The 60948-nt window shown below is 44.6% G+C and overlaps 1 protein-coding gene across 6 annotated transcripts; it reads left to right on the forward strand.

The window, feature by feature from the left end:
• Window positions 1-13829: 13829 nt before the first annotated feature.
• Window positions 13830-57442, forward strand: R3HCC1L (R3H domain and coiled-coil containing 1 like). Of its 6 annotated transcripts, none has more exons than XM_075843072.1 (8): window positions 13853-13913; window positions 15975-16040; window positions 37786-39674; window positions 40789-40961; window positions 43136-43206; window positions 44148-44243; window positions 51341-51481; window positions 57233-57442. In XM_075843072.1, the coding sequence occupies exons 3-8, from the start codon at window positions 37821-37823 to the stop codon at window positions 57283-57285; spliced, it is 2388 nt and encodes a 795-aa protein (XP_075699187.1). In that variant the 5' UTR covers window positions 13853-13913; window positions 15975-16040; window positions 37786-37820; the 3' UTR covers window positions 57286-57442. The 6 variants fall into 6 exon arrangements, with proteins under 6 accessions (XP_075699186.1, XP_075699190.1, XP_075699191.1 ...); XM_075843073.1 differs by lacking the exon at window positions 13853-13913 and adding an exon at window positions 13991-14313; XM_075843071.1 differs by lacking the exon at window positions 15975-16040 and having other exon boundaries at window positions 13830-13913.
• The last annotated feature ends 3506 nt before the right edge of the window (window positions 57443-60948 follow it).

Here is a 60948-nt window from a genome sequence, read left to right on the forward strand (position 1 = left end):
GGTAGGCATTTACCATATTTTACCTGTGCCACTTTAATGGAAATTTATTGAGGTAACTGACTCCACTGTCACCTCTGTTTGTGGTAACGCATATAAATACTTGTTTAAAAATGAAAAACACATGTAGGCTCGCTGTACAGACATAACGAGATTGTCAGGGAAAACAGGCCGACTTAGCAAGTTGTCAAGATGTTAGGCTAATAGAATGGATGTTACAATGTAGCATATGGAGTCATTACACATTCTGCAAGTACTGAGGAAACATCAGTACCTAATATATATCTGTTAAGGAAAGTGTCAATGTATATAACGAATAACTCCATTCATCAGAGTGGAGATGTATTCTTTACATCTCTGGTAGGTGCACCAGATTTTTAAATTTTTTCTACAATAATTTGGCTAAAGACTAAAAATACCAAAACATTTAAGTGGTGGACAACAAACAGGTGTCTGCAGCAGTTAAGAGCCATGTGTTTTTTACATAAACTTTTTTGTTATTGGTTTCACCAATAAAGAATGTATCCACCAGAATCCCCAGAAATATTCTGTTATCACTGGGGAAAGCTGAGGTGCAGTAAATAGGACCCGTCAGTTCTCCTGTGTGGTGTAGTATGGAGGATCTGTCAGCTCTCCTGTGTGGTGTAGTATAGAGGATCTGTCAGCTCTCCTGTGTGGTGTAGTATACAGATCTGTCAGTTCTCCTGTGTGGTGTAGTATAGAGGATCTGTCAGCTCTACTGTGTGGTGTAGTATAGAGGAGCTGTCAGTTCTCCTGTATGGTGTAGTATGGAGGAGCTGTCAGCTCTCCTGTGTAGTGTAGTATAGAGGAGCTGTCAGCTATCCTTTGTGGTGTAGTATAGAGGATCTGTCAGCTCTCCTGTGTGGTGTAGTATAGAGATGTGTCAGCTCTCCTGTGTGGTGTAGTATAGAGGATCTGTCAGTACTCCTGTGTGGTGTAATATAGAGGAGCTGTCAGTTCTCCTGTGTGGTATAGTATAGAGGAGCTGTCAGCTCTCCTGTGTGGTGTAGTATATAAGATCTGTCAGTTCTCCTGTCTGGTGTAGTATAGAGGAGCTGTCAGCTCTCCTGTGTGGTGTAGTATAGAGGATCTGTCAGCTATCCTGTGTGGTGTAGTATAGAGGATCTGTCAGTTCTCCTGTGTGGTGTAGTATAGAGGATCTGTCAGGTCTGCTGTGTGGTGTAGTATAGAGGATCTGTCAGTTCTCCTGTGTGGTGTAGTATAGAGGATCTATCACTTCTCCTGTGTGGTGTAGTATAGAGGATCTGTCAGCTCTCCTGTGTGGTGTAGTATAGAGGAGCTGTCAGTTCTCCTGTGTGGTGTAGTATAGAGGAGCTGTCAGCTCTCCTGTGTGGTGTAGAATAGAGGAGCTGTCGGCTCTCCTGTGTGGTGTAGTATAGAGGATCTGTCAGCTCTCCTGCGTGGTGTAGTATAGAGGATCTGTCAGCTCTCCTGTGTGGTGTAGTATAGAGGAGCTGTCAGCTCTCCTGTGTGGTGTAGTATAGAGGAGCTGTCGGCTCTCCTGTGTGGTGTAGTATAAAGGGTCTGTCAGTTCTCCTGTGTGGTGTGGTGTAGTATAGAGGATCTGTCGGCTCTCCTGTGTGGTGTAGTATAGAGGATCTGTCAGCTCTCCTGTGTGGTGTAGTATAGAGGAGCTGTCAGCTCTCCTGTGTGGTGTAGTATAGAGGATCTGTCAGCTCTCCTGTGCGGTGTAGTATAGAGTAGCTGTCAGTTCTCCTGTGTGGTGTAGTATAGAGGAGCCCCTCGGCTCTCCTGTGTGGTGTAGTATAAAAAGATCTGTCAGCTCTCCTGTGTGGTGTAGTATAGAGGATCTGTCAGCTCTCCTGTGTGGTTTAATATAGAGGAGCTGTCAGCTCTCCTGTGCGGTGTAGTATAGAGGAGCTGTCAGCTCTCCTGTGTGGTCTAGTATAGAGGATCTGTCAGTTCTCCTGTGTGGTTTAATATAGAGGAGCTGTCAGCTCTCCTGTGCGGTGTAGTATAGAGGAGCTGTCAGTTCTCCTGTGTGGTGTAGTATAGAGGATCTGTCAGTTCTCCAGTGTGGTGTAGTATAGAGGATCTGTCAGCTCTCCTGTGTGATGTAGTGTAGAGGAGCTGTCAGTTCTCCTGTGTGGTGTAGTATAGAGGATCTGTCAGCTCTACTGTGTTGTGTAGTATAGAGGAGCTGTCAGCTCTCCTGTGTGGTGTAGTATAGAGGATCTGTCAGGTCTCCTGTGTGGTGTAGTATAGAGGAGCTGTCGGCTCTCCTGTGTGGTGTAGCATAGAGGAGCTGTCAGTTCTCCTGTGTGGTGTAGTATAGAGGAGCTGTCGGCTCTCCTGTGTGTAGTATAAAAAGATCTGTCAGCTCTCCTGTGTGGTGTAGTATAGAGGATCTGTCAGCTCTCCTGTGTGGTTTAATATAGAGGAGCTGTCAGTTCTCCTGTGTGGTTTAATATAGAGGAGCTGTCAGCTCTCCTGTGCGGTGTAGTATAGAGGAGTTGTCAGTTCTCCTGTGTGGTGTAGTATAGAGGAGCTGTCAGTTCTCCTGTGTGGTGCAGTATAGAGGATCTGTCAGCTCTCCTGTGTGGTGTAGTATAGAGGATCTGTCAGCTCTCCTGTGTGGTGTAGTATAGAGGATCTGGCAGCTCTCCTGTGTAGTGTAGTATAGAGGATCTGTCAGTTCTCCTGTGTGGTGTAGTATAGAGGAGCTGTCAGCTCTCCTGTGTGGTCTAGTATAGAGGATCTGTCAGTTCTCCTGTGTGGTTTAATATAGAGGAGCTGTCAGCTCTCCTGTGCGGTGTAGTATAGAGGAGCTGTCAGTTCTCCTGTGTGGTGTAGTATAGAGGATCTGTCAGTTCTCCAGTGTGGTGTAGTATAGAGGATCTGTCAGCTCTCCTGTGTGATGTAGTGTAGAGGAGCTGTCAGTTCTCCTGTGTGGTGTAGTATAGAGGATCTGTCGGCTCTCCTGTGTGGTGTAGTATAGAGGATCTGTCAGCTCTCCTGTGTGGTGTAGTATAGAGGAGCTGTCAGCTCTCCTGTGTGGTGTAGTATAGAGGAGCTGTCGGCTCTCCTGTGTGGTGTAGTATAGAGGATCTGTCAGCTCTCCTGTGCGGTGTAGTATAGAGTAGCTGTCAGTTCTCCTGTGTGGTGTAGTATAGAGGAGCCCCTCGGCTCTCCTGTGTGGTGTAGTATAAAAAGATCTGTCAGCTCTCCTGTGTGGTGTAGTATAGAGGATCTGTCAGCTCTCCTGTGTGGTTTAATATAGAGGAGCTGTCAGCTCTCCTGTGCGGTGTAGTATAGAGGAGCTGTCAGCTCTCCTGTGTGGTCTAGTATAGAGGATCTGTCAGTTCTCCTGTGTGGTTTAATATAGAGGAGCTGTCAGCTCTCCTGTGCGGTGTAGTATAGAGGAGCTGTCAGTTCTCCTGTGTGGTGTAGTATAGAGGATCTGTCAGTTCTCCAGTGTGGTGTAGTATAGAGGATCTGTCAGCTCTCCTGTGTGATGTAGTGTAGAGGAGCTGTCAGTTCTCCTGTGTGGTGTAGTATAGAGGATCTGTCAGCTCTACTGTGTGGTGTAGTATAGAGGAGCTGTCAGCTCTCCTGTGTGGTATAGTATAGAGGATCTGTCAGGTCTCCTGTGTGGTGTAGTATAGAGGAGCTGTCGGCTCTCCTGTGTGGTGTAGTATAGAGGAGCTGTCAGTTCTCCTGTGTGGTGTAGTATAGAGGAGCTGTCGGCTCTCCTGTGTGTAGTATAAAAAGATCTGTCAGCTCTCCTGTGTGGTGTAGTATAGAGGATCTGTCAGCTCTCCTGTGTGGTTTAATATAGGGGAGCTGTCAGTTCTCCTGTGTGGTTTAATATAGAGGAGCTGTCAGCTCTCCTGTGCGGTGTAGTATAGAGGAGTTGTCAGTTCTCCTGTGTGGTGTAGTATAGAGGAGCTGTCAGTTCTCCTGTGTGGTGCAGTATAGAGGATCTGTCAGCTCTCCTGTGTGGTGTAGTATAGAGGATCTGTCAGCTCTCCTGTGTGGTGTAGTATAGAGGATCTGGCAGCTCTCCTGTGTAGTGTAGTATAGAGGATCTGTCAGTTCTCCTGTGTGGTGTAGTATAGAGGAGCTGTCAGCTCTCCTGTGTGGTCTAGTATAGAGGATCTGTCAGTTCTCCTGTGTGGTTTAATATAGAGGAGCTGTCAGCTCTCCTGTGCGGTGTAGTATAGAGGAGCTGTCAGTTCTCCTGTGTGGTGTAGTATAGAGGATCTATCAGTTCTCCAGTGTGGTGTAGTATAGAGGATCTGTCAGCTCTCCTGTGTGATGTAGTGTAGAGGATCTGTCAGTTCTCCTGTGTGGTGTAGTATAGAGGATCTGTCAGCTCTCCTGTGTGGTGTAGTATAGAGGAGCTGTCAGCTCTCCTGTGTGGTGTAGTATAGAGGATCTGTCAGGTCTCCTGTGTGTTGTAGTATAGAGGAGCTGTCGGCTCTCCTGTGTGGTGTAGTATAGAGGAGCTGTCAGTTCTCCTGTGTGGTGTAGTATAGAGGAGCTGTCGGCTCTCCTGTGTGTAGTATAAAAAGATCTGTCAGCTCTCCTGTGTGGTGTAGTATAGAGGATCTGTCAGCTCTCCTGTGTGGTTTAATATAGAGGAGCTGTCAGTTCTCCTGTGTGGTTTAATATAGAGGAGCTGTCAGCTCTCCTGTGCGGTGTAGTATAGAGGAGCTGTCAGTTCTCCTGTGTGGTGTAGTATAGAGGAGCTGTCAGTTCTCCTGTGTGGTGCAGTATAGAGGATCTGTCAGCTCTCCTGTGTGGTGTAGTATAGAGGATCTGTCAGCTCTCCTGTGTGGTGTAGTATAGAGGATCTGGCAGCTCTCCTGTGTAGTGTAGTGTAGTATAGAGGATCTGTCAGTTCTCCTGTGTGGTGTAGTATAGAGGAGCTGTCAGCTCTCCTGTGTGGTGTAGTATAGAGGATCTGTCAGCTATCCTGTGTGGTGTAGTATAGAGGATCTGTCAGTTCTCCTGTGTGGTGTAGTATAGAGAATCTGTCAGGTCTGCTGTGTGGTGTAGTATAGAGGATCTGTCAGTTCTTCTGTGTGGTGTAGTATAGAGGATCTATCACTTCTCCTGTGTGGTGTAGTATAGAGGATCTGTCAGCTCTCCTGTGTGGTGTAGTATAGAGGAGCTGTCAGTTCTCCTGTGTGGTGTAGTATAGAGGAGCTGTCAGCTCTCCTGTGTGGTGTAGAATAGAGGAGCTGTCGGCTCTCCTGTGTGGTGTAGTATAGAGGATCTGTCAGCTCTCCTGCGTGGTGTAGTATAGAGGAGCTGTCAGCTCTCCTGTGTGGTGTAGTATAGAGGAGCTGTCTGCTCTCCTGTGTGGTGTAGTATAAAGAGTCTGTCAGTTCTCCTGTGTGGTGTAGTATAGAGGATCTGTTGGCTCTCCTGTGTGGTGTAGTATAGAGGATCTGTCAGCTCTCCTGTGTGGTGTAGTATAGAGGAGCTGTCAGCTCTCCTGTGTGGTGTAGTATAGAGGAGCTGTCGGCTCTCCTGTGTGGTGTAGTATAGAGGATCTGTCAGCTCTCCTGTGTGGTGTAGTATAGAGTAGCTGTCAGTTCTCCTGTGTGGTGTAGTATAGAGGAGCCCCTCGGCTCTCCTGTGTGGTGTAGTATAAAAAGATCTGTCAGCTCTCCTGTGTGGTGTAGTATAGAGGATCTGTCAGCTCTCCTGTGTGGTTTAATATAGAGGAGCTGTCAGCTCTCCTGTGCGGTGTAGTATAGAGGAGCTGTCAGCTCTCCTGTGTGGTGTAGTATAGAGGATCTGTCAGTTCTCCAGTGTGGTGTAGCATAGAGGATCTGTCAGCTCTCCTGTGTGGTGTAGTGTAGAGGAGCTGTCAGTTCTCCTGTGTGGTGTAGTATAGAGGATCTGTCAGCTCTACTGTGTGGTGTAGTATAGAGGAGCTATCAGCTCTCCTGTGTGGTGTAGTATAGAGGATCTGTCAGGTCTCCTGTGTGGTGTAGTGTAGAGGAGCTGTCGGCTCTCCTGTGTGGTGTAGTATAAAGGGTCTGTCAGTTCTCCTGTGTGGTTTAATATAGAGGAGCTGTCAGCTCTCCTGTGCGGTGTAGTATAGAGGAGCTGTCAGCTCTCCTGTGTGGTGTAGTATAGAGGATCTGTCAGTTCTCCTGTGTGGTTTAATATAGAGGAGCTGTCAGCTCTCCTGTGCGGTGTAGTATAGAGGAGCTGTCAGTTCTCCTGTGTGGTGTAGTATAGAGGATCTGTCAGTTCTCCAGTGTGGTGTAGTATAGAGGATCTGTCAGCTCTCCTGTGTGGTGTAGTGTAGAGGAGCTGTCAGTTCTCCTGTGTGGTGTAGTATAGAGGAGCTGTCAGCTCTCCTGTGTGGTGTAGTATAGAGGATCTGTCAGGTCTCCTGTGTGGTGTAGTATAGAGGAGCTGTCGGCTCTCCTGTGTGGTGTAGTATAGAGGAGCTGTCAGTTCTCCTGTGTGGTGTAGTATAGAGGAGCTGTCGGCTCTCCTGTGTGTAGTATAAAAAGATCTGTCAGCTCTCCTGTGTGGTGTAGTATAGAGGATCTGTCAGCTCTCCTGTGTGGTTTAATATAGAGGAGCTGTCAGTTCTCCTGTGTGGTTTAATATAGAGGAGCTGTCAGCTCTCCTGTGCGGTGTAGTATAGAGGAGCTGTCAGTTCTCCTGTGTGGTGTAGTATAGAGGAGCTGTCAGTTCTCCTGTGTGGTGTAGTGTAGAGGATCTGTCAGTTCTCCTGTGTGGTGTAGTATAGAGGAGCTCTCAGTTCTCCTGTGTGGTGTAGTATAGAGGATCTTTCAGTTTTCCTGTGTGGTGTAGTATAGAGGAGCTGTCAGTTCTCCTGTGTGGTGTAGTATAGAGGATCTGTCAGCTCTACTGTGTGGTGTAGTATAGAGGAGCTGTCAGCTCTCCTGTGTGGTGTAGTATAGAGGATCTGTCAGCTCTCCTGTGTGGTGTAGTATAGAGGATCTGTCAGTTCTCCTGTGTGGTGTAGTATAGAGGATCTGTCAGGTCTGCTGTGTGGGGTAGTATAGAGGATCTATCACTTCTCCAGTGTGGTGTAGTATAGAGGATCTTTCAGCTCTCCTGTGTGGTGTAGTATAGAGGAGCTGTCAGCTCCACTGTGTGGTGTGGTGTAGTATAGAGGATCAGTCAGCTCTACTGTGTGGTGTAGTATAGAGGATCTGTCAGCTTTCCTGTGTGTTGTAGTATAGAGGATCTGTCAGCTCTCCTGTGTGGTGTAGTATAGAGGATCTGTCAGCTCTCCTGTGTGGTGTAGTATAGAGGATCTGTCAGCTTTCCTGTGTGTTGTAGTATAGAGTATCTGTCAGCTCTCCTGTGTGGTGTAGTATAGAGGATCTGTCAGTTCTCCTGTGTGGTGTAGTATAGAGGATCTGTCAGGTCTGCTGTGTGGTGTAGTATAGAGGCTCTGTGTAATGGCCGGAAGGAGGTGAAGGGAAAGTGAGCCCTAATCTACCCACCGCCCTGTCCCTGCCTACTTGCAACGACTCGCCCTAGGCGACGAGGTACAACTGGGCGGCGGTCCCTACTCTGTCTAAGTGCACAGGAAAACAAACAGGGAACATGCAAGGGAAGGGGCAGTAGCCACGGAACGCCACGAGGAAACGGAGCGGCGAACGGACAGTCAGGACCAGGACGAAGTGAGTACACCCAAGCGGGCAAGGAGACAGAAGCAAGCCAGGGGCAAAGCAAAGCAGGTTTAAGCAGAACTGCAGCAAGGCAGAAGCACGGCAGAAGCAGGCTGGAGCAAGCAGCAGTGGGGCCAGGAATCCAAAAGAATTACAAGCACTGAGGGAGAGAACAGGGCAGGTAATAAAGGACAGGGGGCGGAGCTAACTCCGACAGACCAGGCCGCGATAGGCTCTCCCACTCCTGAGCCTGCCACCCTGGTTGGTGGGAGATGGTGTCAGTCGAACAGGTCTGGCCTCAGGTGTGGATTGATTAATCCCAGGAGTATACCTAGATGAAGTACCTGGCAGATCCCTAACACTCTGTCAGCTCTCCTGTGTGGGGTAGTATAGAGGATCTATCACTTCTCCTGTGTGGTGTAGTATAGAGGATCTTTCAGCTCTCCTGTGTGGTGTAGTATAGAGGAGCTGTCAGCTCCACTGTGTGGTGTGGTGTAGTATAGAGGATCAGTCAGCTCTACTGTGTGGTGTAGTATAGAGGATCTGTCAGCTTTCCTGTGTGTTGTAGTATAGAGGATCTGTCAGCTCTCCTGTGTGGTGTAGTATAGAGGATCTGTCAGCTCTCCTGTGTGGTGTAGTATAAAGGATCTGTCAGCTCTCCTGTGTGTAGTAGTATAGAGCATCTGTCAGCTCTCCTGTGTGGTGTATTATAGATGATCTGTCAGTTCTCCTGTGTTGTGTAGTATATAGGATCTGTCAGCTCTCCTGTGTGGTGTAGTATAGAGGATCTGTCAGCTTTCCTGTGTAGTGTAGTAAAGATGAACTGTGAGCTCTCCTGTGTGGTGTAATATAGAGGAGCTGTCAGCTCTCCTGTGTGGTGTAGTATAGAGGAGCCCCTCGGCTCTCCTGTGTGGTGTAGTATAAAAAGATCTGTCAGCTCTCCTGTGTGGTGTAGTATAGAGGATCTGTCAGCTCTCCTGTGTGGTTTAATATAGAGGAGCTGTCAGCTCTCCTGTGCGGTGTAGTATAGAGGAGCTGTCAGCTCTCCTGTGTGGTGTAGTATAGAGGATCTGTCAGTTCTCCTGTGTGGTTTAATATAGAGGAGCTGTCAGCTCTCCTGTGCGGTGTAGTATAGAGGAGCTGTCAGTTCTCCTGTGTGGTGTAGTATTGAGGATCTGTCAGTTCTCCTGTGTGGTGTAGTATAGAGGATCTGTCAGCTCTCCTGTGTGGTGTAGTGTAGAGGAGCTGTCAGTTCTCCTGTGTGGTGTAGTATAGAGGATGTCAGCTCTACTGTGTGGTGTAGTATAGAGGAGCTGTCAGCTCTCCTGTGTGGTGTAGTATAGAGGAGCTGTCGGCTCTCCTGTGTGGTGTAGTATAGAGGAGCTGTCGGCTCTCCTGTGTGTAGTATAAAAAGATCTGTCAGCTCTCCTGTGTGGTGTAGTATAGAGGATCTTTCAGCTCTACTGTGTGGTGTAGTATAGAGGATTTGTCAGCTTTCCTGTGTGTTGTAGTATAGAGGATCTGTCAGCTACCCTGTGTGGTGTAGTATAGAGGATCTGTCAGCTCTCCTGTGTGGTGTAGTATAGATGATCTGTCAGCTTTCCTGTGTGTTGTAGTATAGATGATCTGTCAGCTCTCCTGTGTGGTGTAGTATAGAGGATCTGTCAGCTCTCCTTTGTGGTGTAGTATAGAGGATCTGTCAGCTCTCCTGTGTGGTGTAGTATAGAGGAGCTGTTGGCTCTCCTGTGTGGTGTAGTATAGAGGATCTGTCAGCTCTCCTGTGTGGTGTAGTATAGAGGATCTGTCAGTTCCCCTGTGTGGTGTAGTATAGAGGATCTGTCAGCTCTCCTGTGTGGTGTAGTATAGAGGATCTGTCAGTTCTCCTGTGTGGTGTAGTATAGAGGAGCTGTTGGCTCTCCTGTGTGGTGTAGTATAGAGGATCTGTCAGCTCTCCTGTGTGGTGTAGTATAGAGGATCTGTCAGCTCTCCTGTGTGGTGTAGTATAGAGGATCTGTCAGTTCTCCTGTGTGGTGTAGTATAGAGGATCTGTCAGTTCCCCTGTGTGGTGTAGTATAGAGGATCTGTCAGCTCTCCTGTGTGGTGTAGTATAGAGGATCTGTCAGTTCTCCTGTGTTGTGTAGTATAGAGGACCTGTCAGCTCTCCTTTTTGGTGTAGTATAGAGGACCTGTCAGCTCTCCTGTGTGGTGTAGTATAGAGGAGCTGTCAGTTCTCCTGTGTGGTGTAGTATAGAGGATCTGTCAGCTCTCCTGTTTGGTGTAGTATAGAGGATCTGTCAGCTCTCCTGTGTGGTGTAGTATAGAGGATCTGTCAGCTCTCCTGTGTGGTGTAGTATAGAGGATCTGTCAGCTCTCCTGTATGGTGTAGTATAGAGGAGCTGTCAGCTCTCCTGTGTAGTGTAGTAAAGAGGAACTGTCAGCTCTCCTGTGTGGTGCAGTAAACAGGACCTGTCAACTCTTTGGTCTGGTGTAGTACAGAGGATCTGTTAGCTCTCCTAATATGTTCATTATAGTAAATACTTGTATTCTCTTAGATATCTGCATATGGACATGTAAATGCTGTCATTTAAATAAAGCGTGTCGCTACATACTGTCATACTGATTGGACAGTGTCAGACTTAGTAGGGACTTATCTTCTTTACAAGGGGAAGCGTAACGCCGAGTTGTCAATTTATTTATACATTTCCAGGCAGACAAACATAAGACTGGCACAACGTAGAATTTAAATGTTTTTTTTTCTTCAGAATTGTTATTTTATGGGGAATGCAATTTTTTACTAAAACGTCTACAGTACGAGAGGAGCTCTTTGTAGCTGGCTAATAGTTGAGGATCCTAAACTTTTATTTGTGTAATGTTACATTCTGTTGAAAGATCAGGAACCAATCAGTGTGACAAATAGGAAATATTAGAAGAAATTGGAAGTGGGAAAGAGCAAGTGTTGGAATTTACTATATAAAGTGCTGCAGTCCGGCTGCAAATGAATTAGTAATTGTTATGTGATGTATATTAGTTTAATGATTGTGTAGGAGTATATACTGTGCAGAAGTGAGAAGGCCAACACCATTATATTATTCTTTTTATTACATATTAGGGTATGTGCACACACACTAATTACGTCCGTAATTGACGGACGTATTTCGGCCGCAAGTCCCGGACCGAACACACTGCAGGGAGCCGGGCTCCTAGCATCATACTTATGTACGACGCTAGGAGTCCCTGCCTCGCTGCAGGACAACTGTCCCGTACTGTAATAATGTTTTCAGTATGGGACAGTTGTCCTGCAGTGAGGCAGGGACCTCTAGCATCGTACATAAGTATGATGCTAGGAGCCCGGCTCCCTGCACTGTGTTCGGTCCGGGACTTGCGGCCGAAATACGTCCGTCACTTACGGACGTAATTAGTGTGTGTGCACATACCCTTAAAAACATGGGTCATGACATTATGAAGAGGAATAAGTGGTATTTATGTTAAGAAAGGCACGGCAACCACCGCCATAAATTATGCAAATGCAATGGAAATACACTCAGGAATAATACAATTATTCCAGGTAAAAAGTAGTAATACAATATAAAAGATGAGACAGAAACCATAACATAATAAGTAACATGAATTCAATAAACTTCATATAAAAGAATAATGTTATTCCCTTAATTTTAAAGAAGAAAAAATACTTTATTTAACTAATTTGTGTACTTTGTTTTTATTGTCTCTATATTCATTTTAAGCCTCATGATCACGGCCAGCTCCAAGTTCCACAAATCTGTAGTACAATACGTTAGTCCTTTGGGGACAATACGCAGGACCAGACTTGATGATGCCCAGTTCAGTAACTTCTGTTACACCCCCCATATGGTCATACAGTGTACAAATAGCCATACAATAGAGAGCATCATTATAAGAATGGTGCCCAAATAACAGTGCTACATGCTGGGCAAAGAACTCTTTTTTATATGCCTAAGGGTATGTTCACACGCACTGTTTTCAGACGTAATTTCGGCGTTTTACGCCTCGGATTACGCCTGAAAAAACGGCTCCATTACGCCTACAAACATCTGCCCATTGCTTTCAATGGGTTTTACGATGTTCTGTTCCCACGAGGTGTCATTTTACTCATCGCTGTCAAAAGACGGCGCGTAAAAAGACGCCCGCGTCAAAGAAGTGCATGTCACTTCTTGGGACGTTTTTGGAGCCGTTTTTCATTGACTCCATTGAAAAACAGCTCCAATAACGTCCGTAAAATACGCCGCGAAAAACGCGAGTTGCTACAAAAACGTCTGAAAATCAGGAGCCGTTTTCAGGCGAAGCACTGAGACCCCCACCAATCGCTAAAACGAAGCAGCTGAAGCGCTTGTGTTGGCGCTCAGTCGCTTCGTGTCTGTTCAGCTCTTTCCGGAAATCAATGTATCGGAGGTCGGACTCAATAGAAAGTCTGAGCCCGTACACCGATACATCGGCTTTCCGGAGACAGCCGAACAGTAACGAAGCGGCTGAGCGCTCACACGAGCGCTTCAGCTGCTTTGTTTTAGCAATTGGTGGGGGTCTCAGAGACATGAGAGTATCAATGCATGTTAAAATCACAAAAAAAAACAAAAAACGGCATAGTGTGAACCCAGCCTAAAGGACAATTACAGAAGAACATTGTTTTGTAAAGTAACGGTGTAATTCCCCTGCACGACCACTGTTGTGTACCCCCATGTGATAATGAATTCATTGCTACCCATAAAAGAATACATACTTACCTACCCATGCATCAGACGCCACCATGCAGAAGCTACGGATTGATGTCACCAGTGTGTGCCCCCACGCCCCACTAGACTTGTGCTGACATCTAATACAGACATCATCACAGTCCATCAGACCACCTCTATTGCTAAGCAGTAATTTAAAGTCATGGCATCATTCATATTGGCAATCTGACTGCCACTATGCATGGGGTACGCTGCCGGCCGCTATTAAAAGTGGCATATTGGTTGACGCTATTAAAGAGGGAATTCTGGATGATGTGATTCTTGAGGGCACTCTTGGCTGGCATCATTCATGTGATAACTTCTGTCTGGCATGAGTTATGTAGGCACTCTTGGCTGGCATCATTCAATCATGTTGGCACTCCTGGCTGGCATCATTTATGTAATAACTCATATCATTCATGCATGTAATCCGGGCTTACATCATTTATGTGGGCACTTCTGGCTGGCATTATTCATGTGATAAGTCCTGTAAGTCCTGTCTGGCATCATCATATATGTGATAAGTCCTGGCTGGCATCATATATGTGATAACTTCTGGCTGGCATCATTTATTTATGTGGGCACTCCTGGCTGGCATTACTCGTGTGGGCACCTCTGGCTGGTATCATTCATGTGATTACTGGTTGGCATCATTAATGTTAGCACTCCTGATAAGCATAATTCATGTGGGCACTCCTGGCTGGCATCATCGTATATGTGATAACTTCTGAATGGCATCATTATGGTCCACACTTGGCCGGCATTTATTCATGTAGGCACTCCTGGCTGGCATCATTCGTGTGGTCACTTTAGCCTGGCATCATTCATATAGGCAGTCTTGGCTGGCATAATTCACGTGGGCACTCCTGGCAGGCATAATTCACGTGGGAACTCTTGGCTGGCATCTTTCACATGGGCACTCCTGGCTGGCATCTTTCATATGGGCACTCCTGGATGGCATCTTTCATATGGGCACTCCTGGCTGGCATCATTCATATGTGCACTCCTCGCTGGCATCATTCATATGGGCACTCCTCGCTGGCATCATTCATATGGGCACTCCTCACTGGCATCATTCATATGGGCACTCCTCGCTGGCATCATTCATATTGGCACTCCTCGCTGGCATCATTCATATGGGCACTCTGCCTTGTGCTATTTATAAGGGCACTCGAGCTGGTGCACTTTCTCCCCTACTATTATGAGCACTGTCTTATAACTACTTGTAAATATTGTCATAAAATAATAATTCGTCATTTATAAATATTAACCACTGGGACTTCCTTATTCAATAAAATCCGAAAAATTCACATGAGCGAGAAACAAAGTTTCAGAGCGACAGCAAGAAAGTTTCTGGAGTAAAATGTCAAACAGGAATCCGCGAGTAAGTTTGTCCCTACAGCCGCGCCGTAGCCGGAGGACGTCAGCGGGTCACGTGACCAGAAACAGTTCGGTACAATGTAGCAGTTGCAGAGTGGGAGATGCCAGTGATGTGAGTACAGTGCCATAGTTTACCCTCGTCTGCTGTACGTCCTGTTACTGGGGTTATTGTTACTGTGGACTTAGAGGGTCACCTGCTGTTGTGGAACTACAAGTCTCAGCAGTTGTAAATCAGGAGATACCGTTGAGCTATACTGCTGCTGACAAGCTCATATGTGTTATAAAATAGTATTGTATAGAACTGGTGTAACTACAACTCTCAGCAGCTCATACATCGGACTGTACAACTGCCCCTCATCTGTCTCCATGGTGGTGGGGCAGTTATCTGTGTAGCTGTTGAGGGACTACAACTCCCATCCTGCCCTGCTGTACTTAAGTTGGGATCTCAACTGTCAGTTGGCACTACACTGTCTCTAGCTGTTGAGGAACTACAAGTCTCAGCGGATGCCCTGGTAATATTCCAGCTTTTTATTGCTTTTTGATGTTTTTATAGACCCTTTTCTGGGTTAGATGGTTCGGACAACTTCTGTCCTGTAACAGATTCTCCCATTGACCTGCTGACCACATCTGGGGCCCCCGTAAGCGGTTATTGGGGGGAGAACCACCAATCAATCTGTATGGATCTGAGAGACACTCTGGCTGATAGATGGGGGTGTCCTGAATGCGGTAGGGGGGGGGGGCAGTATGTTTTAACTTTGAATGCCCTACCATAGGCACTCCAGATGTTGTGAAACTACAATTCCCAGCATGCCCTGATAGCTTTTGTATAGAATAATAAAGCCTTTGGCTGTCAGGGCATGCTGGGAGCTGTAGTTTCACAACATCTGGAGCCCCTGTGGCTTGCCAGGCAACCTGTCTAAAGCCATTTCTGCTCTGTTCTGGCCGTATAGGTCTGATGATACAAACTAGTAGTAACATATGGACCTTTACTGCTGGTTCTGGTCTTTTGACCTGCGGTTGGACTGGGATTTACAGCTGCAATATGGACGCAAAAATCTGCCGTTATTACGCGTGTGTTCTGGCGATCACATGGGATCTGTTATTACGTTTACACAATATGTTTGTTTGTTTTTTTGTACGTTTTCTCTGATGCAAATTGAAGCCAAAGTGTAACAATAGAATCATTCCTCATCAGTTCTGATCACTTCATGTTTTTTTTTTATCATTGAGATCGATGGGGGATAGAAAATAATTAAGTAAAAGGGGTTGTTGTTTTCAGAAATCCCTATTTTATTTCATTTTTTTTACAAAATTCTCAGTTAATGGGGGGGGGGGGGTTCCCTGTTCAGTTCAGTTCAGTTCTCATATATTAGGAGAGCGGCTACTAAGATCTGACATATCTCCGAATGGCACAGACCGCTCAGACTACAATAGGACTTGAGTAATGCTAAGAGCGGATCTGTCAGCTTATTATGCTGTTTATGTCAGAGCGGAATATTACAGGTGTGGTGGGAGTGCCGATTGATCGAAAATCTACCGTTTTGTGTCTACAGCTCCTATGCACACCTGTGTGTGTTTATGATTACAGACTACACTGCACTATAGTCTGCATTGTACTGGGTGAGCTGATCTTGCTTGGGATCATGGAGACACATAGGACTGCATTGGAGCTGTATACACAAACGATAGGAGATTGTTAAATTGTAATAAACCTTCAAAAAACTTTTATGTCAAAAGTTTTGATCGGTTGGGGCTCGAGTGCTGAGACCCCCGCTGATCGCTAAAATGAGGTGGCAGAAGCGCTTCTGTGACTGTTTTACCGCTCCGTTTCTGATCAACTTTTCAGGGGAGTTGTGTACGGGATCAATAAAAAGTGTATGAGCCCGTACACCGCTCCAAGGAATGCTGATCAGTAACGAAGAGGCACAGCGCTCACACCAGTGCGTCTCCGTCTTCGTTTAGTGATCGGTGGGGGTCTTAGTGCTCGGACCTCCACCGATCAAAACTTCTGACATGTCAAAAGCTTTTTTTAGAGGTTTAGTTACCCTTTAAAGACTATTTGCGGTGATGCTTATTTTTTTATTTTTGATGGAAAAATAACACCCTTTAAGTTCACTGCTATTTTATTCATTTTATTATTTTTGTTTACATTGTGGCTTTTGCACATGTCAAGTTTGGAGCAGGAATAAAATGATAAAATCTTAACATCGGAGAAGGCGCTTCGCCTCTGGACGTGCAGGTCAGTGACGTGTGGCCTTTGTAAGATATTTGGGCTCTAACAATATATTTACTACTTATTATAGCAGTTACATGGCTCGGCTTTTTTAGAAGTTTGGCTTCACTTATGTTTGTTCTTTACCCTCCTTTTATAGTGATGACCCTTTTTGTAGTTATTATATATATAATTGTTGGGTGGTCCAGCTTTGATGATTGTGTCTGTGCTCTTAATCTGAAATGTTTGCAACCGCTTAGAGCTCATGTTCAATTCGGGCGAAATCCACAGCTAATCGGCAACATAAGCACAATGTGTTTATGCATTACACCGAACAGGCATTATTTCAAGTCAGCCCTGCGGGTTAACCCCACCACCCCGCCGATGCTCAGGCGAACTCCGCCGATGCTCAGACGAACCCCGCCGATGCTCTGGTGTTCCCACCCCCTCGCCGGTGCTCTGGTGTTCCCACCCCCTCGCCGGTGCTCTGGTGTTCCCACCCCCTCGCCGGTGCTCTGGTGTTCCCACCCCCTCGCCGGTGCTCTGGTGTTCCCACCCCCTCGCCGGTGCTCTGGTGTTCCCACCCCCTCGCCGGTGCTCTGGTGTTCCCACCCCCTCGCCGGTGCTCTGGTGTTCCCACCCCCTCGCCGGTGCTCTGGTGTTCCCACCCCCTCGCCGGTGCTCTGGTGTTCCCACCCCCTCGCCGGTGCTCTGGTGTTCCCACCCCCTCGCCGGTGCTCTGGTGTTCCCAACCCCTCGCCGGTGCTCTGGTGTTCCCACCCCCTCGCCGGTGCTCTGGTGTTCCCACCCCCTCGCCGGTGCTCTGGTGTTCCCACCCCCTCGCCGGTGCTCTGGTGTTCCCACCCCCTCGCCGGTGCTCTGGTGTTCCCACCCCTTCGCCGGTGCTCTGGTGTTTCCCCCGGTCCTTGTTACCTTTCCAGGTGCAATGATGTACTGTACTGGCAGGTGACAGCTACGGGCAATTACTGGTCTCAGTGGGGATAAGTACGGCACATGACTGCTGAGGCCAGTGATTGGCTGCCACTGTCTCATGATGTCATATGGAAGACTGTAGAGGACAAGAGCGGCAAGATATTTCACAGCTCAGTGCTGTTTTTGTTATTTTTATTTTATAACATTTGCGCTGCCCCTTTAAGGTCCAGGAATGGGATAAGGCGGTTCTTGCCAGGCTTTGTAACATTCGTGGTATTGGGAATTGATAATTTTGTTACAGTATCGGACATCTTGTGGGTGGAATCATTATTCATGCAGATGAAATTCATTAGGTGCAGATAAATAATGCAAGACAAAGAAGTAATGGGCCAAAACAGCCGATAATAATCCCTCGTATCTGGAATCTCTTTGGTGACATCTGACTATTGGAGCATTTATCAGACACGCTCCAACACCACAGTCATCATCAATACAGTCTCAGTGTCTCAACAAGTGGCCAAGAATTCTCGAGGGTGAAGAATGCAAATCTCACTTCTTGGCTTGTAATTTAAAGGGGAATTCTAGAAGAGAAATTTGGAGCCACTTGCCGATCACCTTCTTGCCGCCTCCAAAATATAAGTTTAAGTTTAAAACGCTTACTGAGAATTGTAGGCTTCAGTGCCGAGACGCTGCAGGTATCTTAAAGGGGTTCTCTGGTTTCAAAAACCCATTTTCCTATGCTTTATGAGGGCATGTTGAGTGAATGTAGGGGGGTCTCTAATTTGAAACCTCCATGAATTAGTTGGAGGACTCGACACATTAATTTCAATGAGATCCCTGTAATGCTTAATTTCGTTTGTGGGGGCGCTGAACATTTGCTTTCATGTTCCCCTGGACATCACAGCTGAACATTTGGGGTCCCAGCATCAGAACACCCTGTCATGTAGAAAGCAGACAACCCATTGGACCACTTTCCCAGTGGAGCCATTTTGGGCCATAGCCCAATCACAACCCGACACCACTATGTACTAAATAAAAATACCAACATATAAGTCATCTGCAGCATGCTGATGGTTTCCAGGTAGCAGCATGAGTTAAAGGGGTTGACGACAAGAATCCCTGAAGGCCACATGAACGCCATAGAGGGGTTTCCCCCCACTCAGGACCCCTTTCCATGTACCAGAGCGGGGAGCCGGGGGTAGAGAAACCGGACCTTCAGCGATCAGTTGATTGTCGTTATAACTTTTTTTTTTTTAGGGGTTGTCATCGTGAGACAACCCCATTAATGTTTGGAGTGATTATACTTCTAGGAGTGGGGGATTATATAGATGTTGTTTATATGTGATGTACAGATCGGCAGCAGGTAAAGGAATGAATGTCTTTGTATTACATATATTTTTCATTATCTGGGAGCCCCTTTGAATGGGCTTATGGCGGAGCTCCGCGGTGTAGAGATTCTGCACCCCGATCAATCAGCGCTGACTTATGGGATTGGTGAGGGGTCTGCTGAAAGATCTGAGCGGCAAAAACTTTTATTCTTACAAACAAAACAAAACAATCCCTTTTTTTTTTTTATTTCTTACCCCTCCCTTCGTCGGGGGTTGCGTCAGACCTTTCCGTCCGGGGAACACTGGATTTCAATGGCGAGGCTACATTCACGCAAACGTGTCAGATTTCCGCGCATAAAAAAAGCCCGTAAATCTGGTCTGTGTGCGTTGCGAGTGGCATGTGTTTTTCACGCACTCACAAAGCACTTTTTTGTTTTTAATGGAATTGATGCGCAAATCATGCAGCACACACGGATGGGCATCAATGTGCTGTGCGTGGTTTTCACGCACCCATTTGACTTCAATGGGCGCGTAGGTGCGAGAAAACGCACCAATATAGGACGTGCAGTGAGTTTCAAGCAACGGACTTTCGCTGCGTGAAAACTCACGCATGTGTGAACGGCCCCATTGAAATCAATGGATCCGTGTGCTGTCCGTGATTTCCACGCACAGCACACGGACGAGATTCACGTTCTTCTGAATGGGCCCTCATTTTTCCATTGTTAATGGTTCCCGTTTGTCTCAGTTTCGTAAGGTTTCCATTTTTGTTATGGCAGAATCAATAGCGTAGTCGACAACGCTATTGATTCCGGCAAAATCTGCAACAAATAATATTGTAAACTGACCCATAAAAAAAATATATATATATACACTACCGTTCAAAAGTTTAGGGTCGCTCAGAAATGTCCTTATTTTTGAAAGAAAAGCACAGTTTTTTTCAATGAAGATAACATTAAATTAATCAGAAATACACTCTATACATTGTTAATGTGCTAAATGACTATTCTAGCTGCAAACGTCTGGTTTTTAATGCAATATCTACATAGGTGTATAGAGGCCCATTTCCAGCAACCATCACTCCAGTGTTCTAATGGTACATTGTGTTTGCTAACTGTGTTAGAAGGCTAATGGATGATTAGAAAACACTTGTAAACCCTTGTGCAATTATGTTAGAGTACCACTGTAAACAGTTTTGCCGTTTAGAGGAGCTATAAAACTGACCTTCCTTTGAGCTAGTTGAGAATCTGGAGCATTACATTTGTGGGTTCGATTAAACTCTCAAAATGGCTAGAAAAAGAGAGTGTTCATGTGAAACTCGACAGTCTATTCTTGTTCTTAGAAATGAAGGCTATTCCATGCGAGAAATTGCCAAGAAACTGAAGATTTCCTACAACGGTGTGTACTACTCCCTTCAGAGGACTGCACAAACAGGCTCTAACCAGAGTAGAAAGAGAAGTGGGAGGCCCCGCTGCACAACTGAGCAACAGGACAAGTACATTAGAGTCTCTACTTTGAGAAATAGACGCCTCACAGGTCCTCAACTGGCAGCTTCATTAAATAGTACCCGCAAAACGCCAGTGTCAACGTCTACAGTGAAGAGGCGACTCCGGGATGCTGGCCTTCAGGGCAGAGTGGCAAAGAATAAGCCATATCTGAGACTGGCTAATAAAAGGAAAAGATTAATATGGTCAAAAGCACACCGACATTGGACAGAGGAAGATTGGAAAAAAAAGTGTTATGGACAGACGAATCGAAGTTTGAGGTGTTTGGATCACACAGAAGAACATTTGTGAGACGCAGAACAACTGAAAAGATGCTGGAAGAGTGCCTGACGCCATCTGTCAAGCATGGTGGAGGTAATGTGATGGTCTGGGGTTGCTTTGGTGCTGGTAAAGTGGGAGATTTGTACAAGGTAAAAGGGATTTTGAATAAGGAAGGCTATCACTCCATTTTGCAACGCCATGCCATACCCTGTGGACAGCGCTTGATTGGAGCCAATTTCATTCTACAACAGGACAATGACCCAAAGCACACCTCCAAATTATGCAAGAACTATTTAGGGAAGAAGCAGGCAGCCGGTATTCTATCTGTAATGGGGTGGCCAGCGCAGTCACCAGATCTCAACCCCATAGAGCTGTTGTGGGAGCAGCTTGACCGTATGGTACGCAAGAAGTGCCCATCAAGCCAATCCAACTTGTGGGAGGGGCTTCTGGAAGCATGGGGTGAAATTTCTCCCGATTACCTCAGCAAATTAACAGCTGGAATGCCAAAGGTCTGCAATGCTGGAATTGCTGCAAATGGAGCATTCCAAGACGAAAGCAAAGTTTGAAGGAGAAAATTATTATTTGAAATAAAAATCATTATTTCTAACCTTGTCAATGTCTTGACTATATTTTCTAGTCATTTTGCAACTCATTTGATAAATATAAGTGTGAGTTTTCATGGAAAACACAAAATTGTTTGGGTGACCCCAAACTTTTGAACGGTAGTGTGTGTATATATATATGTATCAGCTGCTATATTAAATAATAAAGAAGCATATATGTCCCTAAAAAACAGAACTAGGTGCAGCTACGATGGCGGTTGATGTTTTCTGCGTAATTTGCATTCTGGGGGCCGGAGTGGGAGATCGATGTCTGAGCTGACTTGTGTCCTCTCATTAGGACTCTGCTAATTACATAGGTAAGATCTATTCCGCATAGATTATTTCCCGCAGATAGGATTTGCTTCTATGTCCCAGTCTTGGGAAGGGATAATTACAAGGATGCTCGGCTGCGCTCTCCATAAATAAACATCTGCAATGCCCTTCCCGTGCCCATCGCTAGATTTTATATGATGGTTTATACCGACGGCTGTTATTATAGGATTAGCTGTATTTCAGGTAATGATCTCTCCTCTCCATGGCACGGGGTACAGGATGCTGAGATATGTGGGGCTGTTTGATAGGGTCCTTGCTGTACAGCTGCTTTTATTTTATGCATCTGTTATGGCGGCACTGAACGGGGTATCGGGAGGTGAGATATTGTCGTGTTTCATCACAGTCAGGAAGCTGAGATATGAGGAGCTGTTTGGTGGAGTCCTCCCTCTATACGGCTACTTTGGCTCCCTGCGCTGCCTGTGACATGGATGGATCAAGGTGGTCACCAGTCGTTTTCTGTCCCTGACTGGTAAAATATTGACTGGGTTAAGGAGTCATTATAGCAGGGGTCGGCAACCTTCGGCACTCGGCTGTTGTGACACTACAACTCCCAGCATGCCTTGGCAGCCAAAGGCTTTAGTATTCCAGCCGAAGGCTGTCAGAGCATACTGGGAATTGTAAAGTGTGAGGACAACTTCTCTGACTGTTGTAAGGGTCAATTCACATAGAGGTTTTTGTCAGGCAAAAAAAATCTGACTTAAAGAGGCTCTGTCACCAGATTTTGCAACCCCTATCTGCTATTGCAGCAGATCGGCGCTGCAATGGAGATAAGAGTAACATTTTGTTTTTTTTTCAAAAACGAGCATTTTTGGCCAAGTTATGACCATTTTTATATTTATGCAAATGAGGCTTTCTTAAGTCCAACTGGGCGTGTTTAAAGTAAAAGTCCAAGTGGGCGTGTATTATGTGCGTACATCTGGGCGTGTTTACTACTTTTACTAGCTGGGCGTTGTGTATAGAAGTATCATCCACTTCTCTACACAACGCCCAGCTTCTGGCAGTGCAGACACAGCCGTGTTCTCGAGAGATCACGCTGTGACGTCACTTCCTGCCCCAGGTCCTGCATCGTGTCGGATGAGCGAGGACACATCGGCAGCAGTCGACAGAGGCTACATTTGATTCTGCATCAGCGTTTGCAGGTAAGTCAATGTAGCCTCTGGTGCCGATGTGTCCTCGCTCATCCGACACGATGCAGGACCCGGGGCAGGAAGTGACGTCACAGCGTGATCTCTCGAGAACACGCTGTGTGTCTGTGCACTGGCAGAAGCTGGGTGTTAACGAAGAGAAGTGGATGATGCTGATTCGTCAGCATCATACACTTCTATTCACAACGCCCAGCTAGTAAAAGTAGTAAACACGCCCCGATGTACGCACATAATACACGCCCAGTTGTACTTAAGAAATGCCCATTTGCATAAATATAAAAATGGTCATAACTTGGCCAAAAATGCTTGTTTTTGAAAATAAAAACGTTACTCTTATCTCCATTGCAGCGCCGATCTGCTGCAATAGGAGATAGGGGTTGCAAAATCTGGTGACAGAGCCTCTTTAACCCCTTAATGACCGCCGATAAGCCTTTTCACGACGGTCATTAATGGGCTTTATTCTACAGCGCCGCCATTCCACGGCGCTGCTGTAGAATAAAGTAAACAGAGCAGGGAGCTGTCATCTCCCTGCTCTCGGCTGCCAGACGTAGCTGAGAGCAGGGGGCGTCCCTGCTCTGCCGGGTGAGATCGATATTAGTATCGATCTCACCCGTTTAACCCTTCAGATGCGGTGCACAATAGCGAGCACCGCATCTGAGTGGTTTTGGAGAGAGGGCGGGAGCTCCCTCTCATCCCACCGACACCGGGCAATAAAATCGCTGAGTGTCTGTGCCTTCTATGGCAGCCGGGGGCCTAATAAAGGCCCCCAGGTCTGCCTGTAGTGAATGCCTGCTAGGCTATGCCGGAGGCATGACCTAGCAGATGCCTGTCCGTGTTAAACGGACCGGCAGTAATACACTGCAATACAAAAGTATTGCAGTGTATTATAATAGCGATCGGAGGATAGTGAAGTCCCCTAGTGGGACTAGTAAAAAAGTAAAAAAAAGTTGACTAAAGTTAATTTTAAAAAAAATGAAAAACCACTTTTTCCCCTTACAAAATGCTTTACTATTAAAAAAAACTACAATAAAGCAAAAAAGTTACACATATTTGGTATCGCCGCGTCCGTAACGACCCCGACTATAAAGCTGTTACATTATTTAACCCGCACTGTGAACGCCGTAAAAAAATAAAATAAAAAACAATGTGATAAAAAGTGATAAAAAAGTCGCATCTACTCTTAAATGGTACCAATAAAAACTACAAGTCGTCCCGCAAAAAACAAGACCTTATACAGCTATGTCGACGCAAAAATAAAAAAGTTATAGCTCTTCGAATGTGACAATGGAAAAATGTAAAAAATGGCTTGGACATTAGGGCCCAGAATGCAAGCAGGGGGAAGGGGTTAAAATTCCTTCAGGATTTTTGAAGTGTATTTTGAAATGCCAGCGTCTTTTGCCACGTTTTTTTTAAATTTAATCAAATACAGAAACCTTGCCCAAAAAAAAAATCCTTCAAACGAGCAGCGTAGTTTTTTTTTTCTGCCTCCCTTTGATTTCAATGGAAGTTCCAAGGCGGAAACCACTCCAAGAAAGAGCATGCCACGTTTTTTTCCCCGTGAGCGGTCAAAAGCTGCCTGAGAAAACGAAACACCTCTGCTTCCCATTGTAATGAATGGGGGCGATTTGCGGTGTTTTTTGGTGCAGATTCAAAATCGGCTCCAAAAAACACTGTGGATTGACCCTTAGGCTGGATTCACACGTCCTTTACGGACCGAACATGCTCGTGTGAATTCAGCCTTAGGCCTTTTTCAGACGAACCTTGAAATCGTTTTTTTGGTTTTTTTTAACGGATCGTGTGAAAGACCCAAGAAAAAATAGGAGGTCCTATTTTTGTTTGTTTCCACAGATCCCTCAATAGGCTCAAGTCTATGAGGGATCCATGAAAACGGGTTCCGCATGGGTGCAAATAGGCCATGAAAAACCTCATTTTTTCACGGCCAATTTGACACACGTTCATCTGAATAAGGCCTTCGGGTCAATGCACACGATGCTTATTACATGCGGCAACACTGCAGCGTAATACAGCACCGGCGGAGTCAAGGAGATTCCAAGAAATGTCATGTACGCGCTGCATTATTTTTCCGCACGTATATTGACCTGTGGTGCGGCTTTTAGAACATACAGCGTGTCAATTTATCTTGCGTTTCCGCTTGCGAATTATATCTGCCTAGTGCTGTGGAAAATTGCACTCTAAACCCACAGCGAAAAACGCATCAAAACGTAAAAGCCGCATCGAAAAACGCACAATTAGATGCGGTTTTTACCTGCCAATTTCCTGCATATTGTGCACGTAGCCTAGGTGTGATGTGGTGGGGAAAAGGTTGGGTTTATCACGATCGCTCTTACTTAGGCTCTTCTCCCTGGGAATTGCTGAGCTTGTGCTTATATCAGCAGCAAAACTGAAAAAGCAGAGCTGCAGTGCTAAGCATGGGGACAGATCAGCAGCCTGTAACTAGTGAGGGAGCCTGATCCCTCTCTACCAACTGGAGATTCACCTGTTGTGTAGATCTCAATAGTCCCATGATTCTCGGGTCGTATGTTGTCCGGACAGATGGAATGTTTATGGAATTGTCCTCTTCGGTTACCCGTTTTTTTTTGTGTTTTTTTTTATATACCCTCTTGGGGCACATGGAGTCACGGGCATTGGTGGAGCCAACAGCAGACAAAGTGGCACGTTACTATTTTTGTGCCGCTGCCACTTTGCTGTAGTGATTGGCAGGGGGCATGACAGTTGGACCCTTTTGGATAGGACATTAGTGACACATCCTAGTGATATGCCACCAATGTCTGGGGTGAGCCCGCTTTTAATAGAGGGGTTCATCAAGTCCAATGTTTTTTTTCATATCCTGGCCTGTATTATAGACGCTATTTATTATCTGCATCTAGAACGTAACTCTGCTTGCTTGATACACTATGCTGGGTTATTACGTGCATCTTCTTTTATAGTGAGACGCTGCGTCCTCATTGCTGCTGTGATGGAGCCACCTGCTAATCGTCAGCATTTCTATCCTATTCTTCCGCTTCCAAGTCCTGCTATGTTTCTGAGCACAGTACTGCCCCCAGCTGGATGCTACTGGAATGGCATGGTTTGCATTAGTATTGATGCAGCAGGTGTTTCGCTCTGAATGTTGGTGTGCATTCACACGTGACATTTTTAAAAGACAAAAAAAATTTGTAGAAATCGCAGCAGCCACATGGACCGTTTTCACAAATCCACATGATTTTTTTTTCACGCAGTTTTGCAAAACTCGGGACAAAAGAAACACGAAAATGTGAATACACCCTAGATTTCACGTTTTCCCAGCGATTTAGGGAGAGCGACAGCGGTAATTAACCCCCCACCCTTCCCCTAGTCAGTGCCTTGCAACTATTGGCTAAAGCTGTCCGACATCTCTTGCACCCACCATCATGGTATAGGGCTGGAGAGCATAAGTCTGTGTTCACACAGCATGTTTTCAACACACTTTGTAGTTCATTTGAGGCGTATTTTTACGTTGCTGCATTAAAAATCCGCTTCAAAATCGCTCACAAAAATAAAAAATGCTTTGGAAAATCCGCTTTAAAACGGCAGGATTTCAGAGGCGGTTTTCTCTTGAAATCAGCGCCATATGTATCAGTATGACCGTGGCTTCTGATTCCTCCTGCGCTCGGAGAAGGACTTGCCCTTTGAGGAGTCTTTCCATTGACCAATGTCAAAAATGTCTAATTAAAGGGGTAGTATAATGAAGACCCTTTTTCCAAAAGATACCGAAGGGTCTGGCTTCTCTACCCTCCTGGCGATCAGAAGTCCCGGCCAGCCACACATGTAGCATTACATGCCAGCCTTTAAAATGAATATCCCTCCATGTAATAAATGGGCACCCTGTGTCCGCCAGAGCATTAGGTGCTCTTACAGAGAGGGGTGTCCTGTACAAGGGACATATGGACAGGGGTTAAATAATATTTCTTGAGTATCTTTTATTAGAACTTTTGCTGTTCCTCTGTTATTCCTCCTAGAAATGTATTCATAAATTTACAACTGGGTGTTACCATTTCAGGGCGTGTCCCTTACACAGACTGACACTGTCCAATCAGTGCTGACAGTGAGACTGTACAGACACGCCCTGTGATGGTGCATTATATGTGGTTTATTGTGAGTCCTCAGCAGAGAGGGATAACTCTCTAATCAAGTACCACAGGTCGTGTCTCCAGCCTATGGACAATTGGACGAGTCAGAGGTGAAGTCCACAAGACAAAGTGTTGTCATTGTCCAGACCCCACAGGGGGTCATCAGGAGGCACCACAGTTATATTCAGCTCAGGTGCAGACCAGCAATCAAGGGTGATCCAATTATCTTCCCCATTGTGTTCTCATCCTGGCTGTGGCAATCCACATAATAGCACAAAGGACCACAACTCACTTACAGACAGAGTATGACTACAAACTAAAGTCATTATAATGATGGTGACTAGAAACGGCCAAGATATTCCTCCCCCTGAGTGGATATAAGGGCTTGTCCTGGGGAGGATGGAGATCTTCTGGATTTAGACCTGAAGGAGAGCTGAAGCTGAGGCCGGCACTCTGAAGATGTTCCTGTGATCACCTGATCTTGTGGACTGTGTGTTGTTCCTGCATTGAACGTGACTTGTTCTGTCAACATTGGATGCAATAAACCCTGTTGGAGTTGCCCTGTCGTCACTGGCTCTGTTGATCGTGCATTAACCTAACGAACCCCATGACACGCCCCTTTGACAAGGGGAATGGTAACACCCAGATGTCAATTTATTTATAAATTTCTAGGAGGAATAACAGAGGAACGGCACAACGCAGAAATCTAAGGAACTGTGGGGCAGAATTCTGACGCACATGATGTGCGCCACATTTATGAACTGTTTTAGACCCTTTTTGTGGCGCACTCGACATGGCGTGTGGATTAGATGAAAGTGATCTAGCAGAAAGGGGCATGTCTTAAATGTACAAAATTGCGCCAAAATTTGCCACAAAAAATGGTGTAAATTAAACCAACCTAGAGGTGGCATAAGGAAGAGAAAAGTGTCTAAGGCCGGGTTCCCACGGGTCGGATACGCTGCGTAAAAATCACGCAGCATGTTCGACCTGGAACCTGCAGTATATTCCGTCCGTGCTCATACTTACCTCGGCCATTGTTAGGGCGACCTGTCCCTCCTGTGCAGTCCGGCCCGGCCTCCCTGGATGATGCTGAAGCCCATGTGACTGCTGCAGCCTGTGATTGGCTGCGGCGGTCACATTGGATGCAACGTGATCTGCAACTGGACGACGAAACACAGACTTCTGTAAGTATATAGTTGCGAATTTTGTGGCGTAATCGCAACACTTGGCTTTTTATTGTGGAATTTGCATCCCCATTGAATTCAATGGGGAAAACCCACAACGGAAAATCAACTAAAACGCAGCATAAATTGACGTGCTGCGGATTTAAATTCCCCACCGCAGGTCAATTTATTAACGTTTAGGGCTCGTCCACACTCTCCGGTATTGCCGCGTTTTTTTCCGGACGGAATTTTGGCCGTCAAAAAACGCAGCAGAATACAGTAGCCGCATAGTGGATGAGACTTAACAAATCTCATCCACACGCTGCATAAAGTTTCTGAGCCGAAATTGACCTGCGACGCGTATTTTTCGGACCGCAGCATGTCAAGTCCTGCTACGAAAAGTGTGCAGAATTGCAATTTGCGCACCATTTTCTGCCGCAAAAAACACAGGAAATGGTGCCTTTGAGTTTCATTGGAATTGCTGCAGAAATTTTCTGAAAAAAATGACGTTGCGTGTGGACAAGCCCTTACTGTAAATGCTGTGGAATTTCCGCGCACAATTCCGTTGCAGACATTTCGCAGCGTTTGCGCTACGTGGGAGCCCGGCCTAACATGTCTAGCTAAGTGCGGCAAATTTATCATGCAGCGAGCAACAGTTTGGCGCAGCTTCTGACTGAAGATCCAGGGGTGCGAATGCTTTTTATAAGATCTGCAAATAATATCAGACCGGAATATATGACATCACCTCATCTCCTTCATTACCCTCATTCTCCGCGTGCGCCGGCGGTTTGCTCCTTTCTCCCGTAGCGCAGGATATGTGACGGTGCCGCTTTATTTAGTTTGGCGTTTTATGTTCTCCAGGATGCAGCTTTATTGCTTTTTTCTCTGTACGGCACATCGGAGGATTGCGGCTCCCCTGACAGACGGGAACGGCTTCCTTGTGCTAAAAGCAAGATGTTTCCTTCTCTGTATCGGCCTCTGTGAACGTGTTACACCAGATATACCGCCAAGGTTAGACCGCTCGGAGAAATGCCTTATACTGACTAATAGCATGTTCATTACCATGTGCACACGCAGGTGGAGCAGAGGGATTTAGGGAATGCCGTTTGCCATTGGACAATTTGAAGGGCTTGTCCTGTTTGAACTCCTATTTAGGTAGCGAGTGTCGCTTGGATTAGAGCTGTTTGCTCTGGGAAACCACAATGTAAAAGCCTAGCTGGTGGGAAAGTAAAGGGGTTATCCAAGATTAGAAAAGCATTAGAAACCGCGCCACACCTTTACACAGGTTGTGTGGGGTATTGCAGCTCAGACCTATTCACAATGAAGCAGAGCTGCAATACCTGGCTGCAGGTTCCTGGGCCTTTTTCTTGGGGAGTTTATGGGAGCCTAATGGGAGTAGGACTCCATCTCACCGTCCACTGTCTGATCGTGTCACTCTGGAGGAGGGAGAAGGAAAATGCCTGCGGGGACAGACCGCACATGATTGTCGCTAAGTTATGGCTTTCTGGGGAATAGACGGCACATTACTGGTGCGAAGTTCTGGGTTTGTGGGGGGGGATACATGGCACGTGACTTGGCGCTGTGTTTGTGGGGACACCGGGCACATGACTGACGCTGTTCTGGCTTTGTGGGGTATAGAAGTCACATGACTGGAGCTTGGCGTTGTGTTTGCGGGGACACATGCTTTGCGCTAAGTGCTGGCTTTGTGGGGGATAGAAGGCACATGACTGGCGCAGAGTTCTGGGTTTGTGGGGACAGAGGGCACATGACTGGTGCTAAGTGCCGGCTTTGTGGGGAACAATAAATAGTACTATAAATAAAAACAAGGCCCTGTTCACACAGTTTTTTTTTGTTTTTTTTGTGTGCTGTCATCACAGAAACCGTGCCAAAAACTACTGCCATTGATTTCAATGGGAGGTGGAGGCGTTTTTTTCCAGCGAGCGGGAGAAAAAATTGCTCGCTGAGGAAAAGTAGCGTCATGCCCTTTCTTCAGGCGTTTCCGTCTGACCTCCCATTATCATCAATGGGAAGCAGAGAAAGTGGTTGTCATGGCGCTCAGTGGCCGCAAAACGTCACAAAAAAACACGGCAAACAGAGTGCAGGCAGGTCAAAATCTGCCTCAAAATCCCTGAAGGAATTTGAGGCAGATTTTTCGATCTGCAAAAAATTCTGTGTGAACAGGGCCTAAAGCTCAAGCTTGAGAAAGGTTCTCTGTTGAACCGAAACGTCGCTCACTTGAGGTGAATAACTCCACCGTTTCATCTACTGTGAAGTCCTGGTGAAGTCGTGGAATTGATTCATCCCCTGGTGACGAGCACATGGCCTGATATATGGGTATGTTGGAGTGCTGTGTTCATCTATATTTGGACTGTAACTATACATATATATGCACACACAGCGGCGCCAAATATTTTGTTTTAACCTATTTAATATTAAATTACGTTACTGCGTTACATTCTCCTCCTTGACTAAAAATCATGGTCATTTACTTTATAAATATGGTGCACATGCTCGGTCTCCTCCGTGGTTCATAGAGGGGTCTTCTTAGCAGTGGACCCCCCTCGCTATGACGCTCCTATACCCTGCTGGACCATATTGTGTTGGGTTGTCCAGATAGGATAACTCATTAAAGGGGTTTTAGAGGATTAGAAAAACATGGCTGCTTTCTTTAAAAGCAAAACAAAAAAAAAACAGCACCACACCTATCCACAGGTTGTGTGTGGTATTGCAGTTCAGTCCCGTAAACTTCAATGGAGATGGGATGCAATACCAGACTCACCCCATGGGTAGGTGTGGCACTGTTCCTGGAAGAAAGCAGTTATGTTTTTCTAATCCTGGACACCCCCTTTAAAGCGACCCTCCCAGGCCCCCCTTACAAGGGCTCATTTACCTCAGGTTTATCTTTTTTTCACTGCTGTTTTATTAGTCTATACTTTATGATCATTGTCCGTGGCTGGGATGGAAATCACAACATTCACTGACTTTCTGGTGAGATTGTGATAGACGTGTTTATACACCACAGCCAATCTGAAGAGGCAGAGTAGCAGCCGGAACCAATCATGATGCAGGAGGTGTGTCTCAGACTATCTCAGACTCCCTGAAGGTAATGTAGTAAAACTGTAGTCACAAATCACAGCTCTTCCCTAACGAAGCCGAGCTAAAAAGCAGCCAAGCAGCAAGCGAGGAAAATAAATAGCAGCTAATTATCCCCTATAGATACTGATTTACATCATCGTTATGCTCATTACTGGACAGTCCCTTTAAGTCTTGCACAATGACCATGTCATCAGTTTTATTGATATCCGTGAATTGAGAAGCAGCTTTGTGCACACATTTTTATAACCGTCCGATACTACGGACACTGTGAGCTTCACATTATTGAGGGCAATAAAGGTTTTCTGTATTTCGTCTCCTATTACAATGTAAGAGTCTGTTCACACTGTCATTGGCGCCATACGTCAAGAGGATTTGCAGTATGCCACTGTATATGCCTAAAATGGAGTAGGTCACCTATAGGCTCCATGTTTAAAAAAAAAACAAAAAACGAAGTGCACTGCGAAGTATAAGGGCTCGTCCACACGTTGCGGAATTGCTGCGTTTTTTCCGTTCGGAATTATGGACGGAAAATACGCAGCAGAATACAGTAGCAGCAAAGTGGGGGAGAATGAACAAATCTCATCCACACGCTGCATAAAAATTCTGAGCAGAAATTGACCTGCGGTGCGTATATTTCGTACCGCAGCACGTCAATCCCTGCTGCGGAAAGTGACCGAATTTCTGCGTTTTTCAGAGGAGATGTCACCATGTCCCAGCATTGAGAAAAACGCAGCAAAATCCGCACCATTTTCTGCAGTGAAAACCGCAGGAAATGGTGCGTTTTTTTCCGCAGCGGAATGTCTGCTGCTTTCAACGGAATTGCTTCAGACATTTTCTGCCGCAATTCCGTTTGTGTGCGGACAAGCCCTTTTTGTAAATGGCATAATCATCTACGCTATTCCATACAGTTGGAAATAACGGTATACCAACCTATCCCAAAGGGACCCTTTTTTTCATCCATCGGGTGAGTGGGGCCCCATGGATACGTATGTGCTGGAAGCTTTCGCGGCACAAACACCAAACGAACATTGTGAACGCAGTGTGAATTGAATGTCCTAATTGTTCTGCGTTATTTTATTTTCTACCTTTGTTGTGATATGTAAAATAAAAGCCGTAAAGGACCATCTGACCCCCGTACTAAGATACATATTTAATATGATATTAATTGAAGTTCATCATGAAGTGGAGATTTATCTCATTTATTTTGCTTAACCTTTGCCTCCCGTCGTGCACTCTTTCCCACTCGCTCAGCTAATGCGGATGGAGCCAACTTTTTCACCCCAATTATAGAGCTCGTATTATCCACTCTAGAAAGAAAAGCAATAATAAAAGGAATTTGGGACTGCACGGTAATCGTAATTAATTAGTTCTGCGGTGGATGTCCAGTTATGTGCTGAGCAGATGACGCCTCCTGCTATTCATTTTCTTCAGTCTCGGCTGCGTTTTAGCTTTTCTCCATTAGTACAGAGCTGCGATCAGTGACTCCAACATTGCTGCATTGTCCGCTGGAGTCTGAGGTAGTCTGAAATTTGTTCCGCTATCTCCCCAGACTGCTGCTGTGTTGTTTTCTCCATGCTTTACAGTGCAGCTTTTACTGTTCAGATTGGTCAATGCGTATAAGGCAACAGTGGACTCGCCCCTAGGAAACCAGTCATTCAATGGGTTATCTAAGAAGGGATGGGGTTCATGCATTCTATAGCACGCTGTAGCCCCTTTAACTTGCTGCCATGACAATTTTCACACTTTTGACATAGATAACTAATGATCAAATATAAAAATCATATTATACTCCCATACCCATATATTGTATGAAAGTAGACACCTGGCACATTGTGAATATGACAATCAGCACTTTACACTCATCAGATTATTGATGCAATTTTGCATGAATGAAAAAGGTTTTGTAAAGAAAAAATGCATTAAAATGTATGACCCAAGCGGAGCCTGAGACGCACAACAAATATGGCTTATGTTCATAGGAGTGGATGTCATGGGGAATGCAAGTATTAACTTAACAGACATGTCGAGAGGAGAACTGACAGATCCTCTATATTACACCACATAGGAGAGCTGACAGATCCTCTATACTACACCACACAGGAGAGCTGACAGATCCTCTATACTACACCACACAGGAGAGCTGACAGATCCTCTATACTACACCACACAGGAGAGCTGACCGCTCCTCTATACTACACCACACAGGAGAGCTGACAGATCCTCTATACTACACCACACAGGAGATCTGACAGATCCTCTATACTACACCACACAGGAGAGCTGACAGATCCTCTATATTACACCACACAGGAGAGCTGACAGATCCTCTATACTACACCACACAGGAGAGCTGACAGCTCCTTTATACTACACCACATAGGAGAGCTGACAGATCCTCCATATTACACCACACAGGAGAGCTGACAGATCCTCTATATTACACCACACAGGAGAGCCGACAGCTCCTCTATACTACACCACACAGGAGAGCTGACAGATCCTCTATACTACACCACACAGGAAAGCTCACAGATCCTTTATACTACACCACACAGGAGAGCTGACAGGTCCTCTATACTACACCACACAGGAGAGCTGACAGGTCCTCTATACTACACCACACAGGAGAGCTGACAGGTCCTCTATACTACACCACACAGGAGAGCTGACAGATCCTCTATACTGCACAGGAGAGCTGACCGCTCTTCTATACTACACCGCACAGGAGAGCTGACCGCTCCTCTATACTACACCACACAGGAGAGCTGACCGCTCCTCTATACTACACCACACACAGGAGAACTGACAGATCCTCTATACTACACCACACAGGACAGCTGACAGATCCTCTATACTACACCACACGGGAGAACTGATAGATCCTCTATGCTACACCACACGGGAGAACTGACAGATCCTCTATGCTACATCACACAGGAGAACTGACAGATCCTCTATGCTACACCACACGGGAGAACTGACAGATCCTCTATGCTACACCACACGGGAGAACTGACAAATGCCCTTTACTACGCCACATGGGAGAGCTGACAGATCCTCTATACTACACCACACAGGAGAGCTGACAGCTCCTCTATACTACACCACACAGGAGAGCTGACAGCTCCTCTATACTACACCACACAGGAGAGCTGACAGATCCTCTATACTACACCACACAGGAGAGCTGACAGATCCTCTATACTACACCACACAGGAGAGCTGACAGATCCTCTATACTACACACAGGAGAGCTGACAGATCCTCTATACTACACCACACAGGAGAGCTGACAGCTCCTCTATACTACACCACACAGGAGTGCTGACAGATCCTCTATACTGCACAGGAGAGCTGACCGCTCCTCTATACTACACCACACAGGAGAGATGACCGCTCCTCTATACTACACCACACAGGAGAACTGACCGCTCCTCTATACTACACCACACACAGGAGAACTGACAGATCCTCTATACTACACCACACGGGACAGCTGACAGATCCTCTATGCTACACCACACGGGAGAACTGACAGATCCTCTATGCTACATCACACGGGAGAACTGACAGATCCTCTATGCTACACCACACGGGAGAACTGACAGATCCTCTATGCTACATCACACAGGAGAACTGACAAATGCCCTTTACTACGCCACATGGGAGAACTGACAGATCCTCTATACTACACCACACAGGAGAGCTGACAAATGCCCTTTATTACACCACACAGGAGAGAGCTGACAGATCCTTTATACTACACCACACAGGAGAGCTGACAGCTCCTCTATACTACACCACACAGGAGAGCTGACAGATCCTCTATACTACACCTCACAGGAGAGCTGACAGATCCTCTATACTACACCACACAGGAGAGCTGACAGATCCTCTATACTACACCACACAGGAGAGCTGACAGATCCTCTATACTACACCACACAGGAGAGCTGACAGATCCTCTATACTACACCACACAGGGGAACTGACAGCTCCTTTATACTACACCACACAGGAGAGCTGACAGATCCTCTATACTACACCACACAGGGGAACTGACAGCTCCTCTATACTACACCACACAGGAGAACTGACAGATCCTCTATGCTACATCACACAGGAGAACTGACAAATGCACTTTACTACGCCACATGGGAGAACTGACAGATCCTCTATACTACACCACACAGGAGAGCTGACAAATGCCCTTTATTACACCACACAGGAGAGAGCTGACAGATCCTTTATACTACACCACACAGGAGAGCTGACAGCTCCTCTATACTACACCACACAGGAGAGCTGACAGATCCTCTATACTACACCTCACAGGAGAGCTGACCGATGCTCTATACTACACCACACAGGAGAGCTGACAGTTCCTCTATACTACACCACACAGGAGAGCTGACAGATCCTCTATACTACACCACACAGGGGAACTGACAGCTCCTCTATACTACACCACACAGGAGAGCTGACAGCTCCTCTATACTACACCACACAGGAGAGCTGACAGCTCCTCTATACTACACCACACAGGAGAGCTGACAGATCCTCTATACTACACCTCACAGGAGAGCTGACAGATGCTCTATACTACACCACACAGGAGAGCTGACAGTTCCTCTATACTACACCACACAGGAGAGCTGACAGATCCTCTATACTACACCACACAGGGGAACTGACAGCTCCTCTATGCTACACCACACAGGAGAACTGACAGCTCCTCTATACTACACCGCACAGGAGAGCTGACATATCCTCTATACTACACCACACAGGAGAGCTGATAGATCCTCTATACTACACCACACAGGAGACCTGACAGATCCTCTATACTACAGCACACAGGAGAGCTGACCGATCCTTTATACTACACCACACAGGAGAGCTGACAGCTCCTCTATACTACACCACACAGGAGAGCTGACAGATCGTCTATACTACACAACACAGGAGAGCTGACAGATCCTCTATACTACACCACACAGGAGAGATGACAGCTCCTCTATACTACACCACACAGGAGAGATGACAGATCCTCTAACACAAGTTTGAATAAATCCTGTTCCATTTTCTGTTCTAATAGGTTGACTTCTTATAACTTGTTCTCCTTTATTGTATTTGCTAATTTTAGTAAGGTCACGTCATACAAGTATCATACCTCTCATATAAGAGCGGCAGGTGCATTTTACTTGTATATGGCAGTATAAAATGAGAATCCTTATGTAGCTCAATTGGGCAATCTAAGGATTTTGAATATCACTTCCTTTTTCTTGGAAACTTAAAGTAAAGCTTCACTTTTGTACCATACTTGACCACATTCCACAGTTAATATCTACATATTATATCTTCTGTAACTTTTACTTCTCTTGTCCTGATTTTCAGATATATGATGTATTTTTCTTTATTCTTGTCTAAATATAAATTCTGGCTTCCGCCGTGTTGTGGAAGCACAGGTCACATGACTGACAGCTGAACAGAGATAAACCGCTGTCTGTTTCCAAGGGTAACCAGCAGAATTTGATTGTAAATTAATGAAAATGCCATGAAATAGCAGAAAATGTTATATCTTCTTTGTACGATTTTTCTTTATTCTTTTTTGTATTCTTTCCTTTTTGTTTTTACCTCTTTCTTCATCCATTCTTGCTACATCTTTACTTTGGCAGAAACTGGTATCATTCTACAGAGCAGTATTTTCTAACCAAGGTTCCCTGTGGTTACTTTGAATTTAATTAGAAGTCCTCCACAAGAATGTAGCAGCAAAAGATGTCACCTTTACAGAAGTGATGGAGTACTTTTAGAGGTTCCTCATGAAGGGAACATTCTTGTCAAGGTTTCCTCTGCGACAAAAAGCTTAGGAATTACTGGTATAGAGCGCCTTAAAGTGGACCTGTCACCACTCCTGAAATGTCTATTTTAGTAAATCCTTGTTTTCTCCATGAAATAACAATTTGGAGCATATTTACTTAGAACACTGCGTTGTGCCGTTCCTCTGTTATTCCTCCTAGAAATGAATGAATAAATCGATAACTGGGTGTTACCATTTGCCTTTTCAAAGGGGCGTGTCCCTACAGTCTCACTCTGTCACCTCTGATTGGACATTGTCATTCTATGTAGGGACGCACCCCCAACTGATAACACCCAGTTGTCAATTTATTCATAGATTTCTAGAAGGAATAATAGAGGAACGCCACAACAAAGAGTTTGAAGGAAAGATGCCCAAGAATTTTAATTTCGTGGGGAATACATGTATTCTGGAAATCAGTGGTGACATGTATCTATGACGTGTTGCACAATCTTTTTATGGTTAGGTTGTCCCTTTTAGGGGTATGTTCACACACAGGATTTTGGCACTATTTTTGACGCGGAATCTGCGTCGCAAAAAAACGCCCGAAATAACCTCCCATTGATTTTGCACACAGGAAGAAGAAACGACATGCCCGATCTTCGCGCGTTACCGTCTCTGACCTCCCATTGACATCAATGGGAGGCAGAGAACGCGTTTTTCGCTGTGCTCAATGGCCGCGGGTGGAAAACGTAAGGAATTTTGAGGCAGAATTTTCCGCCTGCAAACAACTCCATGTGAACCGGGCCTTAAGAGATTGTCCCGGGATTACCATTTTAGACAGATCATTAAAATATACGTGGGGGTTCCTAACCCCCCCCCCCCCCGTTACTAAGGGTCCTTTTACACCGCCCAATTTTGGCCCTAGCTACGAGCGCCGACAGTGATATTGCTTATGCAGCACAAAATATTACTATCTCTAAAACAAAGCGTATATTAAGGGTATATTAACCCCGATTTATCCATAACGGAAGCCCCTAACGTATGCCCCTAGGCTCCTGTGTTAAAAATAAAACCTATTGCACAATATAAATTTTTGTTATGGATGTGTCTGTATGGAAAGCGTAATCGTTTATACTATTTCATACAGTTGAAAAGAAGGCATAACGACAGATGCCAAAAGGACACTCTTGGCACCCGTTGGTTGATTAGGGTCCTATGTACATTCTCAGCGTATACGTTTGGGAAATTGCAAACACAATATGAATAAACCCTAAACCTATGGCCATACGCTTCCTATATGTTAGTGGATGCATATTGAAGTGAACAGGATTACAATTGAATAAATGTAATTTACTCCACTTTCTTTCTTTTTTTAAATACCTTGGAATTTTTTTTTTTTAATTCTTCAGTATATCAAATTTTTTTTAACCAGATTTAAAAAAAACAGGTTAGACATGAAAAATATCTCTCAGTTATCTTTTGTTTATTCTTTCACAACAGACACAACCTCATCTTCCCAGGACGCCTAGAATAAAATGGATCAATACCGACCTCGACCTCGAAGACCCGATAAAGCCTTGTATGTCCCAAAGGCTAGACGACCTACAACAGATGATGAAAACGTTGCCAGCGAAAACGCCACTGAACAAACCGGTTCCTCTGCTAATAGGACCCCAAACTCGTACAGGCAGGGGAACACCAGGGTGAACTTGGATCCCACAGTCCGTGAGTGTGGAGACCACCAAGATGGGGCGTTCTCAAGATCACCCAAAAAGCAGTCCGTGCCCGGAGACCAGGGACCAAATTACACCGTGACGGAAAAGCCTGAAAATGATTCATTATGTGAAACTTTTAATAGTTTCAGCATTAATGAGCAGACGTCTCCGGGCACAGTCGAAAGCGGTTTGTCGGCTTCGCACATTGATTCCAGTGCCGCGGTTCATCATGGTTTCTCATCTAAAGATACTGGACTCCTTCATGCCCAGGCCACTACTGCCAGCCACCGTCAAGGAAAAAAGTTTGATTTTAGAAGAAGATTGTCAGATGAAACTTGGGCAGAACGAGATAGGGCCAGACGGAAAACGCATGACAAGGGAAAGTGCCAGTCTAGGAAATCACAAAGCTTTGCAGATTCTTCAAGAAGAAACGAGGGCATCTGTTCGCCAGGCTTAGCGAGGTTATGCAGCAGCACAGAGCAGTTCAGAGAAGGCGCCACGTTTGTATGTAATCAGGCCAATTTAAGTTTACCATCAAATACTGCAGATAACAGCTGGGAATGCAAAGTAGAGAATATAGACCGCACGACTGTACGGCAAAGTACGGTCTTATTTCACGGAGCAGATAGTGCTGAAGTAATCTCTGTAAGTGACACTACTAAAGACCCATCTGGACGGCTTACAGTCTTAGAAAGCAGTGCAGATAACTTGAGTAATGCACTTTTGGATGAAAAGCAAGAAAATATAGCAGAAAGAAAATTAGATCCCTCTTCTGTTATAGTAGAACATGACTTAGAGGAGGATAACAGAGCCATTGTCTGCACCATTGAGCCCAGCAGCGGAGCTGCAGATGAACACCAGGCTGACTTAAAAGCATGCCCATCTGAGAGCGCCGGCGGCGAATTAGATAGCATTCATACCTCTGTATCGTCATTCAATGGCAATACAGCTCAAATTAGATCTCAAGGTGTTGGCGAGGCTGATAGGGAACATGAGGTTGAGACGGTTGACGTATGCAGTTATTTAGGCTCTACAGAGATGAGACTGGAGGGTACGGGTAGCACAACAGATGCTGAAGGCAATGTAGAGATGGTGGAAAAACCTAGTGTAGTTCAGCAGAGTGCCGAAGAGACACAGGGACCTGATGTAGTAATAGCAGAACTGCCAAATGTGGAGGCAGGAGCGACTTCAGATCCTGAACCTGCAATGGTTAATGCGGCTCTAAATGCAGCCGAGGCCGCCGCTATGGCAGTGGGCATGGAGCTTGTTGATGTTGCATTGGCAAACTTGGAAGTTGCAGAGAAGTTGCCCACTTTGGAAGGCGTGGAGTCTTTGCCAGCCGGGGTGAATGCACTGCCTCTTGAGGCAACTTCAACGCAGGCAGAGCCCTGTCTAAAGATGGATCATGCCAATACGGCTGTGCGTCCTAATAGGGGGTTGGTCTTGAACTTTTCGGATGACCCGAGGGAACATAATTCACTGACTGGAACTGACTGTGAACTGGAAGGGCGTACAGACAATCTCAGGAATAACCATCTGAGGGACCCTTGTATGACGACGGTGGAAGCCCCTGAAAAAGTGACTCAACGTGTAGCAAGCGCTACCGAGGAAGAGAGCTGGGATTCTCTCTTTAATGATGAAGGAGAGTGTGTTGATCCTCATCATGTGCAAGAGGTAAAGCGCTGCTTGACCTTCACCTTATTTTTTAGACCTCCAGCCATGAGAAGGATGCATTGTATATTGCGAGGTGATTTTCATTTTGACGTCTAAATCTGAGGCTAGTATAGTTATATCCGTTCTGTAGAAGTAAAACTTTTCAGAACACCATTTTATTTTTTCAGCCATTGGTTCTACACCGCGAAGCATGGGTAGCCAAATCTCGAATGTCTTGTTAGGACTAATGGTATCTTGCACTGATGCTGATGGACTGTTTCAGAGCCACCATGTTCATGTAAAGGGGTATTCCGATCTTAAAAAAATTGCGCGCATATGGTTTACATGCAGTAAGATTAATCACTTAACTAATGTGCTGTCTGTAGCTTAAATGTCTCTGTGAGCTAGTCTCGCATGCTGTCACATAACGATGCTCCTGGTGTTTACCCCCTGCATATGTCCCGTCCCATACAATGAACACATGGTCATCTCCCCTCCCTGTAGTACGGCACATCACATGCCTTTTATCTCCACTGATCTCCTCCATCCCTGTCTCTGGAGGGATTGTGTTTCACATGCTGGGCAGCAGTTAGTGCACATGCAGGCAGCTGTACATATAGGCAATGCTTGCAAGAGGGGAGCAGAATCATGGGAACTGTGTACTTTACCTAGTAATCCCACCCTTACTAAGCCCTAGCAAAATTAAAACCACAGTGCTGGACAGACCTGAGCAACATCATGAAAATGAAAAATAACTTGGAAAGACCCTTTAATGCTTTAAACGATCTGCGCACCCAGATCTTGTACATATAAGCTCCTCTCCGTATGTTCATGCCCACAAGTGTTACCACCACTAGAGGCAGATTAGGATCTGACTGAAGACACGTTTAGTATTGAGTTCAATAGGATCAGTATGCGGGAAGTTCCCCCTGGTGGTGGCTTCAGGCAATCAGATTTTTATCATCTAACTTAATGACTATGTGCAAGGGATTTGGAGCTTTGTATCTGAAAAATTTAGGTTTTCAGGTGTCTTATTTGCTTAAATATTCAATACTTAACCCTGTGTGGTTTATTACAGAATCATCTGATATAATGAAGATATGATGACTTCTCTTTTTTTTTTCTCTTCTCCCAGACCTGGAGAAAGGGGCAAAATGATCGTCCTAAGGAACCCAAATTGAACTACTATGACTATGAGCCTAAAGAGCTGGATATAGATGATCTAGAACTGTCACATGTGATTGAGATCTTTGACTTCCCTGCAGAATTTAAGACCGAGGATTTAGTCCGCGCATTTGCAAGTTACCAGTGAGTCCTGTTCTTCTATAATAATAATTTTATTGTGGCCATAAAATGTTTCCTTCGTGTGCAGTCGGTTGGGTATTCAATAGATCTAGCAGACCCACTTATATTATCTACCTGCGCTATATGGCCACAAGTATGTGGACACCTGACCATCTTACCTATATGAGCTTGTTGGACGTCTCATCATAAAACCGTAAAGGTTGATATGGAGTTGGCCCCCCTCTTGTGGCTATAACTGTCCCCACTCTTCTGGAAAGGCTTTCTACGAGATTTTGGAGTGTGACTGTGGAAATTTATGCCCTTTCAGCCAATATAGCATTTGTGGGGTCAGACACTGATAATATAGGAGGATTCTTCCAGCTCACCGATATGTATATCCAGACTTGGACTTAGCACGGATACACGTGGCGGCACACGGTACAAACACAGCAAATAACGGAAGAATAGCGCTGTTTCATTAAAAGGAAATAATATTCCAACTTTATTTCAAAGCGTAAAATCCACTAGGAGTAAGGACGGATGCATCAGCAGTGAGCCTACGCGTTTCGGACAGGTGTTCTGTCTGAAACGCGTAGGCTCACTGCTGATGCATCCGCCCCTGTGTGGTGCCCGCCAGTTGTTGGTGAGGTGCAGCAGGGGAGGCAGTTTTGACAACAGGCATATGCTGCAAGTGTCTTTCTCTGGCAGCACCTATCTGTGGTTTAGGCCCCATGCATACGACCGTATATTTCATCCGTAATTATGGACCCAGTCATTTCTATTGGCCACGGACACCTTTCAGTATTTTCACGGATGGTGTCTGTGCTGAAAAAAATGATAGAACCTGTCCTATTCTTACGGCGACATTGTTTGCAGCCTCCCCTTTTTTTTTTTACCGATTCGTATATACGGATGCAATACGGACCGTATTTACGGACGCACTTCCGTATATTCTGATTAGTTACGGATGACTGCGGATCCGCATTTACGCACAGTATTTATGGATAGATGAAAATACGGTCGTGTGCATGAGGCCGTAGCAACATAACTAACTCCTATGCTAATTGTAATGTTCTACTGGGTTCAGGAGACACGTTTTAGATAAACTGATTTGAATTAAAGTGTGGCCCGTCCTCTCCCTTCAGTGCCACTCGCACATCGGACACGTGACGCATACGCTGGACACATGCCACTTCATTCTCCACTCACATGCTGGAAACGTGCCGCACCTGCGCCACTCACACATAGGACACATGCACCACTCATACACTGTTCCCATGCTACACATGTGCCACTCACACATAGGACACGTGCCGCACATGCACCACTCATAAACTGGTCCCATGCTACACATGTGCCACTCACACATAGGACACATGCCGCACATGCACCACTCATAAACTGGTTCCATGCTACACATCTGCCACTCACACATAGGACACATGCCGCACATGCACCACTCATACACTGTTCCCATGCTACACATGTGCCACTCACACATAGGACACATGCCGCACATGCACCACTCATACACTGGACCCATGCTACACATGTGCCACTCACACATAGGACACATGCCGCACATGCACCACTCATACACTGGACCCATGCTACACATGTGCCATTCACACATAGGACACATGCCGCACATGCACCACTCATACACTGGACCCATGCTACACATGTGCCACTCACACATAGGACACATGCCGCACATGCACCACTCATACACTGGACCCATGCTACACATGCGCCATTCACACATAGGACACATGCCGCACACGCACCACTCATACACTGTTCCCATGCTACACATGTGCCATTCACACATAGGACACATGCCGCACATGTGTCAGATTACACACCAGTCACTCACACCTACCTGACTTTTGCCAAGTGCTGACTGAGAAAGACCTCTCTTGCTGACATCAAGCTAAGACCACCAATATAAACACAGTACGCTCTGTGACAACCCCTAAAACCCTGTTGTGGCAGAGAAGGGGCCCCTTCCTCTCTGGGCCTCTATTCAGCTACATCACCTATATGTTTACCCCTGAGTGACTGGACACAATGACCAGACAGTATAAGTTTGAGTTGTATGGCCCCTAGTAATAGCTTATGGGTCTCTGTTACCTGTCTTCAGCTTTCTGTGTAGTTCCCTCATTTGAATTAGTGTACGCGTTATTCTTTTGCAACAGGAAGAAAGGTTTTGACATCAAGTGGGTTGACGATACACACGCTCTTGGAATCTTCTCAAGTCCTATCGCAGGTACGGTGATCTGCCTTATTATTAGTAGAAGACTAAGGCCCCATGCACACGGCTGTGCCTGTAGTCATTATAAAGTATGGGAGCACGGTCCGTAAAATAAAAAAAATAGTCCTATTGTCCTATTTTTTACGGAAGGTTTCTACGACATGGACCTAAGCCGAGATTAGATCTATCTAGTGTCCCGGCCGATAGAGCAGGGTGCAAGCTGTAATATATAGCTGACACTCGCTAAGTATGGAGCGAGCTGAGATCTTGAGCCCGCTTCATACATACCCATTGTCGTCTGCTATACATTCTTGTCTAATAAAGAAAAAATAATGATCAAAATTGTGCGTTGCTTAAAAGGTTGGAGGCCTGAAGAAGGTCACTGGAGGCAACAACGTAGGGGGAGAGCACCAATAGTTCCTTAAATATATTACGGCCTGATAACCAGCAACAGGGACCGGGTGCCCATTTCTAATATACACCACATCCTGATTCTGCCGTCCCTCGCTGATCCCAGGGATTGTTGGAGGGCTGCGGTGCAGATAGCTGGACATGTCATCCAAGAAAAACTCTATGAAAAACACAAAGACTGAGAAAAGATCATCAATTCGACTGCAAACCGAGATAATGGCGTATTTTGCACTATTAAAATTGGAGAGGGTAGTTAGTGAGAATTTATTCATTTATAAAACTGGTGCATGTCTGGCTTTTTCTATTCGCACCTCTTCTTCTTTTTTTTTTTTCTTTTTTTTTACCTTTGCAGCTTGACCACAATCACTTTTCTTGCCGGTTTTATTTCGTGGGCTCAGAAATCAAATGTCGCAAATTTGGCACAATTTTAGATGCAGATTTTTAGCCTGTGCAATTTCCCCAGAATCAGCCGTAAACCCAATAATAAATTTAGGGCAATGATTTTTTTTTATAAATGAAGGATTTTTTCATGTTTTTTCCTACAGCTCGTGACGCGTTGTCCAGCAAGAACCCATTGGTGAAAGTTAGACCATTGTCCCAGGCCACCAGAGCATCCAGAGTTAAAGCCCAGGCCTGCTCTGGTAAGTTGACCGACCTCTCTGTGTTTTGTTGCAGCAGCTGTAAGAAGTCCTATAGACTGCAGTTTGATCCTTTTATTTTGTGCAGCGTTTGCTTATCAGTTAAACATAAGGCTTTGTTCACATCTGCGTCGGGGGCTCTGTTGCGGGGCCTCCATCTCAGATTACTTTGATTTTCACGGACAAAATGATGGACACTATGACGGGAGCCCGACAGAACCCATTAAAGTCATTGGGTTCCGCTGGGCGCCATTGGTTTCTGTCATTGCGTCGGAACTGGCGGCTCCTCTGTTCCGTTGTTCTACCCCTTTGATGCAGATGTGAACAGTGTCTTACCTGTACACATGAATCTGTCACCTTTCCGCAGAAAAACAGAGTGTGCGGCAAATTGGAAAATGTGCAGCAAGTCCTAAAATTCACACAGATTTTTTTCCATCCTGTTTTTAAAAAAAAAAAAAAACAATTTTGTTTCATTGCACTGTAGTTTTGTGCAAAATCCCATGTGAACATGGCCTGACAAGGGACGTCCACTACATGTAAACGAAAGAAGATTTCTCCGTTTGCATTACAATCGGCATACAAGGGTTCTTTACTGGTAGAGCAGTGAGACTGAGTCTCTCTACCACAGGAGGTTGTGATGGTTAAGTGGATGTGTCCAATCCCTAAGGGGTTTTACCAGATTATAAAAAAAAGTGTCTACTTTTTCTAGAAACAGCGCTGCTCTAGTCCATAGGCTTTTTCTAGAATTGCAGTACTCCAGTAACTGGGGCTGGGTTGCAATGCTATACAATATGGGTAGCTTTTTTTTTTTTTTTTTAATCCTGGACAGTATCTTTTAATGAAATGTTATGTTAATATATAGTAGATTGTTACAGATCACACACCTTTCCTTTTAATCTCCAGTTAGGGGGGGGGGGGGGCTCCAATATATATTTGGTATTGGCCAGCAGAAAGGATAGAATCACCCTTGAAACCATGGTCTAATATTTAAAAGAAGTGTCTCGATATATTAGATTTCATTCAAATTTATTTATTTATTTGTTTTGAAATGGCACAAGACTACTGAAATGAAGATATTACTATATTTACATATATTTACCCTCTTACAAAGTCCATTCATTATTAATAAAGGGCTGAGATCAATAAAGACAGGATTGCACTTCTTGTTTGCAATAATGCTGTTCAAAGGAGAAGTGACCTTGCCGAGTTCAATAACAAAGGGTTTAAATGCAAAAATGCAATATTCTCTAACTAAAAGCAGCCCAATGGGGACACATTGAAGGACTGGTCCGATACAAGTCTCTATGGATAGGTGCTGGAACATTTACTATACCCACGCTGGGTCAGCACCACATGCACTGGCTCAGAAGAGTATTTGCATTTTACATGCATCATCCTATTGCCTTTTAATGATATAGAGGCTGGTACAGTATAGGGTTCCTGGGTGGTATTACAGACGTGTTTAATATAAGGCATCGAGAAATTCCTTGGAAAATAACTGGATCCTCTTCTTACAACTCATCACATGAATCAGCCTGTTGTCAGATCTCACACGCGGCACATTACTCACACCACATGTCCGTCTCTCCAGCTTACTGCTGAAAATGGTGGTAACCGAATAATTTCTAAAGAAGGTCGGTCAGCTTTCCTGTGTGGTGTAGTATAGAGATTCTGTTAGCTCTGCTGTGTGGCGTAGTATAGAGAAGCTGCCCGCTCTCCTGTGTGGTGTAGTATAGAGGAGCTGTCAGCTCTCCTGTGTGGTGTAGTATAGAGGATCTGTCAGGTCTCCTGTGTGATGTAGTATAGAGGATCTGTCAGGTCTCCTGTGTGGTGTAGTATAGAGGATCTGTCAGCTCTCCTGTGTGGTGTAGTATAGAGATTCTGTTAGCTCTGCTGTGTGGTGTAGTATAGAGGAGCTGTCAGCTCTCCTGTGGGGTGTAGTATAGAGGAACTGTCAGCTCTCCTGCGTGGTGTAGTATAGAGGAGCATTCAGCTCTCCTGCGTGGTGTAGTATAGAGCATTCAGCTCTCCTGTGTGGTGTAGTATAGAGGATCTGTCATCTCTCCTGTGTGGTGTAGTATAGAGGAGCTGTCAGCTCTCCTGTGTGGTGTAGTATAGAGGATTTGTCGGCTCTCCTGTGTGGTGTAGTATAGAGGAGCTGTCAGCTCTCCTGTGTGGTGTAGTATAGAGGAGCTGTCAGCTCTCCTGTGTGGTGTAGGAGAGAGGATCTGTCAGCTCTCCTGTGTGGTGTAGTATAGAGGATCTGTCAGCTCTCCTGTGTGGTGTAGTATAGAGGATCTGTCAGCTCTCCTGTGTGGTGTAGTATAGAGGATCTGTCCGCTCTACTGTGTGGTGTAGTATAGAGGAGCTGTCAGTTCTCCTGTGTGGTGTAGTATAGTTGAGCTGTCAGCTCTCCTGTGGGGTGTAGTATAGAGGAACTGTCAGCTCTCCTGCGTGGTGTAGTATAGAGGAGCATTCAGCTCTCCTGCGTGGTGTAGTATAGAGCATTCAGTTCTCCTGTGTGGTGTAGTATAGAGGATCTGTCATCTCTCCTGTGTGGTGTAGTATAGAGGATCTGTCAGCTCTCATGTGTGGTGTAGTATAGAGGATCTGTCATGTCTCCTGTGTGATGTAGTATAGAGGATATGTCAGCTCTCCTGTGTGGTGTAGTATAAGGATCTGTCAGCTCTCCTGTGTGGTGTAGTATAGAGGAGCTGTCAGTTCTCCTGTGTGGTGTAGTATAGAGGAGCTGTCAGCTCTCCTGTGTGGTGTAGTATAGAGGATTTGTCGGCTCTCCTGTGTGGTGTAGTATAGAGGATCTGTCAGTTCTCCTGTGTGGTGTAGTATAGAGGATCTGTCAGTTCTCCTGTGTGGTGTAGTATAGAGGATCTGTCAGCTCTCCTGTGTGGTGTAGTATAGAGGATCTGTCATCTCTCCTGTGTGGTGTAGTATAGAGGATCTGTCAGCTCTCCTGTGTGGTGTAGTATAGAGGAGCTGTCAGCTCTCCTGTGTGGTGTAGTATAGAGGAGCTGTCAGCTCTCCTGTGTGGTGTAGTATAGAGGAGCTGTCAGCTCTCCTGTGTGGTGTAGTATAGAGGAGCTGTCAGCTCTCCTGTGTGGTGTAGTATAGAGGAGCTGTCAGCTCTCCTGTGTGGTGTAGTATAGAGGAGCTGTCAGTTCTCCTGTGTGGTGTAGTATAGAGGATCTGTCAGTTCTCCTGTGTGGTGTAGTATAGAGGAGCTGTCAGCTCTCCTGTGTAGTGTAGTATAGAGGATCTGTCAGTTCTCCTGTGTGGTGTAGTATAGAGGAGCTGTCAGTTCCCCTGTGTGGTGCAGTATAGAGGATCTGTCAGCTCTCCTGTGTGGTGTAGTATAGAGGAGGTGTCAGCTCTCCTGTGTGGTGTGGTGTAGTATAGAGGATCTGTCAGCTCTCCTGTGTGGTGTAGTATAGAGGAGCTGTCCGTTCTCCTGTGTGGTGTAGTATAGAGGAGCTGTCCGTTCTCCTGTGTGGTGTAGTATAGAGGAGCTGTCCGTTCTCCTGTGTGGTGTAGTATAGAGGAGCTGTCCGTTCTCCTGTGTGGTGTAGTATAGAGGAGCTGTCCGTTCTCCTGTGTGGTGTAGTATAGAGGCGCTGTCCGTTCTCCTGTGTGGTGTAGTATAGAGGAGCTGTCCGTTCTCCTGTGTGGTGTAGTATAGAGGAGCTGTCAGTTCTATCCCTTCACAGTCTGACTAATTGGACAGTGTCAGTGTGTTGGAAACCATATACCATCTTCAAGGGGTTTTCCCATCACAGAAAGGGATGACATATCGTTAGGACATGCCGTGACTTTCTGATCCGTGGGGGTCCAACTGCCTGGAACACTGCCAATACTGTTTATTAAGGTCCACAAGCCCCTCCACGCTCCAAACTGCTGCACATCCACATTCAAGGGATGTTTTTCTGTCCCATACTCCAAATAAATATGGGAGAAATTCATAAAGAAATCTTATAGTTGTGTGTCAGAAGCTAATTTATCCCCCCCCCCCCCCACCATGCTTCACGCAAACCTTAGATCACACCTGTCTCTAGCTGTAAAGCATCTGGCTGCAGCAGGCGCCTTCCCTCATTTCTCTGTTTGCAGTAGGACACCAAGCCCTGTCTTCGTAGTTTAGTTCCAGTCTGAAAGCCAAAAATGGAGCTTTAAAACAATAGTTTTTCCATTGTTCAGTGTGAGCAGAACTGGACATAATACTAATGTAGACCTGAATAAGGAAACACATGGCGGCCTTGACATGAGTGCTGGACAATGGCGCTACAGGAGATCCAACTAGGCCTGCAGCAAGAATGACTGCGGCTTTGCCAGAGCTTATATTATCCATTATAAAATGAGAATGAACGTGTCGTTTGTCTGGTGGATAGTTATGAAATTATAGGGCTGTTCTGTTGGTCACAGGCAGTCAATTTACTGTCCAAGCTTTTAGCAGCACTTTAAGTAAAGGGACACATCACGCTGAGGAATGAACAGGAATTCTCCTGGGGTTTAGCATTTGTGAACTTTCTCCATTCTCTCTCTTTCAAAAACTAAAGCCGTTTCAGTGGAACAGCGATCTTGACCTGACTGTGTGCCGCGCTTAGGGAATGCTAAAACTTCATTTTCTTAAGAAGTTTTGCTCTTCTCAAGACCTCTATAGAAATTTGTCAGCGGCAGAAAACTTGTCTTTACCGCCCATTGAACATCAGCGCAAGATTTCGCAGTCTAGAGTCGAAACTGGATTATTTTAACAAAACAAAAATTGAAATGTGATATATATATATATATTTATTATTATTATTATTTTTATTTTTTTTATAATATATATATATATATATATATATATATATATATATATATATATTTAAAAAAAATTCTTGCAGTCTTTCCTTTTATTTCCCAATTTTTGCCCTTCCACTTCCTCCTGAGATTAGATCACGAATCTATAATATATACTTGCTTTATTTTTTCTGTAATGACTTGAATTGCATGATGTTTTCTACTCCATTCACATAAAAAGCTTAATTTAGAATCCTGCTGGTTTTCAATTTCCAGAGAGCAGTGCATTGTGGGAGCTAAGTTGACAGTCACAACGTCCAGGCTCAGCTGTTAGGTCACATGTCTGACTGTAGAGAGAAACTGTTGTCTGTTTCCAATGACAACCAGCAGAATTTTGAAAAAAGTCAGGGCGGTGAATTAGGACAAGGACATGGGGGGGGGGGAGATACATACAAAAAAACGTATAGCAAAGTTATTAACTCCTTCCCGACCGCCCACTGTCTTTTGACGTCAGGCGGTGCAGGTGCTTAGTCTACAGAGACGTCTTTTGGCGTCGCTGTAGATGAGGCTGATGAGCGCTCGTGTGAGCGCTCATCCTCTAAGCAGGAGCTGTAACTGACAGCTCCTGATCTTAGAGCAGCCTCCTGAATATGGCTGGGGTCAGAAAACATTCGGACCCTGGCTGTTTAACCCTTTGATTGCCGCGGTCCGTGACCGCGGCATAATCAAAGGGAATTCCCCTCTTTGATCGCATCACCGGGATTCCGGTGATGCGATCGAACATCGGGGAATCCCTCTGCAGTCAGCCCATAGGACCTAGAAAGGACCCCAGGGCTGTCTGTTCCGTTTGCCTGCTGTTCGGGCACACCATGTGCTGCCCGATCAGCTGCCTGTGTCATAGTGACACAGTGTAATGTATTCGCATACAGGAGTATGCTAATACATTACAAGTAAAAAATAAAGTTATCCCTTGGGATTAAAAAATAAATAAATAAACAAAAAAAATAAATTAAAAAAAAAGTCACAAAAAAAGTCATTATTTTGCATTAAATAAATTTTATTGCCCCTACACTAAATAAAAACAAAAAACCTACACATATTCGGTATCTACACAACTGTAATAACCTGAAGAATTCATCTAATGGGATATTTAGCATGAAATGTGAACAGGATAAAAAATAAACAAGAAAAACAATGCCAAGAATCGCTTTTTCCTATATTCACACCGTTAAAATAAAAATTTTTACCCCCCCAAACTGTGGGGAAAAAAAATTACAATTTCTCTCGCATAAAACAAGGCCTCATACAGCCACGTCAATGAAAAAATAAAAAAGGTATGACTGCTGAAAGGCGGAGAGGCAAAAACAGAAAAATTTAGCTGGTCATTAAGGTCTTTTCAGGCCCGGTCATTAAGGGGTTAAATGTTTTAAGTAGGTGTAAATTGGGAAATAACACAGTACTGAAGGGTTACCTGCAGTCCTGTGCAAAACCACAGATAACAAATTGTGATATCTTAATGAATTGTGTCAAATAAACTCCGCTCTGCTAGATCTACCAGGCTCGGGACAAAATAAAGTTTGATGACTATTTTGTTTTCTAAGACAGGGGCACTTTCTAAGAAAACTTGTAGATGCCATTATTTAAAGAGGTAATGGGGTGGTTTAATTAAAAAGGGCTCCTTCCACGCACAGCGCCATTCTTGTCCATGGGCTGTAGGTTGTATTTTAGCTCCGCTCTATTCCAATAAATGGTGCTGAGCTGCAATACAAGACACAGCCACAGACCAGAGTGGCGCTGTGTTGTCTAATCTCAAACAATCCATTTAAAATTTTGAATGAGAGGATCAATCACTATTCAGTCACCTCCCAAATCAGAATGGGGGGTGGGAATTTGACGTTATTGATTTAATGAAAAATAATTTTTACAAATAGTTTTTGTTTTTTTTTAAATGTCTTTTTTTTTAGCAGCTTGTTAGATTGTGCTGATCTTTTATTATTTGTGCTCTGGGTTTGACCGAATTATCCTTCATTTTATCGTTGGATCCATCATTATCACGCCTTAACAATACAACGTTTTTCGTTTAGCCGCACGCTTTCCGACTGCAATTATCTCAAGTGTTCAGTAATTGCACAATGTCAGACGAGTTTTTTATTGGTCAAGAAGGAACGTTACAAATCTAAATGATGGAATTAGGATCCGAGCATTTAGAGGGGACGGCCGGGCCGACTTCCCGGGAGACGTTCGCAGCTCTTTCAATGTCGTCGTATGATACCCTGCACTTTTTATTCATCTTTTGTTCTTGTGTGACTTAGACTTTCTGCAGCCCGCGAAAGACCGTCCAGAAACGTCTGCGGTTCTTGCAAGGAGACTGGTGATTAGTGCCTTGGGAGTGCGAAGTACCCAGAGCAAAGCCGAAAGGGAGGCAGAGCGCAAGAAACTCCAGGAAGCCAGAGGTGAGAGGAAGCAATTAGATTGTGCAGAGTCTTCTGTTTGGTGGGATTTTGTTGTTAACAGCGGCAGACGCTGTCAAACTTTATTAAGTGGCACAATCTCCTCGCTGCATATGTGCAAGTACTTATCTCTCCTCCTTCTCCGGCTGGAGATGAGCAAGGCTTACTGGTGGGATCGTGACATTTCTGTCCTTTTACAACCGGGCTCGGAGTGACATTAAAACAATGGGGTTTATTTAAAGAGACATTAAAAAAGGAAAGTGCATGAAGCCGTTACGTAATTGCTCAAAGTTCTGTTTAGAATTGAATAGATACAGTTGTGTGGTTTATTGATTATTAAAGAAGAGATAAACTACCTGGAAGTTCTAGTCCCCACGTTATGTGAAGTACTGTCATATTTCAGGTGTTTTTGGTTAACTTGGCGTACTATACAGGTAACGGACCCTAGGTGGCTAACACTGATGCCCATTGGTTGCCCCCTCCCCCCCCCTGAATGTCCTATAAATGAGCACAAAAGGGCAAATTTTTATGCCATTGACGATGTATAGAGAGTTGGGGGACAACCTTCCTGGGCATGGTCATGGCTGACTGATTTTACTATAGGGTCAACGTCTTTTGCAGAACTTGACAGAACTCCTCTTTAGGACGTATTAGGACGTAGAGTTATATGGAGTCGCAATACTGCACCCATAATGGACGCATATTATACCTCCATATGCCTGTTATTTCATACCCAGGAGGGAGGCGTTAAAGGGGTTGTCCGCGCACGGACAAGTGATGACCTATCCACAGCATAGGTCATCCGTACATGATCGGTAGGGGTCTGACACCCGGACCGCGCACCAATCAGCTGCTCCGTCTGACTCCGGGCACCGGATGTAATGCAGGGTATGCAGTATTCGGAGCAGATGGCTCCGTACATTGTATAGCGGCCGTGCTGCAGAACATCAACTGTGCTCCTATTCGCTTGAATAGGAGCAGGGCTGCAGTATTGCAGCTCAGCTGCTATTCTGTGACTGGAGCCATGTGCTTCCGTCTCCGAATACTGCATACCTTGCATTACATTATTTTTTTATTAATTTTTTTTATAAATGTATGTATTATGTGATTTTATGCAACTTTTAAACATTTTTGCTTTTTGAGATTCAGCTTCTATGTATCCTGTATACATAGAAACTGTATCTTGCCGTCAAAGCCAAATCCGTCAGGTCAGCAGGACTGACGGCTCAGCTCAGTGCGGCTCCAGCTTTATAGATCGATCACATCTAAGGTCATAAACCAGCTTTCTGCCAAGCCGTTAGTCCTGCTGACCTGACGGATTCGGCTTTGACGGCATAGTACAGCTTCTATGTATACAGGATACATAGAAGCTGTATCTAAAATTATGTTGTAATAAAGAACAATTTTAAAGTTGCATAAATTCACAGAAAAAATAGCTTTATTTTTTCAATAAAATTACTTCAAAAGTTTACACGGCCTTTAAAGGTTAATTTGTAGTTTTAGAAAACCAATTTTTCAGGATCTCCATCAATTAGCTGGAACGGAGAGTGACTATAAAAATGTCTCATGTTCTGGAGTACCCAATGTGTCTGTGTGTTACATGGACAGCCCATTAATTTCAATGTGTGTCCTGTAATGCTTCACTACCCCTGTGGTGGCGCTGCAGAGGAATTGAACACCTTGTGCCAGGTTCCCCCACACATAACTGATCTCTGTGATCAGCTTTCTAACTATAAGAGATAGTCCAAAATGAACCACCCCTTTAAGTTCTCCCCATGGCCCAAACATATGCAGGCTGCTGCTTGGCGAGTGGCATAGTCAAATATTTATTAGGAAACCTAATTAAAGTAAAACTTTTATGGTAATTCTCCAATCAAAACGGATGTTATGCATAGGGTAGATCCTGAGGGGGCGGAGCATGACTAATCTCTTTGGTGTTTCATTGAATTCTTGAGGCGTGCCCTACAGTGTGTCCATTGTGCCTGGAGTGTTCCTTTAAAGGGAACCGGTCACCAGCATTTCACCTATTGAACTCTCCTCACCCCTCGCTGGCCGCTGCTATCAAAAGTTCATTACCGTTATCCCCTCTCCTAAACTCCTCCGACTAAATAACGGTCTGCAAACATTTTGCGCCTTTTATCTAATAACCCGGTGTCCCGTTGTGCGCTCACCCCAGAACAGGACATCAATGTACAAGCATGGGATTTTGTGTGCTGGGGGAAGGCGAGGAGCTGTCAATCAAAAGTACAGAGGCGGGGTAAACTCGGAAAGACTTGAAGAGCAAAGATTTGACTCTTTTCTGCTCATTAGCATACGGTGCGGGAACACTAAATACTAAAGCTACAGAGCCGTCTAAGAAGATAATTATAGGTTATATAGGAATGATTTTTCACCCTCTACCACCAGGTATTGCTGGTTTAATAGGTGAAATGCTGGTGACAGGTTCCCTTTAAGTGTCCCTTTTAAGCTTTCCGCTCTGGGAACTTCAGTTCTACCAGTACGACTAGTAACCCCGCATTGTGCCAATAGAATACAGATGATAACTCTGCTCCCTTAGATTGTGTGTAAACCATCAGCCGTTTTGATGGCGGCGTTCTTTAAGTCTCAGTCGCTGCACGCTTTGTGCTCTTGGCCTTATTTCGCCTCGCTGCTGTTATGAACTTGTCATTGTGACTGTCACATGTGTAGAAAAGCTGTGAAACCTTGACAGATTCAGCTTTCTGAGGAAGAAAAGAAGGAAATAAAACATTTTGCTAAAATGTATTTATCTTGGTGGAAATATGTTTTATATATTCTCTTTATGAAAATGAAGGTATTTTCCATTGGTAAAAGCTGGTTATTGTTTGACAATACTATGCGCATAAATTGTTCATTTGGTCTTTTTACCCCACCCCCCTCCAGTGCTAGTGCATGTGAAATAGCAGCTAAGGGAAGGAGCGCGAGTACTATTTCTCGGGCTGGGAGGCAGCTTTCTATAGCAGAAACCTTCCCCCTATTTGCCTTATCTGCAGTGGAGAATAGATTAACTAAGCCTCATCACCTAAGCCGATACCTAGCTACATATGAATGGGGCTCTGTCAGATATTTTTATATATCTGTATATGTTTACACAGGGAGATGTGCCGCCGACAACGATAATATTTTACGATCAGCAGATGATCGAGCGTTTACACATCGCAGTTATCAGGAACGAGCGTTCTATGAACCCTTGCCCGATCATTGGCCCGTGTATAAGGGCCCTTACTATCCTGCCTTATCTAGGCCTCCAGCAGTAAAATTAAGCTGCGATTTAACTCAACATCAAGATTTGTGGTCACGAAAAAAAAAAAAGTATTTTTTTTTTTTTTTTTTTTTAAAACTGCAATAATAAATAATAAAATTCAGTTTTTAATGATACGTCATTTTCTGATGATACTTTCCCTTTTAGATATGAAAGTTGGTTATTGCAGAGGGACTAGGGACAAATTTCCTTATCATTGTGACCGGTACGCCTCTCCCTGTTGCAGGGACCCCGGCTGCTTACAAAAAAAAACATTGCAATTGAAAATCCTTTAGAATTGATTGACTTGCAATCATATATATGATGTTCCTTGTAGCAATTATTTACTGACATGTAGTGAAGTGTAATAGTGAAATTGCAGAGCTGTTAATTATTTACACTGTGACCACATGAAGTATTCATGAAGTATATGGAGTATAGAGTGCTGTGTCCACGGTCCTATCCAGAACACCACGTGTATGGCTTACATGTGGGTTGCCTTCGTGCTGTACTTTTTATGCCACACATAGCAGCTGAAGAACCAGGCTCACCCATGATACAGTCCCCAAAGCTTAGCTGGCGCACAGGTTGTGATAGAGCGGGCCCGAATAATCAATCTGCCCCATTTGAGGAGACCCCAATTATTTAAAGAGGACCTGTCACATCCCATGACACGTCTGTTCTAGAAAAATACTTGTATTCCCCATGAAATAACAATTCTGGAGCATATTTACTTCGAACTCTGCGTTGTCCCTTTCCTCTGTTATTCCTCATAAAAATGTATGAATTAATTGACAATTGAGTGTTACCATTCCTCTCGTCAAATGGGCGTGTCTCTACACCTTCTCACTCACACTGATTGGACAGTGTCAGTCTGTGTAGGGACACGCCCCCAACCGTTAACACCCAGCTGTCAATTTATTCATAAATTTCATGGAAGAATAACAGAGGAACGGCACAACATAATGTTTTAGGAAAAGATGAAAGATGCTCCAGTATTGTTATTTCACGGGGAATACCATTATTCACTAGAACAGACATGTCAGGAGAGGTCATTGATCCTATTTAACATTATATTATCATGTCGTAGGTCCCTTCACCTGCATACTTCCAGACAGACCGACAATTATTCACATCGCAGTAGCTACAAAAACAATGAGTTTAAAAAAGTTTTTAGTTTTTTTTTTTTTGGTTATTTTTATATTTTACTCATTCTATAATATTGATCTTATAGGAGTTTTTGCTAACTTATCTAGGGTATACCAGCAGGTGACACTTACTCCACTATATATTACTCCACTAACCAGTCCGTACATATGTGCCAGCCTTCTTACGTCCCAGCATATCAGATGGTCAATAACGGCCACGTAAAGTTCATGCAGGTCCATATTCCTCCAAATTACCTCAAACTTCATCTGCCAATACAAAGTAATAGGCTTGAAAAAGGAATAAATATATGGGGGAGGTTGTGGGCTCATGTGCAGCTAGGAACCAGAAAGAACCTTTATGCGGCAATAAAATGAAAGGGTATTCATGCAAATCTATTAATCCGTTCCAAAAAAGGGATAGAAGGATTTAGGGTTAAGGTCAGAGCTGTTCTATGTGGACAATCCCTTTAAGGTGACTACTATGAAAGACATTAGGGGGGATAAATCAAAAGATTGACGCCTCATTTTCTGGCATAAACAAAGTTGCAAGAATTGGCGCACGCCTGCGCTAAAATTTGGGACTTTTTACTTTTCACACTACAATTTCCAAAAGTGTTCAGAAAAGGGGCGTGGTTTAGCCAAAGGGGCGTTTTATACCATGTTGAAATCCAACAAGCCCAGCCGTTTCTCTTCCCTGACATCTGCTGGTTGGTAAGAGTTAGGACGTTGCCATACACATCAGAGTGTCGGCAGGTCCTGTCGAAATCTAATGTGTATGGCCACCTTTATGTCCAGACACATGTACAGATCTCTATTGTCATTGCGTTATTTATAGAAAACAAGAAACCGTTACATGCTGCACACGTAATCAGAGGCGTAACCTGACGCTCCTGGGCCCCAACGCAAAATCTGTAACACCGTCCCAAGCTACCATGTGCCTTACAGGTGACATCTTATGTGGCCGAGTGACCCTTCGGCCCCTTCAGACACCAGGACCTGGGTGCGACTGCTATCTCTACACCCAATATAGCTACACCCCTGCACGTACTATAGTGTTTATGTAGATTAGTATATATAGAAGACAATATGGAGAAGTTGCACGTCTATCTAGATATCTATACATGACCCTGGTTGTAGCCATGGCAACTAGAATGAGCGTATCTATTGTTTACACTGCTGGCTGCGTTCAGGTTTATATTAGTAGTTATAGCTCTTATTATATAACTAGAAAAAGAAACCATTAGGACCCCATGTTTAACCAAAACGAAGTGTCTGGAATGAAAGTAGCCCATTCGAGGGGTTTTATATATTTTATGTGGTGTTTTTTTTTTGTGTTTTTTTTTATAGAGCGAAAGCATCTTGAAGCAAAACAGCGGGAAGATGCCTGGGAAGGAAGGTGAAGGCAGCGGTGTTTGAACGCAGCGGGGGGGGGGGGGAGACATGTCTCTTTAACATGGAGGAGCAGCGAGGACGTTGACTTGAGATGACATGCACCGGTGACCTGGTTTTTATTCCCTTCGCTCAGCTGGTGAAGAATAAAGAGTTTGTCTTACAGAGCAGACGCTTTAAATTGTGTCACACACTTAATAGTAGAACTGGAAGGGGTAAGATGAATTTATCGCGTTCTCCCCGGATTGGACTTGATAAGACAAATGTTGCGGGTTTGGCAAAGTAAGGCGTTTTGCTCCTTTTTTATTTTCTTTTAATGATGTGGTGGATCTTATTCTTGTCCTGTAACCTAACAGAGGTTGGAATATTGTGAGGAGAGCTTCTGTGCTTTTATCCTAATGACAACACTTCCTGTCCCCGTTCTCTGGTAGCTCATTGTTGTCATAGGGTTACTGAGTCTCATAGTATCCAAGCAGGATTTCAGGTTCTCATTTTCCGATGTGTGAAAAAAATGTCCCGTGCTTAGGATAACTGAACAGGCAGTTTTGTCATAGGGACAGATGGCCTTTATGTTGGTAACTCTGCACATTAATTAGACATTTCTGGGTTCTGTTCTCATTTTTTGTAATCAAAGGTAATCATTTCTTAAGTCTATGTCCAGCATCGCAACCACTTTTTTTTTTATTGTCCCAGTGCATCTAAACTCAAAAATAGTCTTGGTTAAAAATGTCTTACCTTTTTTGTGTCTACCGATCCTAAGCAGATGTGTGGATGTTTGCATCTCAAAACCCTGTGTAGTCTGATCCTGCCGCCATACGCCCTTCTGTCTGTCCCCTTCTTCCTGCTAATTCACATTTGGTTAGTTTGCAAAAAGTTGGGAACAGATGGCAGGAAGTATGGCTGCTGGATCTGACTACACAGGGTTTGTTTGTAGTCTGTTACCCTGGAGATGCATACATCTGCATAGGAGCTCTTTACACAGTAGTTTTTTGTTTTTTTTAAAATCCTATTTACAATGTTGCTTCAGTTTTTCTTTTAGTTAAGATGGCGCAGTAAAAAAAATAATTGCTAATAAGGTGGATATAGCCTTTAAGAAAAATAAAAATTGGTGGCAGTCTAAAAAACAAATAAGTCCAAACTCCCCTTTTGAATTCCTCAACAGTCCCGTGGTTCCCGTCAGTCCCTGTTTACATCAGAAAGTGTTTGTCTGCTACGTGTTTCTAGAAAACTTTCTCGCAGCAGTGATGTAAACCGAGTAATGGGATCAATGGACTTGATCTTGGATGTGGGCGCTAGAATGGCGGGAATTTAAAAGGTGCGAATGGGCTTACCACAACCCAGTTCAGAGGAAATTCCCAAAAATCCACTCTGCCAATATTTACCTTCTCTCGTTGTACGTCACTGTTCTAGGCATACGTCGCCCATAGGCGAGTACCTCTATACGTTATTTTTGTTTTACTGGATGCCTCTTTATGGAATAGCATAGCCGACTATTCTATTCCATACGGTTGAAAAACAAAGTATACCTGCCCTACCGAGGCCAAAAGGACATTCTTTTTGTCATCCGTCGGGTTCTGGAGCTTCTATGGATACATTCAGCTTATTCGCCAGGATCTTTCCTAGCGCGCAGGCAAAACGTACACTGGAAAGTGGTGTGAACGGACCTTTAGAACTGGAAGCTATCAGCGTTTACTAATTGCTGCTTGACGGAGTATTTCTATTTTGCATAAGTTGTTTTTTTTCTCTTTCTTTTTTAAATTAACTTTTTCCCGTTTGACCCCTGGGAAAAAAAAACATCTGTCTGTAAATGGCAGTTTCGAGGCGTTTGATCCGTATCTGAGACAGAAGCTCTGCACATTTTTCTAATGTCATAAAACGCGTTGATCGCGGAGAGCTCGTGTAACATTCAATGATAAATGACCGGCTTTCTACAGTTAATTATCACGAGGGGAAGTCACTGAAGTGGAAACGCTTCTTCATTTAGCGCAGTAAACAGCCGCCTGTATGTGGCATGTGCCTGACCTAAAGCAATTCACTGCTCCTCTCCTGCGTTCTTGTATGGAGTCCTTCTTATCGTGTCTTGTTCTGGAAACAGGTCGGGAAAAATTCCCTTGAAATCTCCCTAGTGAGTCGTCCGCTTCCATCCAGTGTTTAATTCGGTCCTTTGATAGTCCCTGTTCATTCTGACGCTGGGTTACGTTCCATTTCATCTGGTTTTCATTGCTTTTTGGTGGAGGTCCGACCACTGGGACACCCAACAATTTCTATAATGGAGGTGCCGCAGTGCTCCATAGAGCACCATCGAAATGTTTCCCTTCATAGCGCCATGGTTGTCCAGGCGGTGGGCAGCTACTGCAATTCAGTTGAATGGGCCTGAGTTGCAATAAGCCGAGGGGGTCTCTGCCCCTTTGTTCTTGTAATTGTTGGGTGTTCCTCAAGTCGTATCCCCGGTAGCCAGCAGGTGGCAACATCTCCCCCTAGCCATATGGCGTTACATGTACTCACTGGGATATCCCTTTAAAGAGCAATGAACGTAGTGGGTACATGTAAATCAATGCCCCCTCCCCTTACTCTATACTCTATTACTTATATCAAACAGAAGAACCTGTTTAATTAATACCAGAATAGTAATGCTATTTTTTTAAAGACTTGAATTTTTTTATGTAAACTCTTGATCTTTTTGCAAATTTTTTTTTTAAGGTGTTTTTTTTGTGCCATCGAATATTTTTGCATTTTATTTGCTCTAAAAAAAAAAGTACCGCCTACTCGCTGTCCACTACAACAGAAGTCCTATGGATGGAGTCAGAATCTGTACCTAAACCACGAGGTAACGGAGGTTCACAACCAAAATAGTTCTGTCCTCGATGTGTTGAACTTTTTATTTTTTCCTATGTTACAAAAATAGGGGTAGTGGTCATGTGAGTCCAAGGCGGCTGAAATGAAGAAATGCATGCATAGAAGAAAACTATTTATTAGCCGCGCTGCCTCGTCTCAAAAAATATTCATGCATTTCTCTCTCTTCTCTATTTACATTGTAGCAGTGCCATTTTTCTTAGGCTGCTGCACTTGCCCTCTGTTATTCCTCCTGGAAATGTATGAATAATAGATTCATTGTGTTTCCTCAGCCTTGTGTACAGGAACACAACAGCAAACATCTTGTAATTAGAGGTCCAGTAATTGTACATAGCACAGTGACGTTTTATTGTTACGGCTTCTCTGTACCCTCGCAGGTCATGGATGTTCAGATTTCTATATGTAGATGTGTAATTTTAGTTTTTTTTCCTGGAAGGATCGTCTCGAGCATCTTATGGCACTCATGACATTTTAAACATTTCTGGAATGTGCACATTTACATACATCTGTTTTCTGTTTACATTTTTATAAACCGTGCTTCATTTGCTGTTATAATACAGGTATTTTTTATAAATTTGTGACAATTTTTCCACCCAAAAAAATTTGGAAAATGTTCCTTATATTGTGTTTTTAAATTCAGATTAAATAGACATAATGAAATTTATGAATTTGAAATGTGCGTGTCATGGGAATATTTTTATGAGGGTAATGTTGTTATTGGTGTTGAGATTTGGCTTTTCTGTACTTAAGGGCTTAAAGGGTAACTAAACTTTTTAGATTATGAATCAATGCCCATGGGCTGTGTCTGGTATTACAGCTCA

The sequence above is a fragment of the Rhinoderma darwinii genome, chromosome 11 (genome assembly GCF_050947455.1).
Source record: "Rhinoderma darwinii isolate aRhiDar2 chromosome 11, aRhiDar2.hap1, whole genome shotgun sequence".
NCBI lineage: Eukaryota > Metazoa > Chordata > Amphibia > Anura > Rhinodermatidae > Rhinoderma > Rhinoderma darwinii.

Coding starts and splice junctions, on each gene's coding strand:
- R3HCC1L (XM_075843071.1), top strand. CDS start 37,821: ATGGATCAATACCGACCTCGACCTCGAAGACCCGATAAAGCCTTGTAT. Junction 43,207..44,147: donor CTTCTCAAGTCCTATCGCAG/GTACGGTGATCT, acceptor TTTTTCCTACAG/CTCGTGACGCGTTGTCCAGC. Junction 44,244..51,340: donor TAAAGCCCAGGCCTGCTCTG/GTAAGTTGACCG, acceptor TGTGTGACTTAG/ACTTTCTGCAGCCCGCGAAA.